This window comes from Sturnira hondurensis, unplaced genomic scaffold (genome assembly GCF_014824575.4).
Source record: "Sturnira hondurensis isolate 20B ecotype Veracruz unplaced genomic scaffold, ASM1482457v3 Scaffold0010942, whole genome shotgun sequence".
Taxonomy (NCBI): domain Eukaryota; kingdom Metazoa; phylum Chordata; class Mammalia; order Chiroptera; family Phyllostomidae; genus Sturnira; species Sturnira hondurensis.
The window spans coordinates 1-50,872 of NW_028083573.1; the positions used below are offsets into that span (position 1 = coordinate 1).

At 45.4% G+C, this 50,872-nt stretch overlaps 2 protein-coding genes, 1 long non-coding RNA gene and 1 pseudogene across 3 annotated transcripts; 1 reads left to right on the plus strand and 3 right to left on the minus strand.

Moving 5' to 3' along the window:
- Nucleotides 1-3,719: 3,719 nt before the first annotated feature.
- On the minus strand, nucleotides 3,720-4,736 carry LOC118996181 (histone H3.3C-like). The gene has a single exon (XM_037059464.1). It carries the CDS (start codon nucleotides 4,639-4,641, stop codon nucleotides 4,237-4,239), a length of 405 nt encoding a protein of 134 aa, XP_036915359.1. The 5' UTR covers nucleotides 4,642-4,736; the 3' UTR covers nucleotides 3,720-4,236.
- Nucleotides 4,737-5,341: 605 nt separating this feature from the next.
- POLR3E (RNA polymerase III subunit E) lies at nucleotides 5,342-30,143 on the plus strand. The gene is made up of 20 exons (XM_037059465.1): nucleotides 5,342-5,600; nucleotides 6,832-6,882; nucleotides 8,411-8,488; nucleotides 9,180-9,295; nucleotides 9,732-9,814; nucleotides 11,523-11,630; nucleotides 11,988-12,034; nucleotides 13,775-13,894; nucleotides 14,956-15,041; nucleotides 15,312-15,356; nucleotides 15,433-15,524; nucleotides 16,487-16,607; nucleotides 21,096-21,177; nucleotides 22,336-22,395; nucleotides 22,473-22,630; nucleotides 22,934-22,995; nucleotides 23,454-23,962; nucleotides 25,984-26,061; nucleotides 28,153-28,278; nucleotides 29,344-30,143. The coding sequence occupies exons 1-20, from the start codon at nucleotides 5,565-5,567 to the stop codon at nucleotides 29,398-29,400; spliced, it is 2,115 nt and encodes a 704-aa protein (XP_036915360.1). The 5' UTR covers nucleotides 5,342-5,564; the 3' UTR covers nucleotides 29,401-30,143.
- Nucleotides 19,085-27,209, minus strand: LOC118996183 (uncharacterized). The gene is made up of 3 exons (XR_005068436.1): nucleotides 27,130-27,209; nucleotides 20,650-20,654; nucleotides 19,085-19,118 (listed from the first exon to the last, which is right to left on the minus strand). It is a non-coding gene; the product is annotated as an uncharacterized LOC118996183 (long non-coding RNA).
- Nucleotides 30,144-39,994: 9,851 nt separating the features above from the next.
- Nucleotides 39,995-50,872, minus strand: part of LOC118996185 (proto-oncogene vav-like) — a 16,965-nt pseudogene continuing 6,087 nt past the window's right edge.

The window sequence follows — 50,872 nt, forward strand, 5'->3', positions numbered from 1 at the left end:
GTTTCTTTCCCCCTTCTGGTACCCCTATAATTCGGATGTTGGAACATTTAAATATGTCCTGGAGGTTCCTAAGCCTCTCCTCATTTTTTTTGAATTCTCATTTCTTCATTCCTTTCTGGCTGGATGTTTTGTTCTTCCTTCTAGTCCATTCCATTGATTTGAGTCCCAGTTTCCTTACCATCACTATTGGTTTCCTGTGCATCTCCCTTCATTTCAATTAGTTTAGCCTTCATATGTTCCTGTAATTTGTGACTATAATCAACCAGTTCTGTGAGCATCCTGATAAACAGTGTCTTGAATTATGCTTCTGAGAGGCTGGAAATCTCTTGGTTGCTGAGAGTTATTGACTCTGGGACTTTGAGTTCTTCTTGCGCCATCTTTTGGGCTGTTCCTGCCTGTTCCATAGGAGGATCGGAGCCCTAAAGTGTTCACTAGGTTGTGACGTTGTATGTGGGGGCGGGGTCAAAGAGGAACAATTGTGTTCCTTCTGCTGCCTCCCTCCGCGGCCCCCACCGGCACCACAGCCACCACGGTTACCAGGCCCCCGCGTTTCGTTTCACTGCACGCGAGTGTGCCACCGCCGTCAGCCCTCCACCACTGGGTTCACCCCCTGGGGCCTGCGTGGTCTGTCTCACTGTGCTCGAATGTGCAATCTTGGTCAGTCTCCCCCACACCCCGACTGGTTCCGGGCTGCCCGCATGCCTAGGTCTGGGGATCTGTCCTGCCCAACCCAGCTCCGCTGCTGGCTCCACCCTTCTTACTGTCTCCGTTGAACGGTTCGTAGTTGTTGGACATCCGTATAATTGAATGTTCTGGTCTTTGGGTGTGTCCTTGTTCTCCAAACCTTTGTTGTATTCAAACTTGGTTGTGGGAGAAGGCACAGTGTTTCCACCTATGCCTCCATCTTGGCGGAAGTCTGAATCAACAGCTTTTATTGTGCTGGCGATAGAGTCCATTTCATTTTTTCCATAAAATGAAAGACGAATTTTTTTTCAATTTCAGTAATAACTGTTGATTTGGATATTTTGAGCATGTGTGCTATCTCTTGTATGATATAATGTTGATTGTTCTCAATTAATGTATCAATTTGATTACTACCAACTTCAACTTGTCCACCCTAATGTGGAGCATCATCCAGCAAGAAATCTCCAACGTGCAACTTCACAAACCACTTTTGACATGTTGGATTGGTCACGGCACCTTCTCTATATACTGCACAAATCTTTTTGTGTGTTTCAGTCGAAGTTTTACATTTCTTGGAATAATAAAGTATTATATGCGGAAAATGTTTTGTGTTTTCTTTCATCTTCGGTAGTAAAATGGCTGTACAAAAATTCACCGATTTTGATCAGTTCTTGTTTTTAGTGAATACTGATTGAACAGTTGCCACAATACAGTCTAACAAAATTGTTTCAGATGTAGCTAAAAGCAATTAAGTACTACAAGAACCATCTTATGAAAAAAAAACAAATGAACTGTTTGGCCAACCAAGTACTATGTGTTTGCCTTTGTCAGTAGGCAGTTTTCCTACGTATATTTTTGTACTCATATTTCTTATGTTTTCTTTTCTACTTAAAGAAGTCCCTTTAACATTTCTTGTGATACTTGTGTAATGGTAAACTCCTTCAGTTTTTTCTTGTCTGGGAAGCTCTTTATCTCTTTGATTCCAAGTGATAATGTGTGTTGGGTAGAGTAGTCTTAGTTGTAGTTCTTTGCTTTTTTATAACTTTGAATATTTCATACCAATTCTTTCTAGTCTGCAAAGTTTCTGTTAAGAAATTAGCTGACAGTCTTGTGGGATTCCCCTTGTACATAACTAACTGCTTTCCTATTGCTGGTTTTTTTTATTATTTTTTTTAAGATTCTCACTTTGTCTTTAACCTTGGCATTTTAATTATTGTGTTCCTTGATGTGGGCCTCTTTGGGTTCATCTTGTTTGGGTCTCTGCACTTTGTGGGCTTCTATGTCTTGTTTCCTTGGACAGGTGAAGGAAGCTTTCCATTACTATTTCTTCAAATAGCTTTTCAGCCCTTACTTTCTTCTTGGGAGCCGAATGATGCAAATTCTATAACTCTTAATGTTGTCCAAAGGGTCCCTTAAACTATTGTCATTTTTTTAAAAAAAAATTTGGACTCATTTTCTTCTTGCTGTTTTAATTGGGTATTTTTTACTACCTTGTCTTCCAAATCACTGATTTGATTCTCTGCTTCATCTAATATGCTGTTGATTCCTTCTTTATTTCAGATATTATATTCTTCATTCTGACTTTTTAAAAATGTTTTCTATCTCTGTAAGTTCTCACTGAGTTCGTCTATTAATACTTTTCCCCTAAGTTCATTGGGCATCCTTATAACCAGTATTTTGAACTCTGCGTCAGATAGATTGCTTGCCTCCATTTTGTTTAGTACCTTTTCTGTAGTTTTGTTTGTTCTTTTATTTTGGACATGTTTCTTTGTTGCTTTATTTTGGCTGTGTGTTTGTTTCTGTGTATTAGGTAGAGCTGCCACATCTCCCAGTTACAGTGTCCTAATGTGGTAGTTATCTCATGGAGCCCAGTGGTACAGTTGTGTTGGTCACCTGAGTCTGGTGCTCTCAAGGGTGTCTTTTGTGTGGGTTATGTGTGTCCTCCTATTGTAGTTGAGCCTTTATTGCTGCTAGTACATCAGTGGGTAGGATTGACCCTCAAGCGGACAGGCTCTGACAGCTGAGCATGACTTTAGCAGACAAGCTGTTGTTCAGATGTTGACCCCACAGAATGATATTTGCTTTAGTGGGGCTCTGTGCCCGCCTAGATCATCCTTTGGATACGTTGTTTGTGGAGCTAATTGGGTGGTGCTCTGCTCTTGTCTGAAGCTAGCCACTGGGTTTGTTGATTCTGGGCTTCTTAGGGGCTCTGGTGTAGGGTGAGGTGGGCACTGTTTGTGAGTGGTTTGGGGTCCCTTGGTAGAAGATACAAAGTGATCTGCTTTTGATTGCCGGTTGTGCTGGGCTTGGTGGTGCTTGGGAGAGGCTATGCCAAGACCCCAGGCTGGCTGCCACTAATGCCTGACTTGGGACCCTTTGGTAGGAGTCATGATTTGAGCTGAGCCTTACTGCCACTTGTGCTGGGCTTGTGGCCTTTTGGTTGAAGCTACATTCCAAGTCAATACCAAATGTAGCTTATGCCAGGTTTGGGGCCACATGATGGGAGTTACAATGCAAGGTGAGACCAAGTACTGCTTGTGCTGGGCTTGAGGACACTTAGTAAGAGGTATGGGGCACACCGAGGCCAGCCGCCACTTGTTTGTGGAGCTAATTAAGCTTAAGCTCAAAGCATGAGCTTAAGGCAGGCTCCTTCTGTGAAGGAGCCACTGAAAGAGGCTGTGGCTGGGTATCTGTGTTTGGTGGAACAGGGTCTCAGGGAATCACCTCTGCGGAGTGAAAGATGTTATTAGGTTAGTGGAGAGCCTAGATTTAACACTGTGCTGTGTCTTGGCTGGGTTGGGGAGGGCTGAACAAGGAAACAGTGGCACCTGCCGGCACTTTTGTCCCTGGAGAGAACCACCCTTAACTGTTCCTCCAGCCCTTGTCCTGAAGCTAGTCAGTTCAGGTTCACTCTTTATGACCCTGGCACTTTTTGAGCTGCTACCCCAGTGCTTAAGCCCAGAGCAAGCATGTTTGTAAGTCTGTACTCAGCCCTTTAACAGTACAACTGAGGGGTTTTGTTTTGTTTTGTTTTGTTTTTACAGTTTGATGTATTTTAATAGCAAACTTACAGGAACAGCACAGAAGACAGACAACATTAAAAACGTACTTGCATGTAGGACAACTCAGTTAGAAAAGTATAGTGAATGGATGGAATCTACTGCATGATAAAAATGCTACAAACACCATTTAGTTGCCATCAATAAGAAATTTACTTGTTTTTAAAAAACCCAAATGCTGGCATTGTCCAGAAAAATTTAACAGGTTTATTTATATTGTTATAAAGTTGAACTGCTTGAAACTTGTTCATTGAAACACCTTGACTTGCATTAATGCTTTATGTCCCCGCATTTATATTAAAAAAACTCACACACAAATGAAAATGGAAAAAAGGCCAATACCTGAGTTCTGTCCCCTATTTTCCACTTGCAATCATATACTTAGGTGCCTTTTTGACCCCATGGGAAAAAATATCTAACATTCAGAACTACCAATAACAGGAAGAAGAGAATTTTTTTTTAAAGAATGAAATGTTTCCCATCATAGTGATTCTTAAGCACGTTCTCCACGTATGCGGTGTGCTAATTGGATGTCTTTTGGCATAATTGTTACACGTTTGGCATGGATAGCACACAGGTTGGTGTCTTTAAAAAGGCCAACCAGATCACTCGCCTCCTGCAAAGCACCAATAGCTGCACTCTGGAAGCACAGATCTGTTTTGAAGTCCTGAGCAATTTCTCGCACCAGACGCTGAAAGGGAAGTTTGCGAATCAGATGTTCAGTGGACTTCTGATAACGTCTAATTTCACGAAGTGCCACAGTACCAGGCCTGTAACAATGAGGTTTTTTCACCCCTCCAGTAGAGGGCGCACTCTTGGGAGTGGCTTTGGTAGCCAGTTGCTTCCTCGGTGCTTTACCACCAGTCGATTTGCGGGCAGTCTGCTTTGTACAAGCCATGGTATAGGGACCTCTTTACTTACCCCCCTTCTCCTTCGGCTGGAGCTCGGCGAGCTGGAGAAGGTGCTGGCGTTAGAGAGCGACAGCAGCTGCAAACACAACACCAGTACAACTGAGTTTTCAGCAGCCCTTCATCTCACCTGCATGGAAACTCTGCTGACTTTCACAGCCAGCTGTTGTGGGGCCTTTCTTCCCGGCACTGGTGCTAGGGGCTGAGGAGTTTGGCATGTGGCCAGGACCCCATGCTCCTTAGGGAAGAGCTCTGCAGCGAAGCTATCATTTCCAGTTCTTCACCTCCACATGTGGGTGTGGGACCAACTTGTTTTGGTCACTGCTCCTCCTTAATGGGGTTTCATTATATTCTTAGTTGTGAGAGTTCTTTTCAGATAGCCTTCAGGTGGTTCTCGGGGGTGGTGATTCTGTAATTTAGTTGTAATTATGATGTGGCTGTGGGAAGAGTGGTTTCCTACTCTACCATCTTGACTGGAAATATATGACTCTTCTTTTAAAACTTCCCCATGGCTTCCAGTCAATTCTGGAGTGTTGTGATCATGGCTGTGGGTCTGCCAGTCTCCATTCTCCTGCTTGGTGGCGAATTCTTTGTCAGCTGTCAAAAAACCCTTAAAACTGGTCATTCTTTCCTACAGGTACAACTCATATCCACCTGTTTGCACCCATTGTTTGGTTGTTTCTCTCTTTTGGGGGGAGCTATGGATTATATAATTAGCCATTCTCTGTTGACTTCAGGGTACCTGGAGAAAGAAGATCAACTTCTGTTTGTCTTAGGCTCTTCCCTCAGAAAGCAGCATCTGTCACTGGACGGGCACTGCAGAGTGATGGCTCAACAACCGACTGACAGGCCAAGTCTTTTGCTGTTCCTTACAGGCTGAGTCTGAGGATCTCACAGCTGGCTCCCCCTTAGTATGGCCAATGAAGAGGATGACCCAGTCATACAGGAGGTAACTGCTGCTCCCCACCCTCTGCCCAGGCTGCCAAGAAGAAGTGCCCACTCCCAGGGCTGCTGGCAGTGGGGCTGGGTTCCTTCCATCCTTCCTCAGGCCACCCTGGGAGCTTCTTTTTCCAGGTACCTCTTACTCCCTTCAGATCTCTGATCCAGCATCTCCTTGTCAGAACAGCTCCCCTGACCACTCTTGTGCTCATGTGGCATTCTCCTCTTGCACATTGCCCCTCTTCCCACAGTAGTCTAGCCCCTTATGTTGGACTTGCCTTGCACTTGGCTACAATACTTACTAGACATAATTCTTCTTCTGTTAGAATGTAAACCTGTGAAAGCAGAACTTTGATTCTGTTCACTGTGTCCACAAAGCCAGGTTCAGTTCCTTGGGCATGATACATAGTTAGTGGCATTATTTGTTGAATTAATGAATGAGTCTGACATCTCCCTTTACCTTACTCATTCAGCAGTTATTTACTGAATCCATCTGGGGCTGTAACAACAGTGGGGAGAGGCAGCGTCCCTATCCCCCCTTCAGGCAGATTAGGATCTCTGGGGAGAGACTGAGGAGGGAGGAGTCTAAAGAAGCAGACAATGGGGAAGGCAGTTTCAGATAGGACACTTTCTAGAGTCTCTGGGCCTTTACACATGCTGTTTTCTCCACCAGAAGGCCCTTCACACAAGCCTTCCCTGAGCCTGATGACCCTTCACTAGTCCTTGAGGCATGGATGTGGGAGAGTACATGGTTCCTAGGAAGAGCTGGGAAGCAGGAAGGTCAACTACCGCATGCTGGGGCAGGGTGGTTAGTGTTGAAAAGAAAGGAAGTAGGGCTGGTCGGTCTCTGAGGGGCTTGTATACCACCATAGACAGGTTGATCCAGACTCCGTGGTGGAAGGCACATGGAAGACACCTTCCCTGTCTCCTCTGCATCAGAAAAGCATTTATTCCAGCTCTGGGATGCTGCGTAGTCTGGGCAGCCCCGGGAAGAGGCATTTTATTGGATTACTGTGAACCTTGGTTAGGGGGCCACCTGGACCCTTGTACTGGTCCCCTAAGAGCTATAGGGAGGAGGGCCCCGGATATATCCAGATCGGACTTGGTTCCATTTTGTTTTAGCGATAGCTAAGCTCTTCCCTTGATCCCAGATTGCTTGGGGGGCACTACCCCTCATGTGAGCAGGGCAGGTCAGACTCAGGATTCTTTGTCCTGGTTAAGTCTTCTTCCCTTGTTCCCAGATCGATGTCTACTTGGCCAAAAGTCTGGCAGAGAAGCTGTATCTGTTTCAGGTAATTGTGGGACCTGGAGATAAAGAGGGGAAAGCAGGTGTTGGTGGGGTGGTAGAGATGCAATAAGTGTGGCACGGGAACAATGGGAGACCTCAGAGTGTGTGATAGGACAGTTCTCTTTATTCTTGTGGGTGGGTTAGATAGTCTGTCATTTCCAAGACAGGAAACTGAGGCAGCCACAAAAGAATAAGCCCATAGCATGGACATATGCACACCACTTTTTGCTTATGCATGCCTCTTGATGGGTATTGGATTGTTTCCACTTTTTGACGCTTAGGAATAACAAATGCTGCTGTGAACATTCCTCTACAAGTGTTTGGGTGGATATGTGTTTTCATTGCTCTTGGGTATATCCCTAGGAATGGGTTTGCTGCATCACATGGAGATTCAGCATTTTGTGGAACTGCCAGACTGTTTTGTACCATTTTGCATTCTTAACAGTTAGGTAATTGTTTTAAGTATTTTTTGTCCACGGCAGCATCAGTGCTCCAAGCATGTGCTTGGGATGAGGGCTGGAGGCCCTCATTTGGGACTTGTGCACCTGTTTCCCTGACCATACAGTGATGGTGGGACTAGTGCTGGTGGAGTGACCCCATGTGTGTTCAGGGTGTGCCGTGCCTTGTGTGATGAGGCTATGCGTGCTGGATGGAGGCAAGGAGCTTGCCCAAGTTCCTAAGAAGCTAGTGGCAGAGTTAGGAGTGGGACTCAGGCTGTCTGATTGCAGCACTCTTTCTGGCCCAGGCCCTTTGTAGGGCCTCTGGCCAGATGGGCTGTGCTCCAGGCTGGGCTGCAGGCCCTTCTTGCACCTACACTCCAGGTTCCTGCCCCAGGCTCAGCCCAGGAAGCATGGAAAGGCCACTGTGCTACTATTGAAGTGAGCTTTTAAGAAACAACCATTTCCTCAGCTAGAATGTAGCTGACCTAATATGGCTCCCAGAGGAACACTAACTTCACATACTGCCATGCCTCTCTGCAGGCACACTCCCGTGACTGTCATGGTGCTTTTTGAAAATCATTCTAAACCTTGCCTCATCTGTCCACCTAGTAGCACGTAGACCCTTTTTTAATCTTTAACTTTCTGTAATGAGAAAGTCACACAGAAGCAAAAAGGGAGAGACTGGAATAATGAACTCCCATGTGGCCTCATCTGGCTTCAGCGTTGAGTAGCACTTAGCCAGTCTTGTTTTCCCTCTTTGCTCCCTCGTGATCTGTTTCCCTTGTCCTCTTCTACCCGGTGGCCTGCAGACTGGTAGTTTGACCTCTGACCTCACTTTTGACACCCATGTCAGTTGTTCTGTGGGTGCCAGAGCCCACTGGGTGATGTGTGTGGGCTTTGGGTCCCTGAGGCTTGGGCATGTCGCTTGAGTCAGAGACATCTAAAAGCTCTTCAGAAGGAGGCTGGGTGGAGACCAGGGGTCTCTGGGCTCAGTGGGGGTGAAGTGACAGTGGGGCTTCTTGGCCAGAGTTCCCTGAGTGTCTCTGGTTGGGGCTGGGCAAGGTGCACTGATGGCTTCTTTGCCCTCCCTAGTACCCCGTGCGTCCAGCCTCGATGACCTATGATGACATTCCACACCTCTCAGCCAAGATCAAGCCGAAGCAGCAGAAGGTGGGGCTGCCCTCTGTGATGGAAGTGAGCAGTTTGGGTGGGAGCTGGTGGAGGTGAGGAGATGAGTCATTGGTGACTGGAAGCTCGGAGAAGAAGTGAATGGAGTTAGGAGAACCAGCAAGTTGTAGGGCCTTGAAAGCTGAGAAAGGAAGGACTTTCTAGAAATAAAGAGGGTGGGCAGCTCCAGAGGCCAGGAAAAGTGAGATTCCAGTTAGCAAGTGGCACTGGGGGCTCATGTTCACAGGTATGGTGGGGACCAGTGTGAAGCAGGCCTATTGTGAAACATCAAGTGCCTTGAAGGGGCAGAGTGGTAGGGACTAGGACAGTTAGAGACTTGGCACTGGGGTGGCTGCAGCACTAGGCCCATTGCCACAGAGACATGCCCTGCCAGCATTGCCAGTGCCACTGATTATTCAAGAGAAAGTGGAAGTAAGATTTTTATGAGAAACCTCTTGATTTTTAATCCCAGATATAGATCTCTGGGAGTGTGGAGCTTGGGGGAAGGGACAGACAAAACTGTTAATACAAAAAAAACTGCTCTGGCCTTTTCTGTTGGAATTGGTGTTTGTGTTCTGTGGTATAGACTGGTCTGTATGCCCCTGGGGAGGGACACGTATCTGTCCTACTTTTGGGTAGGGCCAGGATTGGCAATTATCATAGCTGGTGGGGGGGGGGTGCTTCCTACCTCTAGGTAGAGCTTGAGATGGCCATCGACACCCTGAACCCCAACTACTGCCGCAGCAAAGGGGAGCAGATCGCGCTGAACGTGGATGGTGCCTGCGCAGACGAGACCAGCACATACTCCTCGTGAGTCCCCAGCCCCAGGCCTCCAGCTTCACTGTATTCCAAAGCGAGCCTTACAAAGGCCTTAAAGACACTGAAGCCTTATGCACTGATGCTCCCCATCAGCATCCACATTGGAGCAGCTGGGCCTAGTGCAGACCCTTCTCTGCAGGAAAAGGTGTCTCCTGGAAAAGGAGACCACACATCTTCCAGGAAAAGACTCCTACCAAGTTCTTCCCAGGCCCCTTGAGAGGAGTGGGGGCTCCCACCTCCTGCTTGTCTCTTGGGGCCCACACAAGCTTTTGTTCTGTTGCCCCAGTTTCCCTCCTGCAGTACATGTAGCCTATCCTATGGGCTAGGTCCCTGGCTGTTGGGTTTCAGAAGGTATCAGGTCCCTGTGCCTGCCAGGCCTGGGTTAGGCACTTTCTCCCCTGAACGCCTGTTCTCCCTGTGCTCTCAGGAAGCTGATGGATAAGCAGACATTCTGCTCCTCCCAGACCACCAGTAACACATCCCGCTATGCTGCTGCGCTCTACAGGCAAGGTACCTCTGCTGGGCACCCTGGGCTGCTGTGGCACATGGAGGCTAATGGCGGAGGGAAGTGGGGTAGAGGCTGGGATGGGGAGAGGCCTGCCCTAGTCTGGTATCCACCTCCTCCCCCAAATGCTAGACACCTGCAAGGCCAAGCACCTTGTGCAAGTAATAGGTTGTAAGTGACCAGAGTTGACTATCCTGAGGGACTTCTGACTAGTCATTGCTCGTTCTGATAAGGATGGGGCTCCAAAGTCATTGTCTTCCTGGGATACGGACATACACAGCATAATTTTTGAGACATGTGGTAGATTTATGTTTTGCAAACAAGGTACTTAAATGACCCAGCAATTTCCTTCCTACACAGCATCTACCCAGGGGAAATGAAAGATATGTCCACATCAAAATTTGTACACAGACGTTCACAGCAGCATTATTCATGATAGTGAAAAAAAGGAACATCCACCTGTCCATGAGCTGATGCCTGGATGACAATGTAGTGTAGCTGCTTAGTGGAATCTTAGTCATCTCAAGGGGTGAGGGATGGATACGTGTTCCACAGATGTGCCTGGAGAGCAGTGGGCCACGTGAACGTGGCAAGTCATAAAGGCCACACTTTGTGATTCCATCCCTATGAAGCCGTCCAGAACAGACCAACCCACAGAGACAGAAAGCAGAGGGGTGGTTGCCAGGGGCTGTGGAGGGACTCAGGATGCATATGGAGTTTCTGAGCACAATGAAACGTTCTAAATTGATTGTGGTACTGGTTATACAGTTCCAAATGTTAGAGTACATTGAATTGTATGGCTTAAGTGGTTGTATTGTATTGCGTGTGAGTTATATCTCAAAGCTGTTTCAAAGTACAAGGTCCTGGAAATATATTTAGAGTTTATGAAGTAATAAATGAAACAAATGTGAGCACTTAGGAAATAGAATAGAATCAAAAGTAGCATCAAGTTATTATACTTTAACACCACATTTTGGCAGCCAGACCATCCATGTATTTACTCCTTGTCTGGAGTATTCTGCTCCTTCTGGGGTCTAGAGAGCTTTCACAGAGCCCTAGTCTCTGATTTGTTCTCTTTGAAGCCCACATTCATCTATAAAATTGATTTTGTGCACTGCTTCCCAGGGCACGGTCTGGTTCACAGGGAAATGCTATGACCTTCATCAGAGACTGTATAGAGACATACCTTCACCTCAGGAGCTACTTCCCTGGCCACGTTTGCAGTAGCTGACTTCTTACTGGGATGGGTGGGATTCTGGCAAGAAGAGGTGGGAGAATGAGAGAGTGGGCCCTCCAGGTATATATGGGGTTGGGGAGACAGAGTGGTCCAGCCAAGGCCTAGCTGGGAAAGAACATGTGTGTTTGCAGATTACTTGCCTGCTGTTGTCAGAGCAAGCAGCTGGAGGGAGGGCAGTGGGATGAGGGTCAGGAGAGCCTTGAATGCATGTGGAGGAGGGTTTGCAGGTAGGCTTTAAAGAAGTGGCTTTGAGTCTGGATTTGTGTTCTGACCCAGTTGTGTGTTTGCTGTGTCCAGCAGGGCCAATTGGGTCATCTCAGTGGTGCCAAAGCTCTAGGATCAGAGGTGAAGGTAGTTTGGCATTGGGCCAAGGTCTTCGGGGAGTCTGGGGTACTAGGTGACTGACTGCCATGAGGCAGGCTGGGTGGGTTGGCTCAATTCCTAGAGTCAGGTCCAAGTGCTTCTTTCTTTGTCAGGTGAGCTCCACCTGACGCCTTTACACGGCATCCTGCAGCTGCGGCCCAGCTTCTCCTACCTGGATAAGGCAGATGCCAAGCACCGAGAGAGGGAGGCAGCCAATGAGGGTGAGCTCTGACCCCTGCCTGCCAATTGTGTTGTCTGTCTGTGACTTGGCAGGTTGAGTTGGCCATGGGGAAAGTATTAAACAGATGGATTATAGATTTAGGAGGATCCCTGGCCTCTACCCACTGGGTACCAGTAGTACTCACCCCCCAAAATGTCTCTGTGCATTTCCAAATGTCCCCTGGGTGGAGGTGAGGGCAAAATTGCACCAACTTGAAAACCACTGACATGTATTTACCTGCATCTAGAAGGAAAATTCACAGACACTGCTGCTTGGGGCATCTGTGGGGATGGAGGTGAGAGCGGGAAATGGGGGCTCCACTAGAGGCTGCGAGCGGGCCTGGTTTTTCTTGCTGCAGGAGACTCTTCGCAGGACGAGGCAGAAGAGGATGTGAAGCAGATCACAGTAAGCTCCATCCTAAGAGGGAGTGTTAGCAGGGAGGCAGCAGGGCCGGTTTTGTAGCTCAGTGGTCTAGCAAGCAAGAGCATGAGGGTCTGTGTAGAATGTGTGCTCTGTGTGAAACAGATGCAGAAACTGTGTTCTTCAGAGCTTTCCTGCTGGGCTTCCCAAAGAGACAGCCTCACCTCTGCCCAGCTGAGCTGTCCCAGCTGTAAATCGGGTGATGGCCCCAGGTGTGTGTGAGATATGGAATCCTGGCTTTGCCTGGAATTGCTCGGAAGAGGAAGCCATGGCCCAGGGCTCAGGGGCGCAATGCACATACAGATATTGCCTGCACCCTGACACCCTTGCTTTAACAGGGCCACAGCCCCGTTAACTAACCGTGTGATTCTGTCTCTTAAGTGGTGCATGTTTGAAGAATTCCTATCTTAATAGTTATTCCTGTGTTTTAAAGATTGTTAGAAGAATATCGACCTTCCATGTATGGCTTATAAAGTCTCTCCCATTTAAGTATCTTTAGATTAAAATGAGTAAGTATTTAAAGAAAAACATTGCACAAATGATGTGGACAGTATATAGTGTGGCTGAAGTTATGAATATTTGCATGTCCTTGAAGACTTAGTGAATTCTGGCATAACCAATGTGGGAGACCCATCCGTTCTCTCAGTAGCTTATTGGATGGCCTTAGATAACTCTTTCCCTTCTTGGGGACTCTGCCCGCCCCCCTTTTTAAAAACGTATTTCTTTGTAGAGAGAAGGGAAAGGAGGGAGAAAGGCAAAGAATTATCAGTTGGTTGCCTCTCACATGTGCCCCAAATAGGGACTAAACTTGCAACCGAAGCAGTTGCCCTGACCAGCAATCAAACCAGTGACCTTTTGCTTTGCTGAACAATGCCCAGCCAACTGAGCCAGACAGGTCAGGGTGTTCTGGCCCTTTTAACAAGCCAATCTTAGGCCTGTGTGCCTTCAAGGCCCTCTGTAGAGTCCCTGAATTCTATAATCTGTTCACAGAGAGGTGGCTGGGGGCTTGGCTCCATCTGAACTCTAAGCAGCAGGTACCAGATCTAAATGGCACAGGTGAAAAAATGGAATGTATTGGTCCTTGTTAATGAAAAATTGAGGGGCAGCTTTAGGTATGCCTGAATTTAGGTGCTCAGAGTCTGTCATTGACACCTGATTTCTCCATCTCTAGGTTTCGTTTTTTTCTTTGGCATCTTAGGCAAAGTGTCTGTCCCCAGTGGTAGAGAGAATTGTCCCAGCTCCAGGCTTACCTCCTCCCAGCTTCTAAGACCCCAGGGGAAAAGAAACTTCTTTCCATTACTCCTAAGTAAAGTTTCAGACTGGACTCATTGGTTTGGCCAACCCTGAAACAGTCCCTACGGCTAAGAGGATTTGGTGCACAAGCTGTCCAGGTCTGAATTACCTGCCCACTCCTATAGCTGGGAATGTGTTTGTGGGGAGGGTTCTTAGGTAGGAACTGAAGGGGAAGTGGTGTGTTTTTTTTTTCATAGGAAAATGTGGGTGCAGCCACCAGTGAGTGGAAACAGCCTTTAGGCAGGCGGTACCCTGAGAAAGCTGTTTGCTAGCCTGTGTTGGCAGGTCACAGAGTGGGACATAGTTAAAACTGAATTTAAAAGACTTGTGTCAGGAAATAAGGGGAAGGTAGGAGTGGAAAATGCCCCAGATGTGGGGTCCTCTGGCCTGGTGGGGCTGAGGCCCGAGTCTATGCTGCCTCCCATCCCCCAGGTGCGGTTCTCTCGGCCTGAATCGGAGCAGGCTCGCCAGCGCCGTGTGCAGTCCTATGAGTTCCTACAGAAGAAGCACGCTGAGGAGCCCTGGGTCCACCTGCACTACTACAGCCTGAGGGTGAGCTGGGTCCTCAGGCTGCTGTTGACCCTCCCAGCACAGGGTCCTGGAGGAAGAGCCCAGTGCTCAGGAAGTATATCAGCATTACCTCACTGTCTCACCTCTGCCTTACTTCATTTGTGGCCACATGATAACATCACAGGGAAAGGAGGTTAAATCTGGTTGGTGGTAGCTGATCCACTCTGCACCCTAGAGGAAGGGTGTGTAAGGTGAGGGTGGGTCTGCTGCTCCTGGTCTTGGGTGCAGTCCCAGGCTCTCCCCAGCATGAACATTTTGCTGGGCTCAGAGTGAGGTTGGGGTCTGGTTACATACTTTTTATGCACTGTGGACCCTCAGCTCAAGCACACTCCATTTGATGCACTGTGGAGTACCTGCCGGCTTTCACGTGGCTGGAGTCACTGTGTTACCTGCTAAAGGTGATTTTTACTGTGCTTGGTTTTCACCTCATGCATTGACTTGAGACCCCATTTCCTGAATATGTATGGAGGGAGAGAAGCAATTGAGTATTAGCTCCCAACACACCACAGAGTAGGGCCCCCAGCAGTTTTCTTGGGGTGGAGTCCTCATTTTTCTGGAGCCTTCCTGAGAGAGAGATGTGTTGACAGAGGCTTGATTCAGGGTCATACTCAGACTTCAGAAGCTCTGCTGTTTCCTAGTGTGTGACCTTGGGCAGTTACCTAATCTCTCTGAATCTCTTATGGGAATAATAGTAGGACCTAACTTGGTAGCATTATTTTGAGGATAGGTGAGTTGGTATACATACAGCCATTGATACAGAGCCTGGAGCACAGTAGGTACTCACCGAATGTCAGCCGTCATTTCCATCACAGACAGGGCATTGAGCACAGTGCTGGGGCTGTGTGGCCATAAAGCCTGGAAGGTAGTTGGTTGAGGCCATACCACGGGCCTGGAGTGGCAAACCTACTAAGTTGCATGTGATCCTGTGGCCAGCCTTGGGCGGCTGTAGCATAGTGATGCAGGGGTGAGAACTAGAAGGTGGAGGGCATGGGGCTGCCAGGCCTGGGGCTTCAGCTGAGGGTTCCCCCCATTTCCCCTAATAGGATAGCCATTCTGAGCATGAGCGCCAGTACTTGCTGTGCCAGGGCTCCAACGGGGTTGAAAACACGGAGCTTGTCAAATCACCCAGGTGAGCCTGGCTGGGACCGAGACTGGTGTGGGTCCTCCCTTGGCACTGTGGCCCCTTCTGTAGCCTGGGGGAGTGCTGAGGGAGCAGTGGCCCCGTGTCAAAGAGATTGGTCCTCCTTTCCTTTCTCTAGCTGTGGGAGGGTTGGGGATGATCGGCTTCTCACTGGCTGCTGGCAAGGAGGCTTTAGCCTGGGAACAGCATGGGTTCACGGGTCTGGTGGATTGGAGATGCCCTGTGGCTGCTGACCCTGCCCTCTCCCCTCTTCCACAGTGACTACCTCATGATGTTGATGCCGCCCAGCCAGGAGGAGGAGAAGTGAGTAAAGGCAGCTGGACAGTCTGCCATGGCTCTCTGCCTGCTGCCTCTGACAAAATGCTTTTATTTCTAACAGAGACAAACCTGTGGCCCCCAGCAATGTCTTGTCCATGGCCCAGCTGCGCACCCTGCCCCTGGCCGATCAGATCAAGATCCTGATGAAGAATGGTGGGTGCTCACTCATGCTCATCATACCTTCCACCTCCTAAGTCTGGGACAGAATGAGGACCAAGTTTGAGGCCAGAGGCTCGCTGTACCTGAGCTGCCCAGCTTCTCATCTGTGTCCTGGTCTGTGAAGGACGCCCTCCAGCAGACTGGTATCCCTCAGGGGTCAGCCTTTCCATGCCGCCCTCATTACTCCCCTTCTGTGTGAGCTTGTACCGGTCACTCATTTTCCTGACCCTTAGTTTGCTTATCTATAAGATGGGACTAAGGTAACTTCTGGAGGCCAGGATGAGGGTTGAGAGGTGCAGGCTAATGCCGAGTCCTGCGTGCAGATAAAGGGCTTAAACACATTCACTTGCGCTGTATTGTGGTGCCCACACAGCAGGGACTGGGCTTTTTCTTGGAGAACTTTCAAGGGCCAGAACATGTAGGGACCTGAAGCTAGTGACAGGGAGACCTGAGCCTTGACATGCGCGCTCCCCCCTCCCCCCCCACCCCCCCGCCAGCTGAATCCTGGACACTGGGTTCTTTTTTCTGGGGCTCACTCAGGGATCTCTGAGACCTGAGCAGAGGGGAGCTCCCTGCTGTGCCTGGGCCTACAGAGGACTAAGGGCCTTCCCCGGGCCTTCCCCTGCTCACCTGGGCAGGGGGCTCAGGTAGTTGGGGTGAACAGAGAACAGTGGTTAAGTGCATGGACTCTGTACCAGTCTGGGGTCCAGTCCTGGCTCTGCCACTTACTAGCCAGATGATTATGGGGGAGTTTTGAAACCTCTGGGCATGAGTAGAAGAGGGTGTGCCTCCTGGCACCCAGTTCCTCATTGGCATTTCCTCCAGGGTCCCATGGGCTAATATTTTACTGGTATGCTGGGGTTGCTGTTTTAACTTGACATTGCAGACCTGCTAGGGGGCAGAGGACGGCCCAGGGCTCTTCTTCCTTGCCTGACTTCCCTTTTCTGCATCCTCAGTGAAGGTTATGCCTTTCGCCAACTTGATGAGCCTCCTGGGCCCCTCCATTGACTCTGTGGCTGTCTTGCGTGGCATCCAGAAGGTGGCAATGTTAGTCCAAGGAAATTGGGTGGTAAAGAGGTAAGACCAGCTCTAGCCCCTCGGTGGGAGCACTTGACCCACTTCAGTGTAATATGATTGCTGATACTTGGGGTATCTACTGTAGTGGTTTCTGTTTGTCCCTTCTACACTGCATTTTATATTCATTCTTACCTTCTACTGGATTTTTTCATTGTTCCATTTTTTTCCTGTTAATTTGGAAGTTATCCTTTCTTAATTGTTTTAGTGGTTCCCCACAGATTTCAGCACGTATTCATACTTCTTGCAGTTTATATTAATTGCTGCTTTTTACCCTTATCCAGGATAATTCAAAGAATTCAAAATGTTGTATGTGTATCTTCCAACACATTTGCTATTTTATTTGTATATTATAATTCTCTACTTTAAGCCCCACAAGACATTGTATTATGTGGTCAGTATTCTTTCCATCTGCTTACATATTTGCCTTTTGATTTTGTTCATTATTCTTTTCTGTGTCTCTGGGTTTCTGTCTGGGATATTTCCTTTTGCTAAAGAGTGTCATGGCATTTCTTTTAATGAAGTCTGCAGCGGGTAAATTTCCTTGGCATTCATTTATCTGGAAACGTCTCTTTGAGCTTGGTTCTTGAAGTGTATTTTCTACCAGGTATAAATTCTAGATACAGCATTTGAAGGTATTCTTTTGTGTCCCTCTGGCTGCTTTTAAGATTTTCCCTTGTTTTGGCTTTCCATGATTCACTGAGATGTGTGTGGGTGTGAAGTTTTTAAAAAATATATTTTATTGATTGTACCATTACAGTTGTTCTATCCCCCCCTTCATTCTTCTCCACCCTGCACACCCCCTCCCCCACTGTTCCTCCCCTTTAGTTTATGACCACGTGTCTCAAGTTCTTTAGATTGTATATTTCCCCCACTATTCTTGCCCTCCCCCCTATTTTCTACCTACTGTCTATGCTATTTTCTGTGCCTTCTCCCTCCTTCTCCTCCTCCCACTCCCCTGTTGCTAACCCTCCATGTGATCTTCATTTCTATGGTTCCACTCCTGATCTAGCTGTCCTCTTGGTTTGCTTTGGTTTTAGGTGTGGTTGTTGATAACTGTGAGTTTGCTGTCCTTTCACTGTTCATATTTTTCATCTTCTCTTTCTTATATAAGTCCCTTTAACATTTCATGTAATAAGGGCTTGGTGATGATGAACTCCTTGAACTTGACCTTATCTGAGAAGCACTTTATCTTTCCTTCCATTCTAAATAAAAACTTTACTGGATAAAGCAATCTTGGCTGTAGGTCTTTGGATTTCATGACTTGGAATACTTCTTTCCAGCCCCTTCTTGCCTGTAAGGTCTCTTTTGAGAAATCTGCTGACAGTCTGATGGGCACTTCTTTGTAGGTGACTGTCCCCTTATCTCTTGCTGCTTCTAGAATTCTCTCCTTCATTTTAATCTTGGCTAATGTAATTATGATGTGCCTTGGTGTGTTCCTTCTTGGGTCCAACTTCTTTGGGACTCTCTGAGCTTCCTGGATTTCCTGAAAGTCTATTTCCTTTGCTAGACTGGGGCAGTTCTCCTTTCTTATTTGTTCAAATAAGTTTTCCACTCGTGGCTGTTTCTTTCCCCCTTCTTGTACCCCTATAATTCGGATGTTGGAACATTTAAAGATGTCCTGGAGGTTCCTAAGCCTCTCCATTTTTTTAATTCTTGTTTCTTCCTTCTTTTCTGTTTGGTTGTTTCTTTCTTCCTTCTGGTCCACTCCCGTGATTTGAGTCCCAGTTCTCTTTCCATCACTATTGGTTTCTTGTGCATCTCCCTTCATTTCAATTAGTTTAGCCTTCATATGTTCCTCTAATTTGTGACTAAAATCAACCAGTTCTGTGAGCATCCTGATCACCAGTGTTTTGAACTGTGCATCTGAGAGGTTCGCTATTTCTTGGTTGCTTAGAGTTATCGGCTCTGGGGCTTTAAGTTCTTCTTGAGCCATCTTTTGGACTGTTCGTGCCTGTTACATATGAGGAGCGGGAGCCCTAGGTGTTCACCAGGGCGGGGCAACTCAGTCTCTGGGTTGTGACGTTGTATGTGGGGGCGGGGTCAAAGGAAAGCAATGGCGGTTCCCTGTGCCACCTCCCGCCACTGGGGCTATGGGGTCTGTCCCACTGCGAGCGAATGTGCAACCACAGTCAGCCAGCCGCCTTGTGCACTCACTGGGTTCGCCCGCTGGGGCCTGCGTGGTCCATCTCACTGCTCACTCCTCTGCTTGTTTATCTGTGCACGAATGTGTGACCCTGGTCAGCCTGCCCCGCACCCTCACTGGGTCCATGCTGCTCCCCCCGGCTGCCTGCATGCCTGGGGTTGGGGGATCTTTCTTGCCTGTCCCTGCTCCGCTGCTGGCTCCGCCCCTCTTACCGGTCTCGGTTGAATGGTTCGATGTTGTCGGACTTCTGTATAGTTCAATTTTCTGTTCTTTGGCTGCATCTTTGTTTACTAAGTCTTTGTTGTATTCAGACTTGGTTGTGGGAGAAGGCACAGTGTTTCCACCTATGCCTCCATCTTGGCGGAAGTCTTTTTTTTTTTGAGCATTGTTGCAGGTCACTGATCTTGAATTTTCAGTAGTTTCTCTTTTCCTGGGATTTCTCCACTAGTCTATCTGCCTCCTACACCAGACTGCCAGTTTCAAACAGGTAGAGACTGTCTCTGTTGACTCCCCTACTTCCCTTGTACTCAGTGTAATGCCAGACTCAGGGGAGACCCTTGGTAAGTATAATGCAGTTGTGTTTTTATGTGCATTTGAATTATGTTAGTTCTAAATGGTATAATATCAAGTACTCACTTTTTTTAGAAAAGGTTTTACTTTTTTATATTTAGAGAGAGGGGAAAGGAGGGAAATAGAGAGGGAGAGAAACATTGATGTGCAAGAGAAACATTGATCAGTTGCCTCTCACATGCCACCCCTAACTGGGGACCTGGCCCACAACCCAGGCAAGTGCCCTGACCAGTCAACGAACCCACATCCTTCTGATTCTCAGATTGGCACTCAGTCTGCTGAGCCAGACTGAGCTAAAGTACTCACTGGTAATAAAGTACAGTATAAGATGAAAAATCTGTCAAAAAACGAATTGTTACAAATTTTTGGGAAAATAATTCATTGCAAAAAGTCTATCATTTTCTAGTTGGTTAGCTAAGTAAATTGTTAAGTATATTTGTGTCTGGGCCACATGGTGGCGCCTTTTCACTGGAAGCACAGGCCTCATATACCCGGTTGGTATCTTTAATTATAGAAGACCTTCGAGATAGCATATCATTCATCATATGGGGCCCTGTGTATGTATGTGTCACGCATGAACAAGATACAGGCGCTATCCCATTATACACCGGAGGACACTGTCCCAAAGCCTGGCAGTGAGACTCCCACAGCTGGGGTTGGAGCTTTGCCCAGTGCCATATGTGCTCCTGGTGCTGCTGGTGGTCTGTCCCTGTGACTTGTAGGGCCTCCTGGACCTTTCATATTATTTAGGTCCTGCTGTGGTCTCTGCCCTGACACTGCCCTCACTGCCACACCAAGGTCTGTGATGCCCCTTCCTTGCCCTGTCCTTTGGGTCCCTGTGAGGATATGATGCAAAGTTCGTGTATTTGTCCAGTGTGTCTCATTGCTTGTCCTTTGAGACACTCTCATTCAGACATTGTCCCTGACCTCAGATTTGAGAGGCAAGAGCAGGCACATTGAATGTAGAGGTCAAGGGCTAGGTCACATTCATTTAACACCTGCTCAGCAGCTACCTCCACTCTCTGTGGTAGCAATAAATAGCATAGGCCAGGTCCCTGTCTCCAGAGAGTTTTTATGGGAAGGGGGTGGATACAGAGCTTGACCTTGAAGGATGGGTAGTAGTTGGTGGCCAGGTAGGATTGGGGTTGGGGGACTATGGGGCAGCAGGGACAGAGGCCCCGATGGTGTGGGGTGTCTGGGGGTGGTATGTATGTTCCTAGGTAGGGGGATCATGGTTTTGCTGTGGAAATGTGTGTAGTAAGCCAGCTTGTTCATTCACCTCTGGGCCCTGAAGTCCTAGTGCTGGCCATATTCTTTCAAGGATTCAACCCAACCTGTGCTCAGGGCTTGTCCAGGTCCCAGCCCTCTGGCCCACAACCCCCCTCCACCACCAGTCTGTCTTGGGCTTGCACCTGCTTTCCATGTGGGACCCACTGGTTTCCCAGAGGCCTGGGCTGGCCATGTCTGTCTTTGACCCCTGGGCCCTTCATAGCTGTGCAGTGGGCCCTGAGGCTGGGCGAGTTGTGAGTGGGGAGCATCAATAGGGGTTGTGAGAGGTAGGTATGTGTGTGGGGGGGGAGCTACTCTCCTACATGTGTTCACAAGAGCCAGGCTCCTGGGGGACAGCATGGGCTCTGAGGGGAGCTGTCAGGCTCAGGCCTGCACTACCCCATATTGGAAAGAGACCTGGGCTTTCACTTGGAGCCTGGGCAGGGGACAGGAGTCAGATGGAGCTGAAGACAGAAGCTGACCTGCCACCCTCTTCTCATTGGCAGTGACATCCTATACCCCAAGGACTCTTCCAGTCCTCACAGTGGTGTGCCCGCCGAGGTGCTCTGCAGGGGCCGAGACTTTGTCGTAAGTGCCCAGGCTCTTTGTCCTCCAGGGTTGCGGGAGAGGTGGCCATGGGAGGAGGGTGGGGACAGCACAGGGATTCTAGGACCTTGTGTGCAAAGGGCAAGTATGTGTGGGCAGGGCTGGAGGCTCTAGGTTCTGCCTTTCTTCTTCCTCCTCTTGGAATCCTGGGGTCTTGGCTTCATATGAACCTTTGAGTTTCTCTCACTGGGAGTTGCAAATTGGTGCCTCATGAGTGGATTCTGTCCAAGAAGCATGTTTCATTTGGCTTGAGTGGTATTTTTGATTTGGTTGTTGATTTTTACAGATCAAAGTTACATTATTTTCTAGCTCATTATGAATAATCAGAGAGTCTGGGATGACTGACCCCGCAGCTCTAAACCGCACTGAGTTTGGACAAGGCTGACAGTTCCCAGTTTACAGAGCGCTGGGCATGTCTGCTTCCATTGTGCATGTTCTCATTGTTGCCATGGGCTTTTGCAGCTCCAGAGCTAGGTCATCCTTCCATTCCACCACCCACCTGCTCCTTGCCCATATCCAGAACTTCAGTCCCTGCCTCACAGTATTCTTGGGTTTGCTCAGTTTGTCTACTTAGAGTGCCCATCATGGCTGTGGTGTGCACGCCTGGTGACACAGGGCATCCTTAAGCTGAAGAGTGTGTCTGTGGCTTCTCTTTTTCTGACTCACCCAGCTCCTTGGCAGTCACTGTCCAGGGGCCTGTGTGCTTTAGCTTTGTCTCTGGGGGTCAGAGCGCAGTGTGTATTCACTCCCAGGTTGGTTCACCCCGCATGTGTACCATTTGCCCGTCGCTGCCTGTCAGCCCTTCTCTGTTCATGCAGATGCCGTCTAGTCTGGGTGCCTGGAAGAGGGGCTGGTCAAATCGGAGTTATTGTAGGTGACAAATGGGCAAGAATGTTCCTGACCAGCGAGTCTTTGCAGTCTAGGTAGAGGTGGGTGGAGTCCAGCTAGCCTCCTGAAGGAGACAACCCTAGGGTCCTTAACAAGTGAGAAAAACGGGCTCGGAGTTAATGTGACTACCCACAGCCAGACCCACACCCAAGTCTGCCTGACCTCAGGCACCCAGGACAGTGGCCTAGGTTCAGGAGACAGTTTCAAAAGCACTGTCTCTGCTTCCTGGAAACATGCTTCTTTCTCCCTTAGATGTGGAAGTTCACACAGAGCCGGTGGGTGGTAAGGAAAGAGGTGGCAACAGTGACAAAAGTAAGTGATGTCAATCTGGAGGGAAGGGAGGGGGGCTGTTAGAGGCTAGGCTAACCTCACCGTTGCCCCATCCCCAGCTCTGTGCAGAGGATGTCAGGGATTTTCTGGAACACATGGCCGTGGTGAGGATCAACAAAGGCTGGGAATTCATCCTGCCACCTGATGGGGAGTTCATCAAGAAACACCCAGATGTGGTCCAGCGGCAGCACATGCTGTGGGCAGGTGTCCAGGCCAAGTAAGGACTCTGGGCGTGAGGCAGATTTGGGGTCACATGCCCCCTTCCCACTCAGGTGGACACTGCTAGCTGACCCCAGAATCCCAGTGGAGGCCTGACATAGCCACTCCCCGCTGGTCACAGTGTTGCGGGGGTGCGGAATCTTGGCATGCCTGTCATGTGGAGGAAGTGGGGCCCTCAGGACCAAGAGCCTGGGTGGGTGGGCCTGTGCCCTACAGGCAGGGCTGCCAGAGCTCCCAGCACATGGTGTCTTGTGGGATGGCCTACGTGATGGGGTTTAGGATTGTTTACTCTTCTTTTCAGATTAGAAAAAGTCTATAACCTTGTGAATGAAAGCGTGCCAAAGAAGCTGGATGGACAATCAGGTATGCAGACTATCGGCTGGGCTCAGTGGGGCTTGGTTTGGGGCAGGGTGTGTGGGACAGAGGGTTTCTTCCCATCCTAGGCTCCTGGGACCTGCTTGCTCTCTTGGGTTGCCAGGAGATGGGGAGGCAGGGAGGACAAGAGAAATTGGCAGAAGCCCATCACTAACTCATCCTGGCTTGGATCTCTGCATGTGGGAAGCTGATTTTCCCAGTTCTTCCTTCCTTTGCTGCTGGGGCAGCTAAACCCTCTTAGGTAGGGTTGGGGTAAGGCAAGGTTGGGCCACTTGCTACAGCCCCAGGTGGCCTTCACTGTTCCTTTCCCCTTGCTCTAGACTGCAGGATGTCTCCTTTCAGGATGGAAGAGATTGGCCCTTGGGGTAGAGGGGTATGGGCCTTTGTCTTAGGACCTCCGCTGGCCAATCTCTGTGTTTTCCTAAGCAGCCCTCCTTTCCTTGCAGGGCCTACAGGGCTGGTCTCTGGGGACCAGCGCGTCCAAGTAGCCAAGAGCAGGGCTCAGCAGAACTCCATGCTACTGGCACAGGAGCTGCAGCAGAGGAAAGAGCAAGTCTGGGTGTCTGGCGCCCTGCCTGGTGTGTGGATCAAGGAAGAACCCCTGAGTGAGGAGGGAGAGGAAGAAGAGGAAGGCGAGCCCATGGACACCACCCCCAGTGGTGACTACCACAGCAGGCTGACCAATGGACTGCCTGCTGGGCGGGTTGCAGGTGGGGACAGTTTCAATGGGCTCCCATCTCCCGGCTGCACTAACACCCCAGTGGCCCAGGAGCTGCGGGCCTTCGTGGAAGCCACCTTCCAGAGACAGTTTGTGCTCACACTGAGTGAGCTGAAGCGCCTCTTCAACCTGCACTTGGCTAGCCTGCCACCAGGCCACACACTCTTCAGTGGCATCTCGGACCGAATGCTTCAGGACACGGTGCTAGCCGCTGGCTGCAAGCAGATACTGGTGCCTGTAAGTGGGGCCTGTGCCGTGGGGGTAAGAACACGCGGCCACCCTCTACCCTGGGGTAAGGGTAGATGGCAGAAGAAGCCAAAGAGAGAAGTTACGTCGCTCTGGAGTGGCCTGAGTACTGCCAGCACAAGGGTGGGGACTTGAGAAGACCACTGACCTGAGTTGGAATCTAGGCTCTCATATGGTGACCTTGAGTGACCTTGAGCCAGCCAGCCTTGGGCTGTGTACTTTCTTCTAAAGTGGGCAAACATTTTTCTGTCAGAGGACTTGGGTAAAGGCCAACCACCACTGTCTGCACCTCAGTTCATTTGTCAGCTTTGCCATTTTTAGGATGATTTCTAGTACCATTGATTTTTTCAGCCCACAGTTGAGGAGACCAAGTTTCAGAGAAGTGAGGTGAACCTGTTTAAAGGTCAAGTGCTTAGGAAGTGACAGGGCTGGATTCTGAATGTCAGCATAGTGGCTCCAGCTCTTAAGTCATTTCTGCTTCAGCTAAGATGAGCTGATCTTTCACCAGAGTCTCCAGCTTGTACCTGGGTCCTGGAGGGCCTCCCTCTCCATAGACGCTACGTTAGCATTTCTGGGGCCAGGTCTCTTGTTCTGCTGTTGGCAGGGCCCCAGAGTGCAGGAAATGTAGGAGCAGAGCGTGTGTTGGAGACCATTTCGTTAGCTCAAGGTAGAGTGTGCCAGGCTGTGGCCTTAGGGAAGCTATGCTGGTTTTTCTTTCCGCCAGGCTCTACCCAGGCCTAGCAGCAAACAGGGTGAGGTGGGCTGCTGCCACCTCTTAACAAGGGAGCATTGATGTTAGCAGTCCAAGGTCAGAAGCTCTGCAGCCTTGGGTGAGCTGGGGCAAAAGCCCATCCCTGGGTATGCAAGGAACAGAAACTGGGATAAGAGGACCTGTGCTGGATGCCAGGCTGGGTGGGCTGTTGCAAGAGGACTGGCTCTCATGGCAGGGAGTCTCCTGGGTGAGGTCTCCTGTGGAAGGTCCTGGGGTTTGGGGCCCTGCCCTCTTTGGAGGCCCTGCTCCTTGACCACCTGACAAATCGATCCAGTTACCTACCTGCAGAGTCATCTTTCTCTGAGCTTAGCCTGGCAGGAAAGGGGCACTTACCTGACGTTGGCCAGGCCTTCTTAGGCAGCAGGAGAGAATAAAGTGAGGGATACCCTGCTTCAGCCCTCAGGACCTGCTCTTGCTGTACTCCTTCCTCCTGGTTGGGTCCATGTCTGGGGGACACTGTGGCCCTCTCTGCAGCTTGCCTGTTGCCTTCCCTCACTGTGATCCTGATGTGGGGACCAGATCAAGGTGATATTCAAGGTGGAAGGGACCTCAGGTCTGTCCAGGCTCATGTTTTTACACAAGGGAGCTGAGGCCCAGGGAAAGCGAATAGACTTTCACAGACTTGTTTAGCTTCTTGTTTTGCTACTTAATAGCTGTGTGATCACGGGGCAAAAAGTAAACCTCTATTATCTGGACTTTTCTCATGGACATTGGGAGTGTAATACTTTACTACCACCTTGTTTTTAATGATCAAATGAGACTCTATGTGGGTAGTAACCAGTACTGTTCTCTGTGTTGTGGCACCAAGACGAACCCACCGTGCCAGGTGCCATCTTCCTTGCTCTCCACCCCCAGGCACCCAGAGCTTGGGCCACTTACCGTCTCTACTAAATCCACCACTGACACAGCCCTTGTGGGGAGGGACTGAGAGGAGCCCAGATGCCCCAGGGAGTTCTGGGGGAGGCTTCTGAGGACACACCTGAGGGTTAACATTTAGGGAAGGAGAACGCTGATGTTAACGCAGAGAGGTAAGCTAGTGGGAAGAACAGAAGAGCCCATATCCCCACCTTAATGAGCACACTGTGGACTTCAAGCCAGATGTGTAACGTTTCTGTCATTGCAGCCCTCCAAGGCCCTTAAGGGGGTGGCTGGCGTCCTCCCAGAGAGGGGAGATGGGGCAAGGAGGGTGGGTCCATGTGGTAAAGACAAAGAGACCAGCTCACGCCTGGGTCTTGCTTAGTTTCCCCCACAGACAGCTGCTTCCCCAGATGAGCAGAAGGTGTTTGCCCTCTGGGAGTCTGGAGACATGAGTGATCAGGTGAGGTAACTTTTGCTGCTGGGAGGTGTTCCTGTAGGGGTGAGGCCTTTGGGGGACCTGGGGTGCAGTCTTGGTTCAGATTTTCCAGCCCCTCCCAATTCTAAATATTCTGTTTGCTGTTGAATAGGCTAGAGGTACCAGTAGTTTGAGCCCAAATCAGTGGCTCCCAAATGCCAATCTCTGGGCCATCTGTGTGAAAATTGCCTTTTAAAAAACATGTTGAGTCCCAGGATTGACCCCAGACATTGAATTCAGTTCATTAGAAATGGGGTAGCATCCTAGGTACTGAAATTTCTTACAGAACTTCCTGGATGGTTCTGATGTCCAGCTGGCTGGCAGACTGCGATGGACCCCATCCCTCAGGGGGCCTCTGGCAGTAGGAATCACAAGGATTCCTTCTCAGGTCGTGGGTGCTGGATTTTTAAGTTACAGAAATTTATCATTTTCCTGTAGAAATTGGAAACGCCATGGGGGTCCGGTGAACAGAAGGTGAATTAAACCAGTAGACTGTAATTATACAATCATGGACCCTGAGGTCCAAAAGTTTTTCCTAAATCATGAAGATTAAGGTTTAATTGCTAAAACTCCAAAGACATAGGTGGAAGGGAGTCAGCAAGAGCCCCCACTGAGTTCTTGGTCCCTTGTGGGGGGGGCTTTGATGGGCCCTGGATGGGCAGCAGTCTGGAACAGTCTTCCTGAGCAACCTTATGTGCTCTGGCCAGAGTAGGTGGCATTTTGGTTTCCTAGTCCTAAAATACTCTGATAATTAAAAGTAGTAAGTACATACTTCAAAATCTCCTGCCCTGCCTGGCCTGATTTCCACTCCTCAGAGGCTATCACTTTTTAACTACCAAAAGATACTACCAAAAGAGTATACTTCCATTTTAAAAAAAATACAAAATATACTTCTGTTGGACATATCAACCTGACACTATCTATTGGCTGCCCTTGGCCGTCGGCGAGGACAGTTAGTTCTCAGCTGTGTTGGGAGAATGTAGTTATATCAGGTCTCAATGCTTATAGATAGCATCATGGTAGAGGCAAATACCAGTACTGTGCTATACTTACATTGCTCTTCTATACTACTTCTTATTTCCACTTGCATGGTTTCCTGGACACAGATACCAACGGTAATACTGTTGAGTCTGATTCCTGGGGAGCTTCTCCAGCACGACTAGCTTATGAAATTTCATGTCTTCCTCCTTGATTCATTTCAGCTTCTGAGGCACAGAGGAGTTGTTTGTATTGGTTCATGCCTTAAAATGGCGACCTTTTGTCCTTACGTATTGTTTGTCTGGAGCTACAGTTTTAGAGGAGAAATCATTCCCTCTGAATTTTAAGGTATTTTCCATTGGATTCAAGGTTTTAGAGTTGCTCAATGACATTCTGCTCCTTGGTCTTTTAAATTGGACCCAATCCTTCACTTTGTCCCAAACTTAAAGATTTTTTTTCTTTATTCTGTGTTGTACATGAGTGTAACTCCAGATGAACCCTGGGCTGGGTCAGTAATGTATTAGGTCACTCTTAGGAAGTTATGTGACAGATTTGATAATTTACCTGTTTTTTGCCTATTATTTCAAAAATCTTAAGTCCCACATTGGACATCACGGATCAAATTTTCTCTCTCGTTGAATACCTTTTCTGCCTTTCGAGGGGGGTTTCAGCTACCTTCTATCCTATTTAATTTTTATTTGGAGATGTAATGCCATGTTATGTCTGTGTGCCAACGCTCTCAGCCACGCACTCTTTACCCCTTTCTCTGTCTTCATGTAGTTTAGGTGGTGGCTTTACCCACCGGCTACATCAGCACTCTCTCTTATTTATCACGCAAGAGTATGTCTAAACTGCTTGTGTTTTGCCAACTCTTCACCAGCTCTTTCAGGCATATACCGTTATTTTTCTTCTTCTTTTTCCGGTGGGGGGGGGGTGGGGGTCCCAAGAGAACAAATTGCCAGGCATGTTCATCTTTAACTAGAATCCTTGATATTGTCTGTGACTTTTATCACAGACTGCAGTGTAAAGTTAGGGTCATAGCTTTAGATTTCTGGTTTGAGGATTGCTTCCCAAAATAACATGTTTTTGCTACTAAAGCATCGGCAGGTTTTGCTTGAAATTTTCTCCAAAAATTACCGAGTACGCCGGAATATGATCCAGTCTCGGTTGACTCAAGAGTGTGGAGAAGAGCTAAGTAAACAGGAGGTGGATAAAGTGCTAAAGGTACGTCCATTTTGTATGTGACAACATCCAGAGTCTTAGATGGAGGTGGGCAGTGTGTGGATAGGGCTCTAATCTGGTGCCTTTCTTGCTACTCTGTGAATATTAACTCAGGTCCTCAGAAACTGGTAATGATTGGCATGGGTTGGGGGGGGGGCTCTGTGCATAAGGACTAAAGTAAGTAAGATGTAGTCTTTGTCTTCAAAAAGTGTGGTCTAGTGGGTCATCTTAGCCCTTTACAGTCCTGACTTCACTGCTCCTTTGAATCTTATACCGCTTCCTTGATTTCTGCCATAGCCACATTAACTCCTATACTACTTAACTTTCAGTAGAATTAATTTCATTTTCTACTGAATTAATTTCAGTAAAATATATCAATTCAGAGGAATTAATATATTCCTTTTTAAACATTTTTATTTATTGATTTGAGAGAAATAGGCAAACATCAATCTGCTGTTCCACTTATTTAGGCATTCATTGGTTGATTCTTACATGTGCTCTGACCAGGGATTGAACCCTCAACCATGGCATATGTGGACAGTGCTGTAGCCAGCAGAGCTACCTGGTCAGGGCTAATACATTCCTTTGTAAACTATATTTATTTGTTCAGTGTATTGAAGTCCTTAAGTGTACTGCTACTTATAATGCTATTATTTCAAAAATCTTAAGTGATATGGCCGTGCTCCACATACCATATCTGCAGAAGCACTGAACGCTTCCCATATCTGATGGAAAGCTGGTGAGTTACCGTGTATTCTGATCTAGTGTCTTAAACATCCAAGGCCATATATAGTGACACTATTTATGAAGCACCTTTGTTCTGGTCAGCTTATTCACAGTTTTTGTGTTTTGTGTTTATAAACACATTCATTTGTAGTTCCTCACTCTTAAAACCCCAATGAGGAGAGGAAGAGGGGCCTGAGACCCAAACACTGAAGAAACTAGGCAGTTCTTGATTTCCTATTTGTGTTCTATCCATTGCTAGGTCACGTGAAATTCTGCACAAAATGTAGTAGCTACCTTTCCTGCCGAAGTCTGCCCTTAACATGTTTCTCTCTCTCTCCATAGGACTGCTGTGTAAGCTATGGTGGCATGTGGTACCTTAAAGGGACAGTACAGTCTTGACACTTGTCACGAACTACTACCCCAGTGAATCTAAGCCCCAGGAAGGACAGCAGAGCCAGTAGAGGTGGAAGTAGAGTCTCAGTTGCATCAGAAGACACAGAGCAAGAGGGACTGACCATCTCATGGCCTGTGGCATTGCACTGTCCAGCAGACAGAGACCTTACTCAGCCAGTGGTAGGATCACCTAAAAGTTGCATTGCATCGCTCCCAGAAGAAGCCATTGGGACCTTCTTTGCAGTACAAGTTGAAATTCCTGATATATTTTGCTTAATATTTGGTTTCATTCTCATACTAGAGTATATTCTGTCATGGGCAGGATGATGAAAATCATAGTTTAATATTTTACTTTTCAAATGTAATGCCAACAGAGGTCTAAGTTATGTTTACAACATGAAGAAAACCTCAAGGTTTTTAATATTTAAAATGCCTAGAAGCCAATATTTAGTCTTTGATTATCTCTCTGCTAAGACTTTTGCCAGTTTCATTAAACCAAATTGAATTGTTTTACTGTTGGGTTTCTGTGACCACTTTACCTTGTAAAACAACCTACTCTATGTAGCAGTCTCAGCTGTTTACATGAACCATAGCAAAATAAATCGGAATCAAATCCATCTAAATGTTTGCAGAAGGATGCAAACAAAATCAGGTAAGTATGGAACAATGTATAAGTAAGGTTATCACACTTTGATGTAAAAAGACTTATATTTTGTGCATTTTTAAAATAAATGTTAACACTAACCTGGCTGCACAGTGCTGCTGCCATTACCTGGATACAGGAAAGAGCGTTGTCCCTGTAATGAGCTGCGGGGGCGGGGGTGGGGGAGGGAGAGCTCGGGGAGCACTACAGCTCAGCACAGCTGTGCCATCACACATACAAAGGTTTTTTAGTAGGCACATTCAGATAGTGAAAAGAAATAATTTAAATGTAATATTTTATTTAGCCCAATATGGCTAAAACATTAACATGTAATAAAAGTTTTCAGTTTTTTTTGTATTAAGTTTTTAAAATCTGATACCTTACAATACTCTCAATTTAGCCACAATTGAAGTGTCCAGTTGCCATAAGTGGCGACCTTATTGGACAGCACAGTCCCAGAAGATACGAAAAAGTAAGAATATATTGGGTTGGGTAACATGTGAAATTTGGTTACCTAAACCCTTTTCAATGATCTACCTAACCCATGGCCTGCAGGCCACATGCAACCCAGGATGGCTAGGAATGCAGCCCAAAACAAAGTCATAAATTTACCTAAAACCTTTTTTTTGTTCATCAAGTTTTTGTTAGTGTTTGTGTATTTAATGTGTGGCCCAAGACAACTCTTCTTCCAAAGTGTCAAAAGGTTGGATACTTACTTCATAGTCTCAGACAGCCTGTACATCTCCCTGCCCTAACCATCAAAAAAGAAAAAATCTAATATTTGGTAACATAGTTTTAACAGATTAATTGTAAATTATGCTCTTAGTTCTAATTGTTAATATATACGAGGTTGAAAGGGGTAAAAAATTACTCAGTTTACTCTGGTATGTCCAGCTATTGTTACTAGTGGAGTAACATCTCCTCATTACAAAGGGGAGATGCCTTGTGGTGTAGCAGAAACAGCACAACTTTAGAGCAAAACGCAGGGTGCCGTGCTCAGGCCTAACCTTAAATATTTACACTGATAGACAAAGGGGGTGCATTAAACATTGGATTCAAACAGAAAAATAAACACAAGAAACAGGAGGAAATAAGTGGAAAGCAAAAATTGAGGTAAAAATGAATATAAAATATGTCAACAATTAACCAATGAGTGACACAAACCCAAGTAGATGGTGAAATGGAAAATGTTACAGAGGAATTAGACAATTTATAAGCAAAATATGAAGTATTAAAACTTGCTAGATCCGTGACTGGTGTAGATTGAGTGCAGGCTTGCAAACCAAAGTTCAATTCCCAGTCAGAGCACATGTCTGCGTTATAGGCCAGGTCCCCAGTAGGAGGCAAGTGAGAGGCAACCACACACTGATGTTTCTCTTCCTCTTTCCCTCCCTTCCCCTCTCTAAATAAAATGAATCTTAAAAAAACAAACTGGCTAGGAAAAAACTGCAATAGACCAATTCTTAAAGATGAAAAAGCCCAGGTAACTCAGATGAATTATATCATCAGGTCTTTAAAATATAAACAACAAGGCTTAAACTTTAGTGTATAACAACCCTCCAAATTCTTAGGAAGCACTGATTAAAAGCCTGACAAGGGCAGCATGATATGAATAAAAATTATAATAGTGAATTCCAGGGGCATGTGAAATAACTACCATACACCATCTATGTAAGGGTGATCATACTAAACAACTACTGAAACAAATGCAAGGGTGAGAGCAGGGGGTCCACTAACAGCTCACACTATAAACAGGCCACGTGAAGAAAACCACCATCTCAGGGATCAAAAATGTACAATTCATTCCAGATACAAGTTCTTAAAAAAATATTTTAAGATTTTACCCATTTATTTCTAGAGGGAAAGGGAAGGAGAAAAACATTAATGTGTGGTTGCCTCTCATGCACCCCTAACTGGGGACCTGACCTGCAGCCCAGGAATGTGCCCTGACTAACAATTGAACGAGCAACCTTTTGGTTCGCAGACCCACGCTCAATCCACTGAGGCACACCAGCCAGGGCAATAGATTATTCATAAAAGTACTTAAAATGTAAAACTGACATTGTAAATCAAACATCAGACATACTTCTTAGGGTTGAGACATGTTTACTCACCATAATATTCTAGGGATACTGGTTAGAGCAGTTAGACAAGAATAAGGAAAACAGTATAAAAAAGGAGTCAAATTAACATTTTGAAGTTAATAGAATCAACTAAAAGTTGATAGAGTTCAAGATAGCTGAAATCATAACTTCTATATGCAAATAGTTAGAAAATAGAAAAGATCTTAACTTGCAACATCCAAGAGATGAAGCTTTTAAAATGTATAGGGTCTAAATGATAAAATTTGAAAATCTAATAAGAGAAAATCATTTGAACAAATAGGAACACATAAATACACGTTTTTGGATCAAAGTCTCTGTATCATAGTCTGTTCTCAATTTAGCCTGTTTCTTTAACTTGATGGCAACAAAAGTAACAGTATTTCTCCGAGAATCAGTTAAAACTAATTTTAAAGTTTATATAGGAAAAATGCAAAATCAGGAAAATTGTGAAGGGGAATAACTTCCCCTTGCCAGTTAAGAAAGTACAGTGTCAAGCTATATAGCAACTAATTGTCAAAGGTGTGTGAAAATGAGATCCTAGAACAGAAATAAGTTCATGTAGAAATTTAGTATTATTTCAAGTGTTGGGGAATAGATTTAAAATGACATTTAAGATGATTCTGAGAAGATGGTTGAACAGGAAGCACTATGAATCTGTTTCCCCGCCTAGACAATTGCATTGACAGAATCCATCTGATATAACTGTTTGAACTCAAGCCCATGAAGGCTTACAACTTTTCAGGGGAAAACTTGGACTGTCAATGCAGTTACTTTTCTTCAATTTCAGCTCATAGTACATAAGCTACCCATTCCCACCCCTAGTCACATTCCTGGAGTGGCTTGCATCACATTGTAGGCAGGGATCCTGTATCAGAGAGAAGGACTCTGCTTCCATTCAGCAGTTTGTGCTCTGATTACTAATTCTGAAGACAGGTGCACACAAGGTGGGCAGCCATTCTTGTACTTAACCTCCCATTGCTGCAAGCTCCTCCCTCTATGATACCAGTGGATTTAAAAGTCTTGCATGCCACCCTCCATGATTTTTCACATTTTCCCCTTTGGGGACCCAGGCATTAAAGACTAGGACATTAAAAAACAATTGCAGGGACCTTCCAGTGAAGATGGGGGTGTAGGCAGACATGGCTTACCTCCTCACACACCATGTCAAAATTCCAACTAAAATACAGAACCATCAGAACTGTCAGAAATTAAGTTGAATGGAAATCTGATAACTATGGAATTAAAGAAACTACAACCATCCAGACAGCCACAAAGCTGCTAGGCTGGTGTCATATCTGAGACTCCATCAACTTGGCTAATACTTTGCCTTACCTTGAATATCTTGACTCCAACTCATCTAACTTATGGGCCCACCCAAGCTGGTTTTCCATGTGAATGGTTGGTCCTGGTTCATGCTTCACAACCTTCTAAATCCACTCAAGTGTCAGCCAGACTCAGTGACCCCTGGCCCCCATACCATTTCTAAGTGGATACAGGCCTGGCACTAGCAACATCCAGCCTGGATTGACAGCGTGGCTTCACCTGGGAATCTCCAAGCTAAGCACAAGTGGCGGCCATCTCAGACTGCTTTATAGTTTAGGCAGGGTGGCCCTGGGCAAAACACAGGTAGGGGATGACCTTGGCCTGCACCACCCAGCAAACCCCAGAGCCTGTGGGCCCAGTGGACAGCTATGGATCACTTTTGAACACCATCACCCTGCCCCAGCACAGCTGGTCTTTTGTGAAGGGCTGAGGTTGGTCAGTGGTCACAGCCAGACCTTGCAGCTGACTGGCCTGGGTAAATACCCACATTGATCTGCCAACAGCAATCAAGGCTCAACTAAAAGATGAGGATATACTCAGCTCACAAAGGCACACCTGGGGTACCCATCTTGGGTAATAGCAGAGGCTGGGCCCCTGGACCCTATAGGACACCTATCACATTAGGTCACACTACCAAGACATGGAGTCAAAGCAAGTCTACCTAGTATATAGAAACAAACACAGGTAAGCTGCCAAAATGAGGAGACAAAGAAACATGGCCCAAACAAACAAATCAAAACTCCAGAAAAAGAGCTAAATGAAATAGAGATAAGCAATCTGTCAGATGCAGAGTTCAAAACACTGGTTATAAGGATGCTTAAGGAACTTAGTAAGGACCTCAACGGCATAAAAAAGATCCAGTCAGAAACAAAGGACACACAAATTTAAATAACAATTTAAAGGGAAACAACAGCAGAGTGGATGAAGCAGAGAATCAGATCAATGATTTGGAACATAAGGAAGCAAAAAACAAGCTGTGGTTTTTCAATCAGAACAAGAAAAAAAGGATCCCCCCTAAAAATGAGGATAGTATAAGCAGCCTCTGGGACAACTTCAAGCATTCCAACATTCACATCAAAGGGGCACCAGAAGGAGAAAAGAAAGCAAAAAAATAGGAAATCTATTTGAAAAAATAATGAAAGAAAACTTTTCTAATTTGGTGAAGGCAATAGACATGCAAGTCCAGGAAGCACAGAGAGCCCCAAACAAGATGGATGCAAAGAAGCCCACTCCAGGGCACATCATAATTAAAATGCTGAAGGTTAAAGATAAAGAGAGAATCTTAAAAGCAGCAAGAGAAAATCAGGTAATTACCTATAAAGAATTCCCATAAGACTGTCAGCTGATTTCTCCAAAGAAATTTGGCATGCTAGAAGGGACTGGTAAGAAAAATTCAGTCATGAAAAGCAAGGACCTATAGCCAAGATTGCTCTACCCATTAAAGCTATCATGTAGGATTGAAGGGCAGATAAAGAGCTTCCCAGACAAGAAAAAACTAAAGAAGTTTATCATTACCAAACCATTATTATATGAAATGTTGAAGGGATATTTAAGAAAAAGAAGATCAAGACTATGAACAATAAAATGGCAATAAATGTATCTCTATCAACAATTGAATCTAAAAAACAAAGTAAGCAAACAAGAACAGAGACGGAATCATTGATATGAAAAGCCAGATGGGAGGAGGATGAGAGGGGAATGGATGAAGAGGTGAAGGCATTAGGAAGTACAAACGGGGGTGGGGGAAGTCAGGGGGAAATGCAACATCTGTAATTGAACAAGAAGAAAATAATTTCTAAAAAAGAAGAAGTACAAATAGGTGGTTACAGAATAGCCGTGGGGATGTAAACTATAGTATAGGAAATGGAGTGGCCAGAGAAATTACACATATGACCCATTGATATGAACAATGGTGAGAGGGATTGCCTGAGGGAGTAGTGGGTGCTGTGTGGAGGGCAGAAAGTGGGGAAAAATTTGGACAACTGTAATAGCATAATCACAAAACATAATTAAAAACCAAAAATATCTTTAAAAATGCATATATGGAGAAAATTGGAAATTTGGCCCATGCATGCCAAATTAAAAGCCCAGACAAGACAGAGAAGACCTTAAGTTTACACCTCAGTTATCCTCAGCATAGGCACAGCCTACAACTACTGAAGAAACAAAAACAAATCCCCTTACACCAACAAACCCCAGGGAAAGGGAACAATTTGATTTCCAGAGTTACTACACTATTTGAGTCAAATGCCCAGTGTTCAACAACAACAAAATCACAAGGCATACAAAAACAGGAACATATGGCTCAATCAGAAGAAAAAATCAACAGGAAATGTTCCTAAAGCACGCAATGGCACATATACTTGACAGACTTCAAGACAGCCATTTTAAACATACTCAAAGAACTAAAGGAAGATGACAAAGTTGAGAAAACAATGTGTGAACAAATATATACCTAAAAGAGACCAAGAAGCTCTGAAGCTGAAAAGAAAATTAAAAATTCACTAGAGGGATTCAAAGGCAAATTTGAGCAGGCAGAAGAATCAGTGTACTTGAAGACAGGATGGTGGAAATTGAGTCAGAAACAGAGAGAAAAAATATTGAAGGGAGAGAATAATTGAGCCTGAGAGACCTGTGGGCCATCATCAAATGAAACACTATATCAGGGGAGTCCCAGGGGGAGGGAAAAGGAGGTAGAGAGACTATTTGAAGAAATAAGAGCTAAAAACATCTGAAATGTCATGAAAAATATGAATATAAAACAACCAAGGAGCTCAATAAACTCCAACATAAATACACTCAGAGACACACTGAAACACATTATGATCAAACTTTCAAAAGCCAAGCATAATCCTGAAAGTAGCAAAGAAAGTAAATCATCGCATACAAGGGATCTACAATAATCTAACATTTCTCACTAGAACCTTTAAAGGCCAGAAGGCAGCAGGACAATATATTCAAAGAAAAAAAAAATCAACCAAGAATCCCATGTCCGGCAAAACTGTCCTTCAAAAATGAGGGAGAAATTTAGACATTCCCAGATAATAGAAGCTGAGGAGATTTGTGGCCATTAGACCTGCCCTGAAAGAAAGGCTCAAGGGAGTCCTTCAGGGTGAAACCAAAGGACACTAGACAGTAACTTGAAGCCATATAAAGATTTATTGAGACAAATATTTCAAATAAGGTAAATACATGGAAAATTATAAAAGGTAGTATTATTAACTGTGGTGTGTAACAATACTTTTTGGTTTCTACAATTATTAGTGCAAAAAGTAGTATTACTGCAACCTTGATTAGTAACTCTAAATCTTGTTTTCTACATAATTTAAAAGATAGATGTATTTAAAATTTATCTGTTTATGTTTTGGGGTACACAATATGCTAGAGGTGATTTTGTGAGGTCAACAATGACAGGGATGGGGATGGAGCTATGAAGGATCAGAGTTTTTATGTTCCCTAAGTTAAGCTATTATCAATTCAAATTAGTGTCGTAACTAATGTTACAGGATGTTAAATGTAATCCTCATGGTAACCACAAAGAAATAGCTTTAGAAAAATGTACAAAAGGAAATAATAAATTTAATCATTTTACTAAAAAAACTAAATACAAGAAAGACATGAAAGCAAGAAATAAAGGACAAAAAAGCTGTAAGGCCCATAGAACATTGACAGAAGTCCCTCCTCATCAGTAATTACTTGAGATGTTAATGGATTAAACTTTCCAATCAAAAGACAAATGGGTAGAGTGGATAAAAACACATGATCCAACTAGGTGCTGTGTACTCGAGACTTGGTATCACAAACAGGTTGAAAGGATGGAAAACATACCCCATGGAAACAGTAAGCAAAAGGAAGGGGGGTATTTATACTAACATTAGACAAAATAGACTTTAAATCAACAAAGGTTATAAGAGATCACTATAAAAGGGTCAATACAGCAAGAAGATAAAACAATTGTAAACATTTACACATCTTACAAGAGACACCAAAATATATGAAGCAAAAACTGACAGAAAATGAGAAACAGACATTCTATAACAATAGTTGAAGACTTCAATACCCCCTCACAACAATGGACAGAGCCACCAGAAAGTGATGATGGAAACAGAGGCTTAATATGATAAATCATCTAGACTTAACAGTCATGCACTGCACTGAGTAATAATCTTTTAGTCAGTGTCAGACTACATATACAACAGTGGTCCCATAAGATTCTGAAGGATTATAAGGAAAAATTTGTTCCCAGTGCTGAAAGAAAAGGCTGGACCTTTTCTTAATGTTGAATTTACTGCTAAACTCTGAGTGGCTTAATTAGATGAGGTTCACAGGTTACCCTCGTGGCTGGGGCCCCAGAGTTGGTGAAGGAGCAAGGAGAGAGGGTTGGGAAGGAGGGGAGCCTATGCACTCATACCCATCCATGCACAAACACACACACTCTTGTCCACAAACTCACTTCCCTCTCTGAGCCTCTTTTCTCCCTCTCTCTCTCCTTCCATGTTTTATTACTTTTCAAGTCTTATCTCTGGGTGTTTTTTGACCTCTATGCTTCTTTTCTCTCCTTTTCTTTCATTCTTCCTCCCTCCCTCCTCCTGATGTCTGTTCTTTCTCCAGCAGCACCTCCCTCCACAGTCCTTTCCTCATCCATTCAAGGCATGTGTGCGCACACACACACTTTAGCTTTTATATCTCATTTTTTATTATACTTATTCTATGTATAGATACTTACCATTGTGTTACAATTGCTTACAATATTCATACAGTAACATGTTGTACAGGCTTGTAGACCAGGAGCAATAGGCTGGACCATACAGCCTAGGTGTATATTAGGTTATACCACCTAGGTTTGTGCGATGCACTCTATAATGTGCGCACAGTTATGAAATTACCTAACAATGCAGTTCTCAGAATTTATCACAATTGTTAAGTGACACATGACTATGACACATTACCTAGCAACAGAATATACATTTTCTTTAAGGGCATGTGGGAAATTTTCCAGGAGAGATCATGTGTTAGAATACAAATTAAGTCTCAACAGATGAAAAAAAAAAAACCAGTTATCTTAATGGCTATCTAGATTAGTACAAAGTCCATCTATGTAGTATATTTCTACAACTTTAGTTTTAAATCTCTTTTTAAATATATTTTATTGATTATGCTATTACACTTTTCTGAATTTTTCCCCTTCTCTCCCTCCACCTGGTGTCCCCATTCCCTCCAATGATTCCCCCCCTTAGTTCATGTCCATGATCCTTGTATATAAGTTCTTTGGCTTCTCCATTTCCTATATTATTCTTTTTTAAATTAATTAATTTATTTATTTATCTTTAGAATGGAAGGGAGGGGAGAGAGAGAGAGAAATATCAATGTATGGTTGCTTCTTGTGCATCCCCTGCTGGGAACTGGCCCCTGCTGGGGACTGGCCCACAACCCAGGCATGTGCCCTGATGGGGAATTGAACTGCGATCTTTTGGTTCGCAGGCCCGCGCTCAATCCACTGAGCTACACCAGGCAGGGCCCTATATTATTCTTAACATCCCCCTGTCTATTTTGTACTGACCGATTATGTTTCTTTTTTAAAAGATTTTATTTCTTTTTAGACAAAGGAAAAAGGAGGAAGAAAGAGAGGGGGAGAAACATCAATCGATTGCCTCTCCTGACTTAAAAGAATGGAGAGGACCATAAGCTCTGCTGGCAAATGGCAACTTTATTCAAGGAACTGCTGGCTTATATGCAGAACTGCAGTGGCCTGAGAACAATGTTGTTTTACAAAAGTTTGTACATTCCCGAAAGCTATCAAGAGGGCAAGATATTCTCATATCCTGAGAACATTAGCCCAAAGATAACAGTGTCCTCATGACTATCACTTTCTTGGAACATGACGCATATGCCAAGATCTTGTTCTTCCCTTAAAGGCTGAGAAGGAGAAGGTCCGGAAGATGTCAAGATACCCGCCGGCTCCAGGGACCAGAAACCAAGTCCCTCCACCATTTTCACAGTGGGGGACTCTGTCCTTGGATCCCTGCGGCCTGGCGGGCTCCCACATCTCCCCCTTTTTTATTTTATATAATGCACTGGCTCCACATTCTTCGTCATGTTCAGCATATGTTTCTTGAGGTCTACGTATAAGCCACCAATTTGTTTGATAAAAAGCCGAATGATGCAAGGTATACATAATAAAAGCAGAATAGCGAAGATACCAAGACCTATCCAATTATAAAGAACATGTCCAAAAGAGGGAAACTGCTTAGATAAAGCGGACAAGAAATTCTGAGCATCTCGAGCAATATCTATGTTTAAAGGAGGAGCATTTATCAAATCTTGAATCTCTTTATGTAACGTAATAAGGTCTAAGGATGAATTGCAATAATGCCAAATTCCTAACAAATGGTTACGAATCTTTTCCCATGGAAACTTAGTTGAATTATAGGGAAAAGGGGTAACACATATATGGGGAAACATGAAATGACATTTTAAAGAGGATCGAACCTCAAGTGAGTTTAACTCTTCTCCAACAATTCTAACAGTATCATACAAGGCATTCAATTTCTGTTCTACTTTTCGGTCCCAGTCTTCCTGGGTCTGAAAGGCAATAGAGACATTATGTGCTAGTTCGTTAACAAAGTCTGCTCTTTGTACACTTTCAGTTAGGGCAACAGCAGCTGTAGTTGCTGTCACAATGAGGGCAATCAGGGCAGTAATTCCTGTAATAAGCATTCCTATAAATCTTTTTGAACGGGCTAAAATCAAATCATTAGTAGCTTTAATAATAGCATACCCTGGATCACTAAACCAGGGGATGGTAAGGTTAACAGGTAGAAAGGTGAAGGCAGGTTGCTTAATAACAGCAAATGATGTAACATTCATTGATGCGTTCAAACAATTGGTTAGGAAGCAGTTATGACAGCTTAAGTTATACTTTCAATTATATATGAGTTGAACATTTCCGGCTACAAAAGCATATGGATCTGGAACGCAAGCAATAATTGAAACATTTTTCTGAGTCCCCGAAACATTCATAGCGTCCTGGTCTCCAAGGTGAACCCATTGAACATCTCTTTTAGCTACAGTGACATATTGAAGGGCAGCAACCGCTTTCCATAACATATTTTGAAATGTACGGTTATTTCTAGTCCATATACCATACAGCAAGTTCATTGGTCTGAATGTTGTGGGGTGGTGGTAATCACTCCAGTCACAAAGCCCTTGATCACAGATGGTATAGTTGAGATGGCACATTCTCCAGGCAGGTCCCAATTGACTTGGGGATGGTGTTTTCTGCTTGCACAATGGGATATCAGGTGGGGGATCTCCTGGTCCTACAATGGTAGTTGAGACGTTTCGTCGTAGGTATAGTAAGTCCATACCCCAGTGAGTCCCATTAGTGAAATTCCCATCCCAATCAGCATATCTAGAGATAAGAGTGCAGTTATTATTGTCTAATGAAAAACAGATGGGTAAAGTAGTAGATAATCCTGTGTAGTTATAAAGTATAGATATTGGGATAACATGTCCTATAGAAGGAGGTCCTAAAACTTTAGTATTGTTAACGTAAAGAGGAACAAAGTCATTATCGTTCCAGGTCACAGGATGCATCATGGGAGGATTAGGGACAAAAGCCCAATATTCCTCAGTCTTCACTTGAATCCTCAACATCCACAAAAGGCTCAGCAAAATCGCCAGACGTTGGCGTCTTCTCCGAGCTTGCTCCGGGTGGTTGAGGCGAGGCTGCATCGTCAAGCGTGCTAGCCGCCTCCGCAGCCGGTTCGTTTTGCTTCTGGGCATGTTGGACACAGCGTTCAGGAAGCCAATGTGGGGCTTCTGCGTCTGTTGGAAAAACACAAACATGCCCTCTGCCCCATACTAAAACTGCGTCAGGTCCATGATGAGACCCATCTATGGGGTCTCTCCAATAAACCAACGGGTAATATCGCATACGTGGCCCCCAATGCCGATCAGCCGTGGAGCGTCCTTCTTTATCCAAAGTTAAAAAGTTAAGAACAAATAAGGAATGTGACACTAACAGTTTAGGAGAATGAGGATCATACCATCTCCCCCCTTTTAATTTAGAGAACTGATGTTTGAGGGAAAGATGAGTACGTTCAATGATACCTTGTCCTTGTGGGTTGTGAGGTATACCTGTTTTATGTAGAATCTGGAATGAAGCACAAAAAGAAGCGAAACTTTTACTAGTATATGCTGGGGCATTATCTGTCTTCAAGACCCTAGGAACCCCAAGGATTGAAAAACAAAAGAGAAGGTGAGTAATAACATTGCGTACATTTTCACCTGTGAGAGGAGAAGCACAGATAAAACGAGAACAGGTATCAACGGTGACATGTAAGTAACGTAATCGTCCAAACGCTGGGCAGTGGGTAACGTCCATCTGCCAAAGATCATTTGGTTTAAGACCACGAGGGTTGATACCATAATGAGGTACAGGAAGAAGCTGAGCATGCGTAGAACATGATTTAACAATTTGACGTGCAGCTTCTCAAGTGAGACGAAATTGGTAATGAAGAGAGCGAGCAGATTGATGATGCAGAGCATGAGAAGATGTAGCCTTTTGCTCCTGTGAAAGGAAAATTTGCGTAAAAGTATCTGCAGTTTGATTACCATGGGCAAGGGGTCCAGGAAGGGAGGAATGTCCTTGAATATGACCAATGAAACAGGGAAACTGTCGCTTCTGTAAAAGTTGTTGAATATCTGAAAAAAGCTGAGAAATCGTATGATTAGAGGTATGAATTAAAGGAACAGTTTCTAAAACAGCCATAGCTCGAACAACATATTGGCTATCCGTGTAAAGATTAAATGGTTGATTATATAGGGCAAGAGCTTGGCTGACAGCAAATAGTTCCACTTCTTGAGCTGAGACATAAGGGGTGGCCCAGATGAGAGGCTTGGTAGGAGTAAGTAGAACAGCACGTCCATTAGAAGATCCATCTGTGAATAGGGTAAAGGAGGTTGATAAAGGTTTAGGAGTGACAATGTTAGGAAAAAATAAATCGCGCAGTGTGAGCAAATTGTAAAATTTTATCAGCTGGAAGATGATGAGAGATGGTCCCAGCAAAACCTTCAAGGAGGGTCTATGGGGACTGTATCCTGAACTGGTTCTTCCTTAGTTTCATAAGTCTGCTTTTTTAAAGCCTGAAGAAGATGAAGGAGGTCTTTAAAATTAAAATCCAGTTCTGTCTCTTTTGGATTCTCATTTACTTTCTTTACATTAAGAAAAGCCCCATGGGAGGGGTCACAGGCAGCCGCTTGGTCTGCTAGATCTCCCCAATCTACTTCATCGGGGCCTGGTGGCCCTGACTTATCGGCCTCTACCTTAAGATCTGGTTTTTCATACCGTGGCACCTCCCGAGTTGGAGGAGGCGGATCAGTTGGCAGTGGAGGTGAGCGAGAAAGATCCTCTGCCGAACGAGTGGCTCGCAAACTGCCACGAGTCCCACGCTCCCATTTATCAAACTCAGAATCTCCCCTAAGACAATCTCTAACTAATGTCCATAAAGAAAATGCATCAACAGGGGTTTTCTCTGGACCGTGAGCACGGTAGTGTTCACGAATACGTTCCCCTACCTTTTTCCAAATTTCCATATTGATAGTACCTTCTTCCGGGAACCAAGGGCCCACTTGTTGAATAAAATCTACAAAACGATGTATTTGACTCTTAGAGGTAGTAATGCCTCGCCCCTTCAATAAGGAGCAGAGGACTTTTTCAAAAAGTCCCTGATCTGATGAGTGGGAAATTCCCATGATTAAAAACTCTCCAACACCGCTCCCTGTTACTTTTACTTTTAACTTACCGGGCCCCCGTAGCAGCGGTCCTCTCGGGCTCCTCTATCCTCGCGATTAGGACTCTGCTGGTCCCCCCTGACCCCCTTTTTCCGGGTCCCTGTTCTTCGGGCGCCACTCTGCCGCTGCCCGCAGCAGCAAGGGTGGTCGCAAGGTGAGGCGAGGGACTTAAAAGAATGGAGAGGACCATAAGCTCTGCTGGCAAATGGCAACTTTATTCAAGGAACTGCTGGCTTATATGCAGAACTGCAGTGGCCTGAGAACAATGTTGTTTTACAAAAGTTTGTACATTCCCGAAAGCTATCAAGAGGGCAAGATGTTCTCATATCCTGAGAACATTAGCCCAAAGATAGCAGTGTCCTCATGACTATCACTTTCTTGGAACATGACGCATATGCCAAGATCTTGTTCTTTCCTTCAAGGCTGAGAAGGAGAAGGTCCGGAAGATGTCAAGATACCCGCCGGCTCCAGGGACCAGAAACCAAGTCCCTCCACCATTTTCACAGTGGGGGACTCTGTCCTTGGTCCCCTGCGGCCTGGCGGGCTCCCACATGATTTCAACATTATGTTTAATGCTGATGGCATGTTCTACTGTGTCCTTTTCCCTCTGCCACACCAAGAATGTCCCACCCAAGCAGTTGGTGAGGATGCTCTCTGCTCCAGCTTGCTCCATGGGGCCTATGTGCCAGAGATGAACAGACAGGTCCTGAGGAGGGCCATGGGCATAGGGCTTGACCCTATTATAGGAAAACCAGCCAACTTCATTTGTAGCTGTATTCCTGCCCTCCCACCAGTTCTGTTCCACCTTAGCCTTGGTGAGCTCCATGATATCTCCAGGGTTGAGCCATAGAAAAGGGACAATGGCTCCTGGAGGGGGAGGAAGCCCATTTTTACTCCTGGCAAAGCTTCATCTTGGGCAGCCCCAGTTCATTCCTCTTTTTGTTCTGATCCCAGTGATATAGCCTGTCCTTCTGCATAATTCCAGAAAAATCTTGCCCATGGTTGCAACAAAGTCTGAGGGACTCTCCCCAGACACACTTTGTGTGTAGGTGCCCAACACCAGTGACAACTGTAGCCCTGATAGAAAATTCCTCTCAGCAGTATCTGGTAAGCCTTGCAGGATGTAGTCTCCTCAAAGGAGAACATCTGGAAGTCATGCCCATTGGCCATGGCATTCTCAGGGTAGATGTTGGAGATGGCCATCTTGAACTGTTTCATCCACTTCTTCTTCAGTTCTCATGTCTTGAAGAATAGCTCATAGTCCTGAGCACCTTGGTCTTCAATCAGGAGAACCACATGAGTCCATTTCTTGTCATGGTCTCCCAAAGAGTCATATCAAACCTGGAGTCTGTGTAGGTTCACAAAGTCCTTGAGTTCATAGGAGTTCCCTCAGCACTTATAGATGAGCAGAGCTCTGTTCAGCAGGAAGGCATACCTGTCCATCTCAAAGTGGTCCACAGTGGTGATCTTGAGTTCCCTATCGATCTTGGGCTGGTCATAGTGGGCCAGAGACTGGTCCAGGTTCTCAATAGACAGCTGGAGGTTGATTATCTTCTGCAGTGTCTCATTGTCCCTCTTGACCTTATTCATGCACTGCACCAGGTCCCTCATTGCATCCAGGGCCAGCCATAGGTTTTCCTGCTTCACTGCATCCTGCGTGTGTTTCACCAGCTCCTGGAGAAGAAGGTGGTAGTTGAGCACCCACTGCATCGGCATCATCAGCAGGTCCCGCAAAGAGAACCTCCCATTATTTGCTCACTGAGAACATTCCTCTAACTTCATTTGCACATCTTCCCAGGTGCACGCCACATGGTCCAGGTGCTTGCTGACTGACTCCACCTGGCTGTGGTAGTGGCCATAGATGAGGAACCTCTCCTTGTATTTGATGAAGACCTGGTACAGGGTTGGTGCACCAGTTGTGGCCAGAGCTTCCTTCATCTCCTTTAGGAAGTGAGTGTGCACATGATGCGGGTCCTCAATGTTTATGCAGATGCTCACTATGTCATCAGGTTTGAGGAACCATTGCAGGGGCTTCATGAAGTGCTTTTGGGTGGACCCCAGTGTGCCGCGGTCCAGCCGCAGCTCATCTAAGGGTCCTCAGGTGAGAGTAGGCGTCGGTGCTGGGTAACAGGCAACTACACAGCTCAAAGGCAGGTGAAGCACTGTTCCATTTATTGCAAGTACAAGCTGATTTTTTATATTTTCATTTTTGGCATAGATTAACATTTACAGATGTACAGCATGATCAGTTAAGCAGAAAAAAATCAATACAAAGTAACCAGGAAAAGTACGAAAGTTCCCATAGTTTCAGTTATGTTAAACAAAAGTTAGTTTGACCAGGAAAACCATTAATCAGACAATTTGAAATAGTTCTGTGTATACAGTTTGAATGTGTTATTGTTTATTAAAATTCTCAGAAATTGTCATGGGCAACAGGTACGCTTAGACCGAGCAGAGATTAGGAAATTCATTATAAGCCTTTGTAATATCTAACTTAGCTATCTATCTTGCTGTCTAAAATGTTTTTTGTATACTGTGGACTCTAACTCCTTCGTAGTAGTTTCTAAGTGCTTAGTTTGTAATAGCTAACCAGCTTCTTCTGTTTTTATGCCTGTCTAATTCTAACTGATATATATTCCTATTCAAGGTAAAGGAGGGGCTGTTACTCTAACAACTCTTTGACAAACAGGGACTATTTTCTAAAGGGGTTTTTGCTATTCTATGAGGCAGTTCTGTGGGAATACATATTTTCCCCTGAATTGTTCTTTCCTGGGTGGCTATCACAGGAACAAATAAGTAAAGTACGATGCCTTAATTCAGCCAGGGTGATATTGCTTAGGACTTGAGCCAACTGTTGTTTTTTCTCTGAGAGTGGTCATTAATTCTAGGAGATTCCAAATTATCAGAAATGCAAAGGTTAGAATACTAAGAAACAGTAAGAATAAAAGCAACACCGTATATCCACTAATGCCACGTCCGTCCTGCTGGAAAACGCTTCTGTAAAGCCGTCATCTCCAAGTCGTGACTGTGTCAACCGACATGGTTAGAAAATGCTTCTGTGAAGCCTTTGTCCCCAAGCCGTGACAGTGTCAGCCGACCTGGTTAGCACTGGACGTGGCATCCCCAAGCTGTGACTGTGTCAGCCGACCTGGTTAGCACTGGACGTGGCACCAGTGTGTCTGTGTACTTCTCTGTCTGCTGGATCTCTCTCAGGCAGCATCACCACTAGTCATACTCTATCGTCTTGGGTGGCATGGGCATGGGCTCCGTGCACATGATGTCCTCCTAAATCTCATCACCCTCTGCCTCTTTGTTCTCCACACAGTCATGTAGGTCCTCATCCTCCTCCACTGTGTCATCAATCTTGTTGGACAGGTCACTGTAGATATCTTTATCCCCCACACTCTCCTCCTCAGTGGGGAAGGGCATGACCCCTTGTTCTGTGCAACCAGGGTCCAGCACAAGGCAGACAGAGTGTAGATGACCTTCCCCAAATCCTGCACATTGAAGAGGTCAAAGACCTCAAAGAGCTCATTCCTCTTGAGGCCAAACTTCTCAAAGCAGGTAGACAAGAACGTGTGGGTGTTCTTAAGGCACGAGAACTGGGATATCTGGGAGCACCGGTTGACCTTGCTGTAAGTTGGTGGCGCAGGGCAGCAGATTGTTAAGCAGTGCACAGAGAAGGATCCCATCTCCTCATTTTAAATCTTTAGATGATTTTTAAAAAAGATTTTATTCATTTATCTTTAGAGGGGAAGGGAAGGAGAGAGGGAGAGAAATATCAATGTATGGTTGCCTCTTGTGCATCCCCTGCTGGGAACTAGCCTGCAACCCAGGCATGTGCCCTGGCTAGGAATCGAACCACAGTTGTTTGGTTCACAGGCCCGGGCTCAATGCACTGAGCTACACCAGCCAGGGATCCTAATAGTTCTTTATATGCTATCTACTATTTGATCCTTACATCCTGACAATGATTAATGAGCTGTACCTGTATTCCTGTGCAAATTAAGCCCAATTTTTTTATCTTATTTTTCTTAGATAAGTCTCTTTAATATTTCATATAATAAGGGCTTGGTGATGATCAACTCTTTGAACTTTACCTTATGTGGAAAGCACTTTATCTGTCCTTCCATTCGAAATGAAAGCTTTGCTGGATAGAGCAATCTTGGATGTAGGTCTTTGGATTTCATGACTTGGAATACTTCTTTCCAGCCCCTTCTTGCCTGTAAGGTCTCTTTTGAGAAATCAGCTGACAGTCTGATGAGAACTCCTTTGTAGGTAACTCCTTTGTCTTTTTATCTCTTACTGCTTCTAGGATTCTCTTCATTTTAATGTTGGGTAATGTAATTATGATGTGCCTTGGTGTGTTTCTCCTTGGATCCAACTTCTTTGGGACTCTCTGAGCTTCCTGGACTTCCTGGGAGTCTATTTCCTTTGCCAGATTGGGGAAGTTCTCCTTTATTATTTGTTCAAATCAATTTTCCACTTGTTGCTCTTCCTCTTCCCCTTCTGTACCCCTATAATTCAGATGTCAGAACATTTAAAGATGTCCTGGAGGTTCCTAAGCCTCTCCTCACGTTTTTTGAATTCTTGTTTCTTCATTCTTTTCTGTTTGGTTGTCTGTTTCTTCCTTCTGGTCCGCTCCCTTGATTTGAGTCCCAGTTTCCTTCTCATCATTATTGGTTCCCTGTACATTTTTCTTTATTTCATTTAGTCTAGCCTTCATTTTTTTCATCTAATTTCAGACCAAACTCAACCAATTCTGTGAGCACCCTGATCACCAGTGTTTTGAACTGTGCATCTGATAGATTGGCTAGCTCTTCGTTGCTTAGTTGTACTTTTTCTGCAGCTTTGATCTGTTCTTTCATTTGGGTCATTTTTTTTTTACCTTGACTTCCCTGTTATGTAGTGAGGGGTGGAGCCTTAGGAGTTCAACTGGGTGGAGCCACCCAGTCACTGTGTTGTGATGCTGTATGTTGGGGCAGGGTCTGAGAGGGAACAATGGTGCTTGCTCTGCTCTCTGCTGGATTTCAGTCACTTTCACCGCTTCCCCCAAGCAAAGTGGGCCATCCTGGTGCTGATTCCCATGTGGGTGGACTTGTGTACATTCTAGGACCCATGGGTCTCTCCAACAAACTCTCCTGTGAGACTGGGAGTCTTTCCCTGCACCTCAACCCCCATAGGTGTTTTCAGTTGGTGTTTTGAGGCTTTATTTCCCCTCACTGGGACCCTGGGTTGCACAGTCTGTCTCACTCTCCAGTTTTGCCTGGTTTATCTTGGTGAGCATGTGGAACTGCTGGGTCTGCCAACCACCTTGTGTGCTGGTGCCCCACTCCATAATTGGCTGTCTCTCAGTCTGCCTGCTGCTGCCTTGTGCACTCGGGGTCCACCAGCCACAGCTTTTTTTTGCTGAGACCCCTCTCCACCCAGCCACCAAACTTCGCTCCGCCTACTGGTCTGGATGAATGGGTCTACTTTAACTCCTTGGTTGCCAGACTATCATACAGTTCAATTTTCTAACAGTACTGGTTGTTTTTTTGTTTGTTTCTAAATATTTGTTGTCCTTATTTTGGTTGTGCGAGGAGGCACAGTGTGTCTACGTACACCTCCACATTGGCTGGGCTGGGTCTCTTTATGGGCCTTTTTTCTGAAATATATTTTGTCTGATATGAGTATTGCTACCCCAGCTTTTTTTTTCTGTCCATTTGTTTGGAATGTTTTTTTTTTTTTAACAGCCCTTCACTTTCAATCTGTGTAGGTCTTTTGTTCTGATGTAGATCTCTTATAGGTCATGATTTGTGTGGGTCATGATTTCTTATCCATTCAGCTATTCTGTCTTTTAATTGGAGTATTTAATCCATTTCTATTTCAGGTTATTATTGATAGGTTCTTATTCATTGCCATTTTTTGAACCTATGTTCCTGTCTCTCTCACTGTTTTTCTTCCATTTCTTTTTTTATTTTTTAAATAACTTTTTATTTAATTCTTGTTCAAGTACAGCTTTCTGTCTTATATTCCCAACCCTGTCCGCCCCCGCCCCATGCTCCCCGCCTCTCTCCCATTTCCACCCCCCACCCTTAGTTATTGTCCATGTGTACTTTATACTTGTTCATGTGAGTCCATCCCTTTTTCCCCTATGATTCTCTCCCCTCTGGACCCTGTCAGCCTATTCTGTAATTGAGTGTCATTGGTTATATTTTGCTTGTTTGTTTTGTTTAGATCCCTGTTAATGGTGAGATCATGTGGTATTTGTCTTTCACCGCCTGGCTTATTTCGCTCAGCATAATGCTTTCCAGTTCCATCCATGATGTTCCAAAGGGTAGTAGTTCCTTCTTCCTTTCTGCAGCATAGAATTCCATTGTGTAAATGTACCATAGTTTTTTGATCCAGTCATTGACTGATGGGCATCTAGGTTGCTTCCAACTCTTGGCTATTGTGAATTGTGCTGCTATGAACATTGGGGTGCATAGGTTCTTTTGGATTGGTGTTTCAGGGTTCTTAGGATATACTCCTAAGGGGATTGCTGGGTCAAAAGGCACGTCCATTTTCAGTTTTCTTAGAAAATTCCATACTGTTTTCCATAGTGGTTGTACCAGTCTGCAATCCCACCAACAGTGAACTAGGGTTCCCTTTTCCCCACAACCTCTCCAGCACTTGTTGTTTGTTGCTTTGTTTGTGATAGCCATTCTGACTGGTGTTAAGTGGTATTTCATTGTGGTTTTAATTTGCATCTCTCTGAGAGCTAGCGATATCGAGCATCTTTTCATGTGTCTCTGGATCCTCTGCACGTCCTCCCTGGAGAAATGTCTGTTCAAGTCCTCTTCCCATTTTTTAATCGGGATGCTTGTCTTCTTTGAGTGGAGTCGAGTGAGTTCTTTGTATATTTTGGAGATTAAACCTTTGTCTGAGGTATCATTGACAAATATGTTTTCCCAAACAGTTGCTTCTCTTTGTATCTTGATACTGTTTTCCTTAGCCATGCAGAAGCTTTTAATTTTGATGAGATCCCATTTGTTTATTCTTTCCTTTATGTCCCTTGCTCTAGGGGATGTATCAGTAAAAATGTTGCTGCGTGGAATATCTGAGATTTTCTTGCCAATGCTCTCCTCTAGGGCTTTAATGGTTTCACGGCTTATATTTAAGTCTTTTATCCACTTTGAATTTATTTTGGTGTATAGTGTAAGTTGGTGCTCAAGTTTCATTTTTTTGCATGTAGCTGTCCAGTTCTCCCAACACCATTTGTTGAAAAGGCTGTCTTTACTCCATTTTATGTTATTGCCCCCTTTGTTGAATATTAATTGACTATAGAGATTTGGGTTTATTTCCGGGCTCTCTGTTCTATTCCATTGGTCTATGTGCCTGTTTTTGTGCCAGTACCAGGCTGTTTTGATTACAGTGGCCTTGTAATACAGTTTGATATCAGGTATTGTGATCCCTCCTACTTTGTTCTTCTTTCTTAACATTGCAGCTGCTATTTGGGGTCTTTTATGGTTCCATATAAATTTTTGAAGTGTTTGTTCTATGTCTGTGAAATATGCCATTGGTACTTTAATAGGTATTGCATTGAATCTGTAAATTGCTTTGGGTAGTATGGACATTTTGATGATGTTAA

Bases quoted from the DNA above. Each gene is read 5' to 3' on its own strand.
- POLR3E (XM_037059465.1), top strand. From the start codon at position 5,565: ATGGCCAATGAAGAGGATGACCCAGTCATACAGGAG. The intron at 6,883-8,410 runs GTAATTGTGGGA...TGCCCTCCCTAG, and splicing joins AGAAGCTGTATCTGTTTCAG to TACCCCGTGCGTCCAGCCTC. The intron at 26,062-28,152 runs GTGAGGTAACTT...TTGCTACTAAAG, and splicing joins CTGGAGACATGAGTGATCAG to CATCGGCAGGTTTTGCTTGA.
- LOC118996181 (XM_037059464.1), bottom strand. From the start codon at position 4,641: ATGGCTTGTACAAAGCAGACTGCCCGCAAATCGACTGGTGGTAAAGCA.